This window comes from Microcebus murinus, chromosome 16, assembly GCF_040939455.1.
Source record: "Microcebus murinus isolate Inina chromosome 16, M.murinus_Inina_mat1.0, whole genome shotgun sequence".
Lineage (NCBI taxonomy): Eukaryota > Metazoa > Chordata > Mammalia > Primates > Cheirogaleidae > Microcebus > Microcebus murinus.
In genome coordinates this window covers 64614652-64665854 of record NC_134119.1, presented here as the reverse complement: position 1 = coordinate 64665854, position 51203 = coordinate 64614652, and the positions used below count along the sequence as shown (strand labels likewise).

At 52.9% G+C, this 51203-nt stretch overlaps 3 protein-coding genes across 6 annotated transcripts; 2 read left to right on the top strand and 1 right to left on the bottom strand.

The window, feature by feature from the left end:
• Positions 1 to 7464: 7464 nt before the first annotated feature.
• Positions 7465 to 25578, top strand: ERCC1 (ERCC excision repair 1, endonuclease non-catalytic subunit). Of its 3 annotated transcripts, none has more exons than XM_012761429.2 (10): positions 7465 to 7573; positions 8021 to 8132; positions 9594 to 9809; positions 14028 to 14131; positions 14993 to 15092; positions 16158 to 16234; positions 22998 to 23097; positions 24804 to 24875; positions 25093 to 25161; positions 25479 to 25578. In XM_012761429.2, the coding sequence occupies exons 2-10, from the start codon at positions 8028 to 8030 to the stop codon at positions 25530 to 25532; spliced, it is 897 nt and encodes a 298-aa protein (XP_012616883.1). In that variant the 5' UTR covers positions 7465 to 7573; positions 8021 to 8027; the 3' UTR covers positions 25533 to 25578. The 3 variants fall into 3 exon arrangements, with proteins under 3 accessions (XP_012616883.1, XP_012616884.1, XP_075849295.1); XM_012761430.2 differs by having other exon boundaries at positions 7475 to 7573; positions 7993 to 8132; XM_075993180.1 differs by lacking the exon at positions 7465 to 7573 and adding an exon at positions 7580 to 7666.
• Positions 25422 to 27792, bottom strand: POLR1G (RNA polymerase I subunit G). The gene is made up of 3 exons (XM_012761406.3): positions 27703 to 27792; positions 27207 to 27348; positions 25422 to 27038 (listed from the first exon to the last, which is right to left on the bottom strand). The coding sequence occupies exons 1-3, from the start codon at positions 27722 to 27724 to the stop codon at positions 25664 to 25666; spliced, it is 1539 nt and encodes a 512-aa protein (XP_012616860.1). The 5' UTR covers positions 27725 to 27792; the 3' UTR covers positions 25422 to 25663.
• Positions 27793 to 28534: 742 nt separating this feature from the next.
• PPP1R13L (protein phosphatase 1 regulatory subunit 13 like) lies at positions 28535 to 44931 on the top strand. 2 transcript variants are annotated; one of them, XM_012761393.3, is made up of 14 exons: positions 28535 to 29547; positions 32265 to 32330; positions 33772 to 33847; positions 33962 to 34107; positions 34493 to 34997; positions 35077 to 35169; positions 35260 to 35351; positions 35626 to 36100; positions 37174 to 37634; positions 40459 to 40590; positions 40679 to 40812; positions 40912 to 41078; positions 42133 to 42332; positions 44371 to 44931. In XM_012761393.3, the coding sequence occupies exons 3-14, from the start codon at positions 33793 to 33795 to the stop codon at positions 44407 to 44409; spliced, it is 2499 nt and encodes an 832-aa protein (XP_012616847.2). In that variant the 5' UTR covers positions 28535 to 29547; positions 32265 to 32330; positions 33772 to 33792; the 3' UTR covers positions 44410 to 44931. The 2 variants fall into 2 exon arrangements, with proteins under 2 accessions (XP_012616847.2, XP_020138863.2); XM_020283274.2 differs by lacking the exon at positions 32265 to 32330 and having other exon boundaries at positions 28536 to 29547.
• Positions 44932 to 51203: the final 6272 nt, after the last annotated feature.

Here is a 51203-nt window from a genome sequence, read left to right as displayed (position 1 = left end):
ATTCTTGTCCTTCATGGTACTTATCAAGTTTGTGTGATTATTAGTTCAGTGATTCTTAAACTTTTTGGTCACAGGACCACTTATGCTCTTAAAAATTTTTGAGGACCCCAAAGAGGTTTTGTTGATGTGGAATATATCTATCAATATTTACCATGTTAGAAATCAAAACTGGCCAGGTGGCCGGGCGCGGTGGCTCACGCCTGTAATCCTAGCTCTTGGGAGGCCGAGGTGGGCAGATCGCTCAAGGTCAGGAGTTCAAAACCAGCCTGAGCAAGAGCGAGACCCCGTCTCTACTATAAATAGAAAGAAATTAATTGGCCAACTGATATATATATAAAAAAATTAGCCGGGCATGGTGGCGCATGCCTGTAGTCCCAGCTACCCGGGAGGCTGAGGCAGAAGGATCACTCGAGCCCAGGAGTTTGAGGTTGCTGTGAGCTAGGCTGACGCCACGGCACTCACTCTAGCCTGGGCAACAAAGCGAGACTCTGTCTCAAAAAAAAAAAAAAAAAAAACTGGCCAGGCTCATGCCTGTAATCCTAGCACTCTGGGAGGCCGAGGCAAGGGTTGATGGTGGTAGGGGAATCACTTGAAGTTAGGAGTTCAAAACCAGGCTGAGCAAGAGCAAGACCCTGTCTCTACGAAAAATAGATTAGCCAGGCGTAGGGGCAGGTGCCTGTAGTCCTAGCTACTGGGGAGGCTGAGGCAGGAGGATCACTTGAGCCCAAAGGTTTGAGGATGTAGTGAACTATGATGATGCCACTACACTCTAGCCAGGGGGACAGAGTAAGACTCTGCCTCAAAAAAAAAAAAAAAAAAATTCCACAACTGAGAAATTTAAGAAATATTTATTGATTAGTTAAAAAATAGCCAGGTGAGGCCGGGCGCGGTGGCTCACGCCTGTAATCCTAGCACTCTGGGAGGCCGGGGCGGGCGGATTGCTCGAGGTCAGGAGTTCAAAACCAGCCTGAGCAAGAGCGAGACCCGTCTTACTATAAATAGAAAGAAATTAATTGGCCAACTAATATATATAGAAAAAATTAGCCGGGCATGGTGGTGCATGCCTGTAGTCCCAGCTACTCTGGAGGCTGAGGCAGGAGGATCGCTTGAGCCCAGGAGATTGAGGTTGCTGTGAGCTAGGCTGATGCCACGGCACTCACTCTAGCCTGGGCAACAAAGCGAGACTCTGTCTCCAAAAAAAAAAAAAAAAATAGCCAGGTGCACACACCTGTAGTCCTGGCTATTCGTGAGGGTAGAGGATCACTTGAGCCTAGGAGTGTGAGGCCACCCTGGGCAACACAACATAATCCCACGTAAAAAATAAAAATAAAAAATAAAATAACCAATTTCGTGCTAACATAAATTCTATATTTTTAATGGAAAAAAACCCCATGTTTTCCAAATACAAAAATTTAGTGGCAAGAGGGAGTTTTTTTTGAGATAGAGTCTCGCTTTGTTGCCCAGGCTAGAGTGCTGTGGCGTCAGCCTAGCTCACAGCGACCTCAATCTCCTGGGCTCAAGCGATCCTCCTGCCTCAGCCTCCTGAGTAGCTGGGACTACTGGCATGCGCCACCATGCCCGGCTAATTTTTTCTATATATTTTTAGTTGGCCAATTAATTTCTTTCTATTTTTAGTAGAGATGGGGTCTTGCTCTTCCTCAGGCTGGTCTAGAACTCCTGGCCTCGAGCGATCCATCCTCCTGCCTCGGCCTCAGCCTCAGCCTCCCGGAGGGCTAGGATTATGGGCTTGAGCCACCACGCCCAGGGGAGAAGAGGGATGTTGTTTTAACTTTTGCAAATTGCTTTCATGTTGGGCTTAACAGAAGAGAGCTGGGTCCTCACATCCGATTCTGTGTTGAGTTTGTTGCGGTTTGTGTAAGTTGCACTATGTACTCAAGATCAAATGAACGTGAAAAAGGTCGGTATGCATCTTAATATTATTATAATAATAATTTTGACGTTGTAGGTCTCCTGAAAGGGTGCTGGGGAACCCGCCCCCCAGGGTTCTGTGGGCTGCACTTTGAGAATCACTCCCTAGTTTTGGGTTCTATAGAGCCCATAGATGTGTGTTGGGAATCGAATACCTTGGAGCCAGGTGACCTAGGTTTGAGACAGCTCTGACTATAATGCAAAGCGAGATCAGCACTTACAGCCTCTCTGGGCCTTGGTTTCTTCATCTCTAACAGGGGTGATGATCATAAAAATAATGAAAGCACATCCCTTGTGGAACTGTAGCGAGTCCCCTAGGACCTAATTCTCAGGATCATGCCTGACACACACCATAAAATAAACATTTGCTATTGTAATTTGGGAAACATCATTTGAGTTTATTAGCAACACCTTTTATTCATGCAATTCATCTCTCCTAAGGCCTGGAGAGTGCAGAGCGGTGCTGGGGACATGCTGATGACTGAGAAGGCCCTGGCTGTGTCCCCATGGGGCTCCCAGTTCAGTGGGCCACAGAGTTTTGTCCTAGGTACCAGGTCTCCAAGGCACACAAGTTCTGGAGGCTGAGAAGGCAGGGAAGAGCATTCTAGGGAATGGGAACAGCATGCAAGCAATCATGGCAAGTGCAGAAGGGGACATGCGCTGGGATGACAACTGTCCTGCGTCACGGTGGTCTTTCCTCTGCCTCCAAATGTCTCAATTTTGTTGCTGGTAAGAAAACGGTGTGTATATCTGGTCCATCTCCCCTCTTTCCCAACCACTCTTGCTGTATACAGAGTTCCTCCATTCTGGGCTCTTCGGTGGAAGTCCCACCTCTGGTCCAACCTCAGTGTGTCATGCTGCAGACCTTGCCGTTTGCTGCATATCCGGCGCCAGTCCAGTGGAGACTTGGGATGTCCCAGCAGAAGGGGTGCCGGGAGGGCGCGGAGTCGGGTCCGGGCGCCTCCACTGCCCCCCATCCGGGGGCCTCCGCTCGGGGCCGGGTGAGTCAGCCCCCGGCGGCTCCCGCGTCATCCCGGCCGCTCCGCTCCGCTCTATTTCGGTCCCCGGGCGCTATAAATAGAGGCTCGCCAAGCCGAGCCGCCCCCCTCCGCTCGGGCCCCCCTGCGTCCCCGGCCCCGCCGCGATCGCCGGGCCGCGCGTCACCGCGGCTAAGTTTAGCGGCGGGTGGGGCCGCCAGCCCGGTCACCGCGCCCCCCGGGCGCGCCCCCGCTTCCAGAGCCTTCGGCCTGGCCACTCTCCCTCCCTCCTCCCAGAGCCCCGCGGGCGGGGTCGGCAGCCAGGGGCTCCGAGTCCTGCACCCCCACCCCACCCCGCCGGGGCGCAGGAAAGACCGCTGGAAGTTAGGGTCGGGGGACGGTTTGGGACGGGAGCCGGGGCCGGAGTCGCCCGGGCAACTCGAGTTGCGGCCGGATGTTGAACTTGAGGCATTTGGGAGAAAGACGCGGAATCCGAGCGTGTGGACAGCGCGAGGAGTCGAACTCGCGACTCCGGGAACCGGGAAGACTCGCATCTGGGATTCAAAGGTTCCAGTTTCGAAACTGAGCGTGGAAATCAAACTTAGGAATAATGTAGTGACCGAGGGCAACTTTCCCACCCCCACCCCGCCCTTAACTAATAACCAGACAGACTCAGAGTTTTATTTGCCCCTTCTCTGCACTTCTGCGGCAGGGAAACGGGTCCGGAGATGGGAAGGCTGCCCGCCGCCTTCCCGGGGGTCTTGCCGGGTGTAGACAGTGGCTGAGCGCCCTGGCGCCCCCCCCCCCGCACCTCCAAATCTTCCTGTGGGGCACCATCTCCCTCTGGCGGAAGAGGCAGGAGTTGCAAGGTTAAGTCTGGCAATTCCATTCCCCATGGGGAGAACTGAGTCACGCCCTACTACCCTGGTTGGCCTCTATCTAGAAAGGCTCTTTGTGCCAGTAGATTCAGAGACACATTTCCATTGTCCCTCTCCACATTGCTGGGGTCTCAGTTTCCTCATCTGTCAAATGGGCTAATGATACCTAAGGAGAGGGTTAGAAAGGAAGCCTTAGAAATAGTGAGTGTGCAATGGATTTTGAGTTGATGGGTGTATTAATTATTTATAGAGCCCCCTTTCTGTGACTGTGTGGCTCCCCTCCCCAATCACCTGTTTCACATCACTGTGTTTTATCTTCTTCATAGTATGTATGGCTATCTGTCTATTTTTTTTTAGAGGTGGGTTCTTGGTCTGTTGCCCAGGCTGGAGTGCAGTGGTGCAGTCATAGCTCCCTGCAGCCTTGAACTCCTAGCTCCCTGCAGCCTTGAACTCCTAGCTCCCTGCAGCCTTGAACTCCTTGAACTCAGCCTCCAGAGTACCTGGGACTATAGACCAGCACCACTGTAGCAGGCTAAATTTTTTAGAGAAAGGGTCTCAATATATTGCCCAGGCTGGTCTTGAACTCCTGGCCTCAAGTGATCCTCCTGCCTCAGTCTCCTAAATCACTGGGATTACCATGAGCCACTGTGCCCAGCTGCAAAACTCTTATTTATGTATTTCCTTCTTTATGGCCATTCTTTCCCAAGAGAAGATCAGCTCCCCAGAGCAGGGACCTGGTCTCATTTGCTCACAGCTATGTCCCCAAGGCTTAGCACAGTGCCTGGCACATAGTAGGTGCTTAATATGTGCTAGTTATTCAAGGAATGAGTGAATGAGTCCATCTCAAGACAGGAGTCTGAGGTCTTATTGAATCCTCATGACCTCTCCAGTTGCAGATGGGGAAACTGAGGCTCACAGTGGTGACGTTGCTTGACTTAGGGCTCAGCTTCTGTTCTTTGTTCATTCACATTTTATTTATTTGACAAACTCTAATGTACTTCTACTGTGCATCAAGTACAGTTCTAAGCACTTTATACATATTAACTCATCCTCTTAACAGTTATAGTGCTGTCATGCCCAATTTAGAGATGAGCAAACTGGCACATACAGAGAATGAGTTGCTGGCTCAAGGTCACACTGCTAGTAAGTGACCCTAGGGGAAAATTATATCTAGTGATCAAACTGCCTGGGAAGAAGGAAGAATCAGGTGGACCAAAGACTTGTCATCAGGGACAAAGAGGAACAGTATCTTCTGATTTTGCAAGAAAGAGAACTAAGAAGCCAAGATTCCAGATTCCAATTGTGAGTGAGGGGGAAAAAAAAAAAAGACATTTTCAGATGAGCAAGACTGAGAAAGTTACTATTCACAGATGTTTTTGCACAGAATCAGTGGAGACGGTACTCCGGCAGGAAGTAAAATGAATTCAGGAGGAAGAGGGCTGTAAAAAGAAATCGAGAATTGTTATGGGTTGAATCATGTCCCTTGCAAAGAGATGTTGAAGTCCTAATCCTGGTATCTTAGAATGTGACCTCATTTGAAAATAGGGCCTTTACGAAGGTAATCAAGTTAAAGTGAGGTCATTACGATGGCCCTAACCCAGTAAGACTGACATCCTTATAAAATGGGGAAATTAAAAAAAAAATTTTTTTTTGTGATACAGTTTCATCTTGTTGCCTGGGCTAGAGTGCCGTGGCGTCAGCCTAGCTCACAGCAACCTCAAACTCCTGGGCTCACGTGATCCTCCAGCCTCAGCCTCCTGAGTAGTTGGGACTACAGGTGTGCGCCACCACGCCCAGCTAATGTTTTCTATTTTTAGTTGCCTGGCTAATTTTGTTTTTCTATTTTTTAGTACAGACAGGGAGTCTCACTCTTGCTCAGGCTGGTCTTGAGCTGACCTCACACAATCCGCCCGCCTCGGCCTCCCAGAGTGCTAGGATTACAGGCGTGAACACCATGCCTGGACAAAATGGGGCAATTTACACATAGAGACAGACACGAATAGATGTTGTGTCTGTGTGAAGACTGTTGTGAAGAGACACAAAAGCTGGTCATCCACTTTGAGGCAAAAAACAAAGAGATCACTGAAGTTAATAGAAATGTCAGAAATAGACCTGTGTGTATATGGAAATTTGGTACATGATAAAAGTAGAATGTCAGGCCAGGTGCGGTGGCTCATGCCTGTAATCCTAGCACTCTGGGAGGCCGAGGCAGGAGGATCGCTCAACATCAGGAGTTCAAAACCAGCCTGAAAAAAAAACCAAAACAAAAAACCAGCCTGAGCAAGAGCAAGACCCCGTCTCTACTATAAATAGAAAGAAATTAATTGGCCAACTAATATATATAGAAAAAATTAGCCGGGCATGGTGGCGCATGCCTGTAGTCCCAGCTACTTGGGCGGCTGAGGCAGGAGGATCACTTGAGCACAGGAGTTTGAGGTTGCTGTGAGCTAGGCTGTCGCCATGGCACTCTGGCCTAGGTGACAGAGTGAGACTCTGTCTCAAAAAAAATAAAAAAAAAAATAGAATGTCAAAATGGGAGGTCAATTTGAGACACTTGGCCTTGGCTATATCCATCATAAATCCCTACCTCGGTGCACTTTCAAAAATAAATATTACATGAATTAAAGACAGATCATAAAATCGAAACTAAGAAAGTATTCATAGAAATGACACAACATATACTTATGACCTTGCATTATACCAGGGCTCTTAACAACACACCAAAAGCAAAAGTCAGGACGGAATAGGTGCAAATAAACACTAAGCATTTCTGGGACCAAAATAACTAGAGTGAAAACATGAAGTACAAATTAGGAGGAAGTATTTGTAACATACTGGTATGTAACTGACTAAGAACTAGAATTGGAATCCATAAAGTACTCCTACAAATTAATAATAATAAAAAAGGCATAGAACCCATTTAAAAAATGGGCAAAGGATATGAATAAGCGATTCACAGAAGACAAAATATATAAAACCAATAAACTCACAAAAAATGTTCTATTTCCTTAGTAATCAGAGAGTTGCAAGTTGGAACAGCGTGATACTATCCCTTCAGGAAGTGACTAATACTAACTCATCAACCAGGTCTCCCGCTCAGATGTCCCTTCCTCCAGGAAGTCGGTCCTGACTCCTGGGCTGGGTCGGGCGCTCCCCCGACCCCAGTCCCACAGCCCCCGAGATCTGCCATCCTAGCCCTGCCCGTTCTGGGCCATCACTGTTGGGAAACGCGAACGAGTCTGTCTCTCTCACTGGACTGTAAGCTCCGAGAAGACAGCGCAGGGCTGTCATAGGTCAGTGTTGTGTCTCTGGCGCCGCCAGGCACAGTCCAGGAACAGAGGAGGCGCTTGGGCAATGGGTGTGGAATAAATGAATGCATGGGGAAACTGAGGTCAGGTCAATTACAGAGTTGGGATTCAAACCCCAAGTCTCTCTGTACTGAGAGGAGGGAACAAGTTTGACCGTCTGCCATCTCTTCACCGAGCCCTGAGGGGGCCGGGGGCCCGGGCACACAGCGGCTCAAAGAAGGCTCTGGAACTGAGCCGCTCGGGAGCTGGGCTCTCAGGCCCATGCCTCCCTCTTCCCTGAACCTCCGCGGTCCTCCAGGACCATAGAGAGGTGCGCGGGAACCGCCCCTCTCTATGCTCTATCCCGCTAGGGAGCGGTGAGGGCGGGCCCGAGCGCCAGAGAGGCCGGAAGTGCGGCGAGCCTGGGGCCGCGCTGGCCGGGCGGGCGGTGGGACGACTCGGTCCCCCTCGGGTCTTTTCCTCGTCGCCTCAGGGCCAGCGGGTGAGTCTTCGTGGTGCTGAGACAGCGAGGCCGGGGCGAGAGGGGCGGGAGGCGGATGGTGGCGATTGGCAGCCACAGAAGCCAATCACTGCGGTGGCTGAGCTAGGGACAAGACGGGACGAGGGGGTGGGGGTGGCGTCTCGGTGCGAGACCTGGGGGCCGGGAGAACCGGAGGCGGGGAACAGTGGGGGCGGAGCGAACAGTACCTGGCGCCCGCGGGGGGCGGGGCGAAAGAGCGTGTGGTCCAGCAAGGGGCGGGGCGAGCCGAGGGTGGAGGTTCAATGGGGCGGGGCTTTGTAGAACCTCAGGCGCCGAGTGTTTGGGGATTGAGGCTGTGGACCCCTGGGATATTTTGGGGGGACGGCTGTGAGTGGGGTACCTGCTGAGCGGATGGGAATGCAGATGCCGATGTTTCACAGGCTCCTGCCGCCATGTCTTCCCTCTCAGGCTCCTAATGGACCCCGGGAAGGACGAAGAGGGGGTGCCGCAGCCTGCAGGGCCACCCACAAGGAAGAAATTTGTCATACCACTGGACGAGGATGAGGTCCCTCCTGCAGGGGTAGGACGAGGAGATGGAGGAGCTGAGAGGTGTTGGGAGTAGGGGGACAGACAGGAAGGGACTTGTGGGACCACAGTGTGGATTAGGACATGCTGGGGCCAGAGTCACCTTGGGAAAAGCGCCGTTTGTCCTCTCCAGGTCTGTTTCCCTGTCCATAAAATGGGAGGGTACTTCTAAGGGTCACCTCTTCCTTCTAAGGAAGAGGCCACAAACTGGCAACCAACAGGTGGCCCTGAGATGTGTTTTATGTGTCCAGCACCCTGATTTTTCAAGACGCAAATTTGTTGTTGACTTTTAAGAACTGGAAGGTTTTGCAATTAGAAAAACAAAAGTCTGCACTTTTGACGTCTGTGGGTAAAATAGAAGGTTCTGGCAACACTGAAATCTCCTTCCCACAGAAAAACAATCCACTGCTGCTGAGTATTGGCTGCCACATGCTGTGAAGAAAAAGAAAGTGGGTTAAGAATATAGAGTGCCAGGCCGGGCGCGGTGGCTCACGCCTGTAATCCTAGCTCTTGGGAGGCCGAGGCGGGCGGATTGCTCAAGGTCAGGAGTTCAAAACCAGCCTGAGCAAGAGCGAGACCCCGTCTCTACTATAAATAGAAAGAAATTAATTGGCCAACTGATATATATATAAAAAAATTAGCCGGGCATGGTGGCTCATGCCTGTAGTCCCAGCTACTCGGGAGGCTGAGGCAGAAGGATCGCTCGAGCCCAGGAGTTTGAGGTTGCTGTGAGCTAGGCTGACGCCACGGCACTCACGGCTGACGCCACGGCACTCACTCTAGCCTGGACAACAAAGCGAGACTCTGTCTCAAAAAAAAAAAAAAAAAAAAAAAAAAAGAATATAGAGTGCCATGGGGAGAGGAGCTTCCTTAGATAGGAGTGTCCAGGGAAGGCCTTGCCAAGGGGGTGACATCTTGGCAAAGACGTAAAAGAGGTGAGGAAGTAAGCCGTGGGGACATCTGCAGGGAGAGGGAACAGACTGCAAAGGCCTTGCGGTCAGAGGGAGCCTGACGAGTTTGAAGGCCAGTGGAGTGGGAGTAGAGACAGCAGGGGGAAGTGGTAGGAGGCATGGTCCCTGGGACAAGGAGGCAGGGCCCGATCTAGAGCCTCATGGGCTGTTGTGACAGCTTGGCTTTTACCTGGAGGTAGGAGCTCCCCAAGGACTATGAGCAGAGGAAGGACATGATGACTTAGTGTAGGGCACAGACTGCTGGGGCACGAGGGTGTAGACAGGGAGCTGGTGAGGTGACTTTAGTGGTCCAAGGGAGAGGGGATGGTGGCTGAGACCAGGGTGGAGGCTGAGAGGTGGGGTTCAGAGTTCCCAGCCCTTACGGCATTGCCTCTGGAAGGGACATGGAGAGGAAGGAGTATGGGCCAACCTGGGAGGGGGGATGGACTCACAGGAGCTCATGTGTTTCCTCTGGGGTCGCCTCCACAGCTCCTTTGTCCCCACAGGCCAAGCCCTTATTCAAGTCTACACGGATCCTTCCCCCTGTGGACACCTCAGCCCAGGCGACCCCTCAAACCTACGCCGAATATGCCATCTCACGGCCACCAGGAGGCGCTGGAGTCACATGCCCCAAGGGGCCAGAGCCCCTGGCAGGAGAGACCCTCAACCAGGCCCTAAAACCTGGGACAAAATCCAACAGCATCATTGTGAGCCCCCGGCAGGTAAGGAGGGACACAGAGAAGTGGGACCTGTCACAGTAATCCCTGTGGAAACACTGTCACAGGGATTACTCTGGTGGGTAGCAGAAGGAGTCTGAGTTCTAGCCACTTTGTCCTTGTCTGTGCCATTCATTCATTCAACAATTGTATGTGGGCCGGGTGCGGTGGTTCATGCCTATAATCCTAGCACTCTGGGAGGCTGAGGTGGGTGGATTGCCCGAGGTCAGGAGTTCGAAACCAGCCTGAGCAAGAGCGAGACCCCGTCTCTACTATAAATAGAAAGAAATTAATTGGCCAACTAATATATATATAGAAAAAATTAGCCAGGCATGGTGGCGCATGCCTGTAGTCCCAGCTACTTGGGAGGCTGAGGCAAGAGGAACTCTTGAGCCCGGGAGTTTGAAATTGATGTGAGCTAGGCTGATGCCACAGGGCACTCACTCTAGCCTGGGCAACAAAGTGAAACTCTGTCTCAAAACAAACAAACAAACAAACAAACAAACAAACAAACAAACAAACGTGTGTGCATTGATGGTGCCCAGCTCTGTCTTACTAGGGCTGTGACTGTTCGGGCAGCCCTGTTTCCCCATCCCAGGTTTGTTCATTTCTTCAGAATGTATTTAATGAACTTGTCATTGTCCTTTTGTTTTTAGCCATTCTAGTGTGTGTGGAGTGGACAAAGTAATGCTTTAAAAGTTCAACTTCTGGGAGGCCAAGGCGGGCGGATTGCTTGAGGTCAGGAATTCGAAACCAGCCTAAGCAAGAGCGAGACCCCATCTCTACTATAAATAGAAAGAAATTAATTGGCCAACTAATATACATAGAAAAAATTAGCCAAGCATGGTATCGCATGCCTGTAGTCCCAGCTACTCGGGAGGCTGAGGCATTAGGATTGCTTGAGCCCAGGAGTTTGAGGTTGCTGTGAGCTAGGCTGACGCCATGGCACTCGCTCTAGCCTGGGCAACAAAGCAAGACTCTGTCTCAAAAAAAAAAAAGTTCAACTTGGTTCCTGCCCCTCCCTTGCTGGCAGCCCTTCTGTGGCCCCCGGGTGTCTCATGTCAGAAGGCCAAGGGCCCTGTGGGACTCTGGTCCCCTGTAGACTCTTCCTGCCTCCCCTACTCTTAGCACTCCCACCCCCTTGTCAGAACCAAATTCCACCTCACTTGGTAACTGTTACGGTGGGGATGCCAGTACACATGGGTTTTGAAGAAAGATTTCTCCAGACAGAGATTAGAATAGAAAGAAAAGGTTTATTTACTTTTCCCTGGGGGAAGAGAAAGGAACCAGCACAAAGTGGGAAGTGGAAGAATGTACTGGCCCCGAAAATCAGCTATCCGGGTTTTTTTTTTTGTTTTGAGACAGAGTCTTGCTCTGTTGACTGGGCTAGAGTGCCGTGGCATCAGCCTAGCTCACAGCAACCTCAAACTCCTGGGCTCAAGCGATCCTCCTGCCTCAGCCTCCCGAGTAGCTGGGACTACAGGCATGTGCCACCATGCCCAGCTAATTTTTTGTATATATATTTTTAGTTGGTCTATTAATTTCTTTCTATTTTTAGTAGAGACGGGGTCTCGCTCAGGCTGGTTTCAAACTCCTGACCTCGAGCAATCCGCCTGCCTCGGCCTCCCAGAGTGCTAAGATCACAGGCTTGAGCCACCACACCCGGCCCTACTGTGACTTTTTAAAGAGGGTTATAAAAATGGCAGGGTATAGTTGAGAAACTGCTGTATCCACTACTTTCTTTTTTCTTGGCGGCAGGTAGATGACAAAAACTGCAAGGATTTCAAAGTTGGAGACTTGGTTTCCTGCCTTTTTCTGGAGACAGGATTATCACAGGAGATGAGACTCTGTCCTCAAAATATGGTTGAGGCTGTAGCTCGTTCCTCTGCTGTTTGCTCAAGAGCTCTGTGAAAAGCAGATTCTCAAAAACTAATTTTGAAAGGGAGAGATGTACATCTCTTGCCATTCATTTGTCTTTTTCAGAAGTTGTGCAAAGCAGAGCTCCTGCAGAGGGCCTGTGGGTGAGAGAACCCACAGGGCTGATCTTTACCTGTCACTGGGGAAATTGTGGGATTCGGGATTTTCCTGGTATTTTTGCAGGGTCGGTCCTTTTAGTAACTGTACGTTCATCTCGAGGTTATTTTGTTTAATGTCTTTGAAGGGAAAACAAACTTTTTTCCTACTCTCACGCACCACTCCACACAACCCTTCTGACACTAGACGTGCGGGGTTTGTCCCCACACGCCGTGCAGTTCTCCAGCGGACGCCAGCCGGGTGTCCTCTAATTCAATTCAGGTATGACACTGGCTACTCGGAATTCGGGCCCCGCAGATTGCGGGCTGAGTCCCGCAAGACTGCGCCCCACTTCAGATGCCCATTGCCGGTAGTAGGTTGTCGCCTGTGCTTCTGGCTGTTGGGCTGTCCGTTGGGGTTCCCATGTCCCCGTTCTCGAGTTCAGTTACTTTGCTAGAGTGGCTCACAGTGCTGGGAGAAACGCTTGCTTGCGTTTGCCGGTTTATTACAAAGCGTGTGATAAAGGATACAGCCGAACAGCCGGCTGCAGAGATGCCAGGGTGACGCATGGGGGAGGGGTGTGGAGCTTCCTCGTCCTCTCCAGGGTGACACCCACCAGGAGTCTCCAGTGTCCAGCCATCCGGAAGCTCCCTGCACCTTGCCCTTTTGGGTTTTTATGGAGACTTCATGACGTAGCCATGACTGATTACGTCATTGGCCACTGGTGATCAAATAACTGAGCTTGCAGCCCCTCTGCCCTCCCCAGAGGTGGGGGTGAGGTGGGGCTGATGGGTCCCACCCTCTAATCACATGGCTGGTTCCCCTGGCAACCAGCCCCCATCCTGAGGCTGCCCAGGAGCCCAAGAGTCGCCTCGTGAGAACACAGCATGCTCCTTCCTGTCACCCAGGAAATTCCAAGGGATTCGGGAGCTCTGTGTCTATGTTATCACTCAGGAAATGACAAAGTCTAGGAGCTCTGTCTCAGGAACCTGGGGTCAAAGACCAACTGTTAGAACAAAAAGTTTTCCTAGTGCCCTTGTCTACAAGGGTTTCAGAAGCTCTATGTCAGGAACTGGGGCAGAGACCGATTTTTTTGTTTGTTTTTGTTAGACACAGGGTCTTAACTTTGTTGCCCAGGCCAGAGGGCAGTGGTATAATCATAGTTCACTGCAACCTCGAATTCCTGGGCTCAAGCGATCCTCCTTCCTCAGCCTCCCAAATAGCTGGGACTACAGGAGCATGCCACTGTCCCTGGCTAATTTTTTTTTTCTTTTTTAAGAGATGGGGTCTTGCTATGTTGCCCAGGCTGGTCTTAAACGCCTGGCTTCAAGCAATCCTCGGCTTCCCAAAGTGCTGGGATTGTAGGTGTGAACCACCACGCCTGGCTAACCAAACATAATTCTTCTGCTGTCACAATATCACAATGTCTGTGACCCCCGTGAGCATAAGGATCTTTTTGTCTTGGTCACTGCTGTATCCCTAGCACTGAGACACACAGTAGGTACTCAATATTGAGTGGATTAGAGCTGCTTAGCTCCCTCAAAGGATTTCAGTCTGGGGCTGTAGTGCCTGTCTGGGTAGAGTGTGGAAGGTGTTCAGAGACAAGAACCTGCTGGGCAGATACCACGCTGAGGGCACTGGGGAGCCATAGCAAGTCTTAGAGCAGCAAGGGCAGGTTTGTGCTGTAAGAAGATCCCTGTGGCTGCCATGTGGAAGGTGGGCAGGAGGAGGTGGTGGAGCCCGGGCAGGGGCTGTGGCAGTGGGGCAGGAGACATTTCTGAGGGATATTTAGAAGGTGAAGTCCCACCTGAGGAGGGGAGGGGAGAGATGCATCAGACTGGGTCTTTGGATGACGGGGCTGTCTCCGAGACAGGGCTGGGAGGAGGAGCGGGGTGGGGCGGATCCTTAGGTCAGTCTGGACACAGTGAGGTTGACGCATCTGGGGGGAGGTGTCCCGTGGATCACAGGACACACAGGTTGAGGCTGGGGGAGAGGGCTGAGCTGGGGGCAGACCTGGGACCCTTTAGGAAAGGCCTGGCTGTGGGGGCAGGGAGGGACCTGGGTCAGAGCAGCTGGCGGAGGAGGAGAAGCTGGAAGAGCCCCAGGCATGAGGTGGGAGGTGGGGGTGTCGGGAAGAGGCATTTGTGTGGGGTCCCTGCGGTGGCCAAGGGTCATCCCTGTTGATGGCTTCTGCCCTTCTTCCCTCCCTAGAGGGGCAACCCCGTGCTGAAGTTCGTGCGCAACGTGCCCTGGGAATTTGGCGACGTGATCCCTGACTACGTGCTGGGCCAGAGCACCTGTGCCCTGTTCCTCAGGTGGGCTCGGGTGCTACCTCGCCCTTCAGGAAGGGCGCCCTGTGAGGCCCGGGAGGGTCATGTTCCAGTGTTCTAGGCCATTCCATGGGAAACCTCTGGACACAGCCTTACTCGCTCTAGGCCTATGTGTGACCCTGTGGGGCAGGGAGGGATCTTGGCCTAGAAGTGCTCGGAACAACAAGAGCTGGGGCCGGACCCCTGGGTCTGAGGGAAGAGGGGCTGGGTTACTTGTGTCCCAGACATCCCTGACTTGAATTGGCAAGAGCCAGGACTTCTCCAGCTTCCACCGCAGTTAAACAAATTTTCCCTCCTCTCCAGGGACCCCCCCCTGCAGACAGGGCCAGACAGAGGAAGTGAAACATTTTTTTTTAGAAGTGAAACTTTTAAGTTCCTGTCCCCTCCTGCAGGCTGTGAGAGTTGGTCCCAGTTCCCAGGTAGAGAAGCCCCTCAGCCCCCTCCCTGCCAGTGCCCTCTGAGGCCAGAGCAGAGGGGCCGGGGAGGGGCCCTGTTTCCAGTGACCAGAGTCCCCTGGGCCACACTCTCTAGGGCCCCCAGCCCCTGTTCTCCCCCTGAAGTCCAAGTCTGTTCCTTCCTTCACGAAGAAGCTGGTGGCCTGACCTTTGGGGAACCACAGCCAGGAAGCCCTGGCCACCAGTCCCCACTGTGCGTCCTCTGGGAAGCATGGCCGTGGGCAAGTCACTTAACCTCTTTGGGCCTCAGGTCCCGGCAAGGCGGTGGACCCGTGCTGTGCTGGTGGCTGCTGGAGTCCTAGCCCTCCGCATCCCAGTGAAGGTGCAGAAGGGGTTCCGGGGTCTCCAGGACACTGAGACCTCCTGACTCCTCATCTCTCTGCCCCTCCAGCCTCCGCTACCACAACCTCCACCCGGACTACATCCACGAGCGGCTGCAGGGCCTGGGGAAGAACTTCGCCCTTCGGGTCCTGCTCATCCAGGTGGACGTGGTAAGCAGGGTCACTCCCCTGCCAGCCTCTCTGTCCCCATCTGGGAAATGAGGAGTGTTGGGCCTGGAGGTTGTGCGTTGGGCTGTCGAGTCCCTTCCAAGAAGAAATGAAGGTTGAAACCTTAGTGAGGGGCCGGGCATGGTGGCTCGCACCTGTAATCCTAGCACTCTGGGAGGCCGAGGCGGGTGGATTGCTCAAGGTCAGGAGTTCAAGACCAGCCTGAGCAAGAGCGAGACCCCGTCTCTACTATAAATAGAAAGAAATTAATTACCAACTAAAAATACATAGAAAAAATTAGCCAGGCATGGTGGTGCATGCCTGTAGTCCCAGCTACTCGGGAGGCTGAGGCAGAAGGATTGCTTAAGCCCAGGAGTTTGAGGTTGCTGTGAGCTAGGCTGACGCCATGGCACTCTAGCCCGGGCCACAGAGTGAGACTCTGTCTCAAAAAAACAACAACAACAAAAAACTCTATGGTTCCCCAGTACCCTGGGAGAAAGTTATGCTCCCTTCTATGCCCCGTGAGGCCCTGCTTGACCTGCCCCCCCCACAGCTGTCCAGGTTTATCTGTAAGTTGCATGCAGTCACCCTTTCATTTCGCATCCTCTATCCCAGACTGTGTGGATTGCACTTCCTCACGTCCTCTCTCCCCTCCCATCCTTTGCACATGCCGTTGTCTGTGTCCACAGTTGCCTCTTCTGCTCTCCTGCCTTCACCCCTTCCCATTTCCTTTGGGTCTTAGATGTCCCCTCCTCCAGGAAGCCCTCTGTGATCCCCCCAGGCAGGCTCAGGCCCCCCTCTGGCTCCCCTATCCCAGTCCTGGCCACTCCAGGTCATCACTGTCTGGGGACAAGTCTGTCTCACCTATTAGACTGAGCCTGGGAGGCAGAGCTGGGGCTGTCTTTGTCACTGCTGGGTCCTGGCACTGCGCAGCACAGGCTGGGCACCCAGTGGGAGCTTAGGGACTGTCCACTGAGTGAAAGCCTGGTGGTAGCCTAAGCTATTGTGTTTTCAGACTATCATTCCTACCTTTCTTCCAGGTCTCTAATTCTGATGTTTTTCTTCCAGAAAGATCCTCAGCAGGCCCTCAAGGAGCTGGCAAAGATGTGCATCCTGGCCGACTGCACGCTGGTCCTCGCCTGGAGGTGAGATGTAAGCTTCCTCCCTGCCTGGTTTGTCCCCTCCCCACCCCACCTTGCCCAGCCCTTCCCCTCTCCTTCCATGAGCTCCTGCGTGAGTCTGGTCCAGGCACTGCCTCTCTCTGGCCTCAGTTTCCTCATCTGTAAAATGGGATCTTAATATCTTGTAGGATTATAGGCAGGAAGACAGGTGATGTAGATCAAATTCTCAGGCCTGTACTGGTCACTTAGGAGTTACATATAAAATCTGGCCGAGTAATTAATTCCATGTTTAGGTTTCTAAAGACCATTTAGGTTGGCTCCCCAGTTGGAAAAAAAGACATCCCTTCCTCACACCGTAAACAAAATTAAATCCTGACAAATTATAGCTTTAAACTTAAAAAAACAACAAACAAACAAACAAAAAACTATAGTAAGTGTTACAACTGTAATCCTAGCACTTTGAGAGGCTGAGGCAGGAAGATGACTTGAGGCCAGGAATTCAAGATCAACCTGAACAAGGGCAAGACTCCCGTCTCTATGAAAAATTAGTCAGGTGTGGTCCAGGCGTGATGTCGCACACCTGTAGTCCCAGCTACTCGGGAGGCTGGGGCAGGAGGAAAATTGCTTGAGCCCAAGAGTTTGAGGTTGCTGTGAGCTGTGATGATGGCTCTGCACTCCAGCCTGGGAGACAGAGCAAGACCCTGTTTCAAACAAAACAAAACAAAACCAGAAAAGGGACCCATCTTTTAACATAGAAATGCCTTCATTTGGAATTTACCCTCTTTGTTTACTGTTGCCCGTGTGTGCGAAGCCGCAGTTAACACGGGCCTTCACTGCAGTGTGGGTAAATGAGAACATTTGAGAAGCTGCAGAACCAAACAATGTCCGATTTTTATTTACATAGAAAAGAAAGAAGCATGAGGTTGTGTCTGAACAACTGTGTCTAAGAGTGAACCAAAGGGGACTATGGGGTCCAGATCCTGGACAGTGGTGATCTCCGGGGAGGTATAAGGAGCAGGCAGCGAGGAAAGGGGACATTTAGTCTCTGCTCTTTTGTTTTTCTTAGCAATATTTAATGGTTAAACTTTCTTTTGTTAATGAGCAGGTAACATGTTCATGTAGTTCAAAAATCAAAAGCAATATAGAAGTGTTTCTACTGAGAAGTGTCTGCCACCCCTTGCCTTCAACCCCATTTCCTCACTGTCTGGGGACATGTCTCACCCCACCATCAGACTGTGAGTCCCCGAGGGGGCAGAGCCAGGTCTCTCTCAGTCACTGCTGGGTCGTGGTACCACCAGCAACTGGCCAGGCACCCAGTAGTTGCTTAGGGAGTGTCAGTTTCACTGCCACCGTGGTTGACGTCCTAGTTTCCTTCCAGTGCTTTTTGAGTTTTTGTGTGTTTTGAGATAGGGTCTTGCTCCATCACCTGGGCTAGAGTGTAGTGGTGTCACCATAGCTCACTGCAACCTCAAACTCTTGGCCTCAAGCGATCCTCTCGCCTCAGCCTTCCAAAGTGCTAGGATAACAGGCATGAGCCACCACACCTGGCCTCCTTCCAGTGTTTATGTAAACATAAGCACTAGGCAATACATCTTAGTTTTCTTCCCTTCTTAGGCAGAAGTAAACATAGTACTTATACCCTCTGTGCCTTGTGCTTTTATGTAATTATATACCTGCAGGTCTTTCTCAGCTCACTCTAGAGAGCGGCCTCATTCCTTTTTTTATAGCTGTGGAGTATTCATGTATAGAGAGTGTCCACATTTTTCTTTTCAAAAAATTAATAGACTAGGCCGGGTGCAGTGGCTCACACCTGTAATCCTAGCACTCTGGGAGGCCGAGGCGGGCAGATTGCTCGAGATCAGGAGTTCAAAACCAGCCTGAGCAAGAGCCAGACCCCGTCTCTACCATAAATAGAAAGAAATTAATTGGCCAACTAATATATATAGAAAATATTAGCTGGGCATGGTGGTGCATGCCTGTAGTCCCAGCTACTCGGGAGGCTGAGGCAGGAGGATTGCTTGAGCCCAGGAGTTTGAGGTTGCTGTGAGCTAGGCTGATGCTGTGGCACTCACTCTAGCCTGGGCAACAAAGCGAGACTCTGCCTCAAAAAAAAAAAAAAAAAATTAATAGACTTTTGGCTGGGCATGTGAGTTCACGCCTGTAATCCTAGCACTCTGGGAGGCCGAGGTAGGTAGATTGCTCAAGGTCAGGAGTTCGAGACCAGCCTGAGCGAGACCCCGTCTCTACTAAAATTAGAAAGAAATTAACTGACCAACTAAAAATATATATAGAAAAAATTAGCCAGGTATGGTGGCGCATGCCTGTAGTCCCAGCTACTCTGGAGGCTGAGACAGAAGGATTGCTTGAGCCCAGGAGTTTGAGGTTGCTGTGAGCTAGGCTGACGCCATGGCACTCACTCTAGCCTGGGCAACAAAGTGAGACTCTGTCTCAAAAAAAAATTAATAGACTTTTATATTTATTTATTTATTTTTCTTATGCCTCATGAGCACAGAATTTTTTGTTGATGTTATTTTATTTTATTTTTTTACTTTATTTTTTTAAATTTACCAGACAGGTGAAGGAAATGGAATTATTTTTTTAGACTAGTGTCAGGCTTACAGAAAAATTGATTGGAAAATACTGAGAGTACCTATGTCCTGCCTCTCCATTGCAGTTTCCCATATTAATACATCTTGTATTAATTAGAATGGTACATTTGTTGATAAACCAATATGGATACATTATTATTAACTGATGTCTATATTCTATATTAGGATTCATTCTTTTTTTTTTTTTGTTTGTTTTTTTAAAGAGACAGGGTCTCACTCTGTTACCCAGGCTGGAGGGCAGTGGCATGATCATAGCTTGTTGTAGCCTCAAACTCCTGGGCTAAAGCGATCCTCCTCCCTCAACCTCCCAAGTAGCTGGGACTAGGCATGTGCCACCACGCCCAGCTAACTTTTCTTATTTTTTGTAGAGACAGGGTCTCAATATGTTGCCCAGGCTAGTCTCAAACTCCCAGCTCAAGTTATCCTCTTGCCGAGGCCTCACAAAGTGCTGCAATTACAGGTGTGAGCCACCTTAGCCACCATACCTGGCTATGTTCATTCTTTGTGTTGTATGTTTTGTGGGATTTGACAAAAGTATAATGACATGTATCTATCGTTATTGCATCAGACAGAATAAGTTCGCTGCCTTAAAAATCCCTGTGCTCTACCTGTTGATCCCTCTCTCCCTCCCACCCAAGCCCTGGCAACCACTGATCTATCTACTGTTACTGTAGTCAGCCTTTTCTGGAATGTCACGTGGTTGGGATGATACAGTACATAGCCTTTTCAGATTGGCTTCTTTCACTTAGCAATGTGCATTTGAGCTTCCTCCATGTCTTTTCATTGCTCAGTAGCTCTTTTTCTTTTTTTCTTTTTGAGACAGGGTCTCACTCTGTTGCCCAGGCTAGAGTGCCGTGCTGTCAGCCTAGCTTACAGCAACCTCATATTCCTGGGCTCAAGCAATCCTGCTGCCTCAGCCTCCTGAGTAGCTGGGACTACAGGCATGCGCCACCATGCCCGGCTAATTTTTTCTATATATATTAGTTGGCCAATTAATTTCTTTGTATTTGTAGTAAAGACGGGGTCTCGCTCTTGCTCAGGCTGGTTTCGAACTCCTGACCTCGAGCAATCTGCCCGCCTCGGCCTCCCAGAGTGCTAGGATTACAGGCGTGAGCCACCGCGCCTGGCCTCTATATATTTTTAGTTGGCCAATTAATTTCTTTCTATTTTCAGTAGAGACACGGTCTCGCTCTTGCTCAGGCTGGTTTCAAACTCCTGACCTTGAGCGATCCTCCTGCCTCAGCCTCCCGGAGTGAGTAGCTCATTTCTTTTACTGCTGAATATATTTCATTGTCCAGATGTACGTTCCTTTGCACAGGTGTGTAGTATTCTATCATGCAGGTGGAACCCGTCAGAGCCCCCTATTGGTGGACACTTGGGCAGTCTCATCTTTTGCTACCAACTACACTTTCACTTCTGCCCCAGTGTATCTGCAGGACAGAATCCCAGGAGTAGGTTTTTAGACCAAAGGGTAAATGTATTTGTATGAATCATATTGGCCCTCTATATAACTCTGTATAGTTTGACTATTTGGAAAAAAATGTATTTACATAATAGTTTTTTTTTTTTTTTTTTTTTGAGACAGAGTCTCACTTTGTTGCCCAGGCTAGAGTGAGTGCCGTGGCGTCAGCCTGGCTCACAGCAACCTCAATCTCCGGGGCTCAGCGATCCTCCTGCCTCAGCCTCCCGAGTAGCTGGGACTACAGGCATGCGCCACCATGCCCGGCTAATTTTTTCTATATATATTAGTTGGCCAATTAATTTCTTTCTATTTTTGGTAGAGATGGGGTCTCGCTCAGGCTGGTTTCGAACTCCTGACCTTGAGCAATCCGCCCGCCTCAGCCTCCCAAAGTGCTAGGATTACAGGCGTGAGCCACCACGGCCCGGCCCTACATAATAGTTTTACATTAAAAAAAAACGCAAGTGTAAATTACAGGAAGTAACACAATGTCACGTTCAAAGCCTAGGGCGTGTCACAGACCTGCTGCGGGTACTCTCCCTCCCACTGGATGGCTGTATAATCTTGGGCAAGTGACTCCACCCTGCTGGTCTCAGTTTTCCCCTCTGTATAATGGTTTCACAAGAATAACTGCCTGACAGGAGCTCTCAGGGAGTCTGGAAGCTTCTGAACATAAAGGGCTTTGCACAGTCAGGCTCCACATGAGGAAGGGACGGTACTCATGTCTTTACATCCAAACTCTAGAATTTTCTGCAGGTATTAAATAGACAAGATCAAGCTCTACTGACATAGAAAGGTGTGTTGATTATATTGTAGAGTGGAAAAAAGCAAATTGTAGAACCAGATATACAGTGTACTAATTCGTATGTGCCAAATTATTAATAGCAGTAACAATAATACTCTCTGCAGTGAGAGAAAAACTACAAAGTCTGTCACATGGAAAAAAAACAGAGTTGGAAAGGCAAATGCTGCTTTCAAGAATATTAATCAATGTTTAATCAACAACCATTGATTACTAGCTATATCTTGAAAGCTAAGAAAATGCCTCAAAACAAAGACTTCCAATCAAGTTCACGGTTCTTAAGTTGCAAAGAGAAAAAAGGCTGGCATTTCCTGGTGTTAATAAACTTAACTTCACTCTGCTCATTTAGTTATTTTAGCTGCCTTTTTTTTTTTTTTGAGACAGAGTCTCACTTTGTTGCCCAGACTATAGTGCCGTGGCATCAGCCTAGCTCACAGCAACCTCAAGCTCCTGGGCTCAAGCAATCTTCCTGCCTCAGCCTCCCATGTAGCTGGGACTACAGGCCTGTGCCACCATAGCCAGCCAATTTTCCTATTTTTCCTTTTTCTTTTTTTTTTTTTGTAGAGATGGGGTCTTGCTCTTGCTTAGGCTGGTCTAGAACTGCTGATCTCAAGAGATCCTCCCACCTCGGCCTCCCAGAGTACTAGGGTTACAGGCATGATTATAGCCATGCCTGGCTATAATTTTGTAGAGAGAGTGTATCAGTGTTTGTTGCCCAGGCTGGTCTTGAACTCCTGGCCTCAAGCGATCCTCGTACCTTAGCCTCCCAAAGTGCAGGGATTACAGGTGTTAGGCACTCACCGTGGCCAGCCGAATGGTGATTTTTAAATTGTGCTAGGTGTGATGAAAGATTCAGCAAGCACCCTAGCTTTTCCATTGAAGATGTGCTATGTTAACTTTCAAAAACTTCATTTTCAGCCAGGTGCAGTGGTAAGCGCCGATAGTTCAGCTACTCGGGAGGCTGAGGAAGCAGGATCGCTTGAGCTCAGGCGTTCAAAGCTGCAGTGAGCTACAGTTGTGCCACCATACTCCAGCCTGGGTGACAGAGCGAGACCCCATGTCTAAAGCAAAACAAAATTCTGAATGGCCTTTTTGGCATAAAAAAATAGAAAAGAAAAAGAAACAAAACCAAAACAAAAACTCCATTATTCTTGGTGGGAAGCTGAACTGGTTCGTGAGGTTGGCTTCCTGCTGCAGTTGGGAAAATAAACTGTTTCTGGTTTTCTTTCCTTTCTCCAAAATGCAGTGTAAACTCTGTGTACTGACTTCCCTTCCAAAATAGCTAACGTTTCTTAAACAGGCTTCTAAGTGCCAGGCACAGCTCCAAGCACTTACTGAGCATTGTAAAACCAAGGCCAGGCCTGGTGCAGTGGCTCACGCCTGTAATCTTAGTACTCTGGGAGGCCAAGGCGGGAGGATTGCTTGAGCTTGGGAGCTCGAGACCAGCCTGAGCAAGAGTGAGACCCTGTCTCTACTATAAATAGAAAGAAATTAGCCAAACAACTAAAAATAGAAAAAAAATAGCTGGGCACGGTGGCATGTGCCTGTATTCCCAGCTACCTAGGAGGCTGAGGCAGGAGGATTGCTTGAGCCCAGGAGTTTGAGGTTGCTGTGAGCTAGGCTGACGCCACAGCACTCTAGGCCAGGCAACAGAGTGAGACTCTGTCTCAAAAAACCAAACAAAAAAAGTGAGGCCAAGGGAGATCAAATCACTGGCCCAGGTGGGAAGTGGGGTCTAGCTCCCACACTCTGGCTCTTAGGCAGAAAAGATGTGTCTAGCAGGGGTTACTGTCAGGGGTCACTTAGGGGGACCCTGAGAACTTTCATTTTAGCATCAGTGATTACTACCACCATCATGAAGCGACCCCCAAACCTCACACCCCTCCTGCTGGCTGACCCATGTGTCCTGTCACCCAGCCCTGAGGAAGCCGGGCGGTACCTGGAGACCTACAAGGCCTACGAGCAGAAGCCCGCGGACCTCCTGCTGGAGAAGCTGGAGCAGGACTTCGTCTCCCGGGTGAGGCTGCGCCTCCTCTCTGCTCACACCCCCACCCCTGCCTGGGCCTCCCCCAGCTCCTGGGTGCTTGAGCTTCGGTTCTGATTTCAAGACACAGCCATCCATCCCCCGCTTCTCCCCCACCTCCTCCCGCCCAAACCGCAGCTAGAGGGGTCTTCCTTGGCACAAACCTGATCCTGCCCTCCCCAGCTCAAAACCCTCCCATGGCTCCCCAGTGCCCTGAGAGAAAGCCCAGCCTTCCCACCATGCTCTAAAAGGGCTTGTCTGGCTCCCTGACCCTGTCCCCGTCCCTGGTCCCTGTCCCCGCACTCCACTCCCTCCCCTGAGCACCTGCCCAGTCTTTTTTTTTTTTTGGATGCAGGATCTTGCTCTGTTGCCCAGGCTAGAGTGCAGTGGCACGATCATAACTCACTGCAACCTCAAACTCCTGGGCTCAAGCGATCTTCCCGAGTAGCTGGGACTACAGGCACACACCACCATGCCTGGATAATTTTTGTAGAGATGGGGTCTCCCTATGTGGCCCAGGCTGATCTCAAGTTCTGGCCGCATGCGATCTTCCTGCCTCCACCTCCCAAAGAGCACTTGCCCATTCTGTTCCCTCTGCCTGATTACCTGCCTAGTTCTACCTTTCACATCTCAGCTCTGATACTACCTCCTCCAGGAAGCCCTCCCTGATCACCAGGCCAAGTTAATGTCCCCGCCAGGCTCCCACAATCCTGCGGGCTCCCATCCCATCCCAGACCCATCTGGGTCATCACTGTCTGGAACTGACTTGTCCCCCCACTGGACTGGGAGCCCCAGGAGGGTAGGGCTGCAGCTGTCTTGGTACCTGCTGTGTCTCCAGCACCACCCAGCACTCAGTGGGCGATTAAAGAGTGTTTGCTGAATAAATTGTCAAATCTGGCGAGGGACCTGACAGACGAACATAGCCCCGACAACATAGCAAGACCCCCATCTATGCAAAAAATAGAAAAATTAGCCAGGTGTGGTGGTGCATGCTTGTAGTCCCAGCTACTCTGGAGGCTGCAGTGGGAGAATCGCTTCAGCCCAGGAGTGTGAGGTATGATGATGCCACCGCACTCTAGCCTGGGTGACAGAGTGAGACCTTATCTCAAAAAAAATTTTTTTTAAAGGCATTTATCTTATCACATGACCAGCACCCTCTCGGCTAGTTGGGGCTCACTCTGAGATGAGCTTTTTTTTTGAGACAGAGTCTCGCTTTGTTGCCCAGGCTAGAGTGAGTGAGTGCCATGGCATCAGCCTAGCTCACAGCAACCTCAAACTCCTGGGCTCAAGCAATCCTCCTGCCTCAGCCTCCCGAATAACTGGGACTACAGGCATGTGCCACGATGCCTAGCTAATTTTTTTCTATATATATTAGTTGGCCAATTAATTTCTTTCTATTTATAGTAGAGACGGGGTCTTGCTCTTGCTCAGGCTGGTTTCGAACTCCTGACCTCGAGCAATCCGCCCACCTCGGCCTCCCAGAGTGCTAGGATTACAGGCGTGAGCCACCGCGCCCGGCCTCTGAGATGAGCTTTGAATCAGTTTTTTAAAAAAGCATTTATTGGGCCGGGCGTGCCGGCCCCCCCCCAAAAAAAAAAAGCATTTATTGAGTGCCTCCTACATGTGACCTAGCCCTGCCCTCATGGGTTGTCTTGCTGTCCCTTCCTCCCCTAACACACTCCTGTCTCCTCCCCTTCCAGGTAACCGAATGTCTGACCACCGTGAAGTCAGTCAACAAGACAGACAGTCAGACCCTCCTGGCCACTTTTGGAGTGAGGAAATCCCTGCCCCCCAGGCATTACCACCCGCTTCTAGGAAGGCCCGCACCCCTTTCCTTCCATCTCCCTGCCCACCCCTTGGCCCCTTCTGGCCTTCTCAAAGGCTTCCAACTGTACCCCCCCACCCCCCGAATATCTTAGGCCCCTCATCAGCTGGGGCAGGGTAGGCTTTTATGGTCACCCCCCCTGAGCCCTCACTTCTGTTCCTCAGTCTCTGGAACAGCTCATAGCTGCCTCGAGGGAAGATCTGGCCTTGTGCCCTGGCCTAGGCCCTCAGAAGGTAAGAGCGCTGGGAATGAACTTGAGGGGTGAGGCGCTGGAGGGAACCCCAAATGAACAGGACCTGAGATCCCAAAGTTTTAAGGTTTGGAAGGATCACAGTGCCTCTCTTACGGATGGGGAAACTGAGGTATAAGAGCGTAGGGACCAGTCCAACCTCACACACCCAGTTTGGAATCAAATCCAGATGGGGCTACTTCTCTCCTGGCCCCCAGACCTCCCCTCCAAGCTGGGAGAAAAAGCAAAAACCCACTCTAGATATACCAAACAAATGACACTTTTAATAACTGCTTTCTCATTTTTTTCTCCCACATCTAGGCCCGGAGGCTGTTTGAAGTCCTGCACGAGCCCTTCTTGAAAGTGCCCCAGTGACCCAAGGAGACCCCTGGTATAATAATAAAGCATTTTCCAGTCCAGGCTCCTTCTGGGTGTGCTGGTGTAGCCGCCGGAGAAGGGTCCCCACCTTCAGCTTTTAATAGTGCCTCAGTTTCCCTGGGGGAACACTACACAGGATCCTGCTGCAGTTTCTTCTTCCGCTTCTTCTCCCGTCCTTCCGCGGGAGCCACCTCCCCAGGCTGTAGGTTCAGCGGGGGCTCTGGCGTGTCCTCTTGGGACGCCATCTCTGGTACCCCGCTTTCCTGACTCCGCTTCTTCCTCTTCTTGGTGGATCCGGGAGCTGCCTGGGCCTCAGGCTCATTCTCTCCTGGTGGCTCGGGCTCCACCGTCTCCATTGGTGGATCCGTCATCTCAGTCCTCGGCTCTGTCATTTGGTGACCTCTCTCTTTCTTCTTCTTCCTCTTGGCAGATGCTGGATCTACCTGAGGCACAAGGTCACCTGGCATCTCAGATTCTGCCACCTCGGTCCCTGGTTCTGTCACTGCATTTTGTCTCTTTTCTTTCTTCCTCTTCTTGGTGGAAGCCAGAGCCGCCTGCACCTGAGGCTCCGCATCATTTGGCAGTTCCGGCTCCATCATCTCCCCAGGGAGCTCCTGAGGGCTCACCTCCGGCTCCGCGGCCTCAGTCCCTGGCTCTGTCATTGTGTTGTGTGACTTCTCTTTTTTCCTTTTCTTCACGGGAGACAGTGAGATGGCTTCCTCCTGCAGCTCCACCTTCACTTGCAGCTGAGACTCAACTGTCATCCCTTCCCCTGGCTCCATCCCTTTTGTCTCCTTTGGCCTCTTTCTCTTCTTGGTGGGGGACAGGACTGTCTCGTCCAGAGGTTCGGTTTTAATGAGTTCGAGCTCCACTGCCTTTTCATCTGGCTCAAATGTTTCTGCCCCTTTGTGCTTCTTTGTGGTAGCCAGGACCTGCGCTCCCAGAGCCTTGAGCGTCTCAGCTGTGGGCTTCGTCACCGCAGGCTCTGTCACTTCTGGTTCTCTCAGCTGCTGCTTCTTCTTTTTCTTCTTCTCCACATGTGTTTCTGGGGACCCCACAGCTTTGTCCACTTCCAGGGCCCCGTGCCCATTCACTGCCTCCCGAGTGACCGAAGCCTCTAGCACCTGCATCTTCTTTTTTCTCTTCCTGGAAGTGGGTGACTTCTGTGCCAGGGCTGACCCAGGCCCTGTGACTGGGGGGTTGCCTCCAAAGGCACAGAACCGAGGCTTCAGGCCAGGGGGGATCTGTGGTGGGGGGCTTGCTGCAATGGGCTGCAGAGGGGTCCCAGACAAGGATTCTTGTGGACCCTCAATGATCCTTAGGCAGCCCTTGGGGGCCGGGGCACAGGTGAGTCCACCTCCCGCCTCCACTGAGGGGGCCAGCAGGGTTGTCTCTCTGGTCTGGGGGCTGCCGCTGCTGAGGACCCGATAGCGGTGCCGCTTGCCTGCCAACTTGCCTTTCACGATCTGGGAGCCAGAGAGAGGCACGAGTCGCCCATTGAGGCTGAGGGGAGAAAGTGGGAGGGCAGAAGCTTAGATCCTTTTGGTGGGACAGGGGAAAGGAAGTCAAAAGCGGTATTTGGGAGTTCCTCAGAAATGTCCCACTCAATTTCCCTCAAGCTCAGCCTCTCCGGTGGGGAGCATTCCCAGGAGACGGCATGGGACCACTCACCAGTCCGGGACAAAGTCTGCTGGGGCCTGGATAAGCCACACCTCCGTATCTGGGTCTGTCAGAGCCTCCAAGGAGAAACGAGGGGACTCCGAGACCGGGGGCGTCGCGGTAAAGTTGGGAGGACAAGAGAACCGAGCGGCACCTGTGGGAGAAGGGGAAAAGGGGGCTGTCCTGACACTTCCCTGACGGTCCAATCCTCCAGGGCGCCTATCGGTCCATTGGTCCCAACCTCGAGAGCGCTCCAATCCCCCCTCCTGGTCTCTCCTCTCTGCCCGCCTGTTGGGGCGTCCCCATCTCCACCGAACTAACCCCTGGGGGCACCCCTTTCTACTGGGAGTTCCCAGCAAGATGCCCTCTCTCCGTCGGATCTCCGGGTCCCCCCACTGGGCGCAAATATGGTCTCCAGGGCCGCTTCCTCTTCCGCCCAAACTTTCCCGGACGCCCCTTTCCCCTGCCACCACCCCACCGTCCGCACCCGGCCGACCCGCCCGCTCACCGTTGGACTGGGCCCCCTCCATCCCGGGACCCACGCCGCACGCAACCCAGCGGCCCGGGCTACTTGGACGCGGCTGCGGACCACGTGGACCCAGGGGGGCGGGGCCTCGGCCGGGAGCGCCCAAGAGGCCGGGAGCGTGGGGGGCGCCGCTCGGCGGCTGTTCGTTCTTCGGGCAGCACTGGGGGAAATTTCCATTGTGCAGAGCAGACAACAGAGGAGGACTCCTTTCCTGAAAATCTGCTCCGGAAAACAACCGATTCTCTGTTTTGTTGGAGCCACAGCCTCGCCGGATCGCGACAGGTCTCCCCCACAGTCTCTGGGACATGGTTTGTTCCAACACCGCCTTAAAGGGGCTGCTGCCCCGATAGGACCTAACTCTTAAAGAGACAGGAAGGTCGATTGGTCTGAAGTTCTTAAAGGGACAGGTAAGAATCCTGGACAGTAGGGCTGTGCTTTCAGTGTTCAATCCCTTCTGGGGCGGCCCAGATGCCTTGGAAGTTCAGAATTTGAGTGGGAGAGGTGGGGGAAAAAGGAGGAATGGGGGTAAGCCCTCCCTAGGGCGTGAGGTACCAGCCAGGGGCAGAACTTTTGGACTCCCAGGGAGCGGGAAACACAGGGGGAGGAGCCTGCAGATCCAGGGGCGGAGCCTCGAACCCGGAGCGAGACACGCGTGGGGCGGTGCGGGCTAAGGGGCGGCGCTTGCGGATTAGGTGAGACTTGCAGATGCCTTCGAGGGTTTAGTCTAGTGCGTGGGAAACATTCCTGATGGCTTTGAGGAAGGCAGAGGGGGTAGAAGGCCTGATCGGCAACCCCTCCCTGCCCCAGGGCGCGTGTAAACAGCTGCACGTGGACGCAGATTTGGGAGACGCGCCCACGTTTCTTCCCACCGGGACCGCACCGCGTGGGGCGGCAGTTGGAGCCGCGGGACGGCGGCTAGACGGGGTGACCCGACTGCATTCCTGGCCGGTGTGTCAGCGCCGGTTCCCGCCCCCTCTGCCGAGATTTCGGATCCTACTCCAGAATTTGGGCACCCACCTTTTCCCCAGGAGAGAGTGGCTTTCTAGAGCAGAGGGAGGGTCAAGGGGAAGGGGAAACATTTCCTCCGCCCGGGATCTCCAGATTGTTCCCTGCGCGTGGGCGAGACACCCGGGTGCCGCCCCTGCGAGCTCCGGGACTACAATTCCCAGAGGACCCGAGGCGAGGAGGTGCTAGAGATCGGTCGCGGCTGCTGCTGGAGATTGTAGTCCAGCCTCCAACTTTAGCCTCTGTTGCTGAGAATCCTGTAAAGATCCGACCCCTCCTATCATCCCCCCTTTTACCGACGGGGACACTGATGCTTAGACACCCGAGGGGATACTGAGTCAGCAAGGCTCTCTTCTCGCTTTAGGAGCTGGGCATGTGACTTTTATCCAGCCTCCAATCTTCCACCTCTTTGGTCCAAATGTTCACTCGGGAAAGGGGAAACTGAGCCTGAAGGGGTGGAGCAAGAGCTCAGAAGTGCATGTCTTGCAGCCACCGCGCGGTAGGCGTCTCTGCTTTTCCGTCTCTCCCTGGCCTGGCCAGGTCGCTTGCAGATTCTTGGGCCTTGCCCTTCCTGTCTGTGAAATGGACTCCGGGTGAATCCGAAAGGGAAGATCTCTGGCTGCGTCCTGGCCCTCTGGGACTACAAGTCCCAAGGTGCTCGAGGCGATCTCGGCTCCCCCTCCCCTCCGGGACCCGCCTCCCTCCAGCCCGAGTCACGTCGTCTAACCTGTTCCCGGAGCCTGCCCCGCCCCGTCCTCCGCTCCCGGCAGCCGGAGCTGGAGCCGGAGGAAGCCCCCTGGTGCCAGGATCTGCCCCGGATCCGTGAGTTACACCCCCCTGGGGTCCAGAGGCCCTCTAAGAGCCCGGCAGTCGCGTTCCTGGGAGGATTGGGAGGGGACTAGAACGCCGGGTTCCAGGGCGGAATTTGGGGTGCGCAGACGTCTGGGTCCCTGGAAGGGGAGAACTCGGATGCCTGATTTACTGGGTGGAAGGAAGGGGGCTCGGATGCCTGAGTTCTTGGAATGGAGGGCTTGGACCCCTTGTTCTGGGGGACACGTTGTAGCTGGGATTCCTGAGTCCCTCGAACTGGGGTTTCTGGGAAGCCTGAATCATTGGGTAGTATTGGGGTCTCGGATCCTCGAGTCCTGGGCAGAAGTGGGAGCTCAGACTACTGGGGCTCAGGAACGGTGACCACCCCTGCGGCCCTCCAGCTACCTTCTCGACCTAACCTCTAGGTCCCTGAGCAGAATTAGGGGTGGGGCAGGGATAGTGGAAGTGGGTCCCTGAAATGGAGCGGGACAAGTGCCCAGGGTCCCTCCGGATGCTGTGTCCCGGTTCTCCCCCAACTTTGCGGCTCTGGGATGGGGGCAGGGGAGGAGAGAAAACCGGGGCAGCTCTCCAACCTCCTCTGTGCCGCTGAGCGAACCCCAACATGTCATTAACCGGGGCGTCAGACCTGCCTAACCAGAGAAGGGACATCCGCCCCAGGGCGCCCCCTGGCGGAGGCGGGACCTCCTATTGCCCCATGGGGGTGGGAAACAAACATATGGGGTTTGCAGAGTTCCAGAACGTGGAGTTGGATTCTGGGAGACTTGCATGGCCGGGCGAGTACGCATTACACAGAGAGGAAGGGTAAACTGAGGCGGAGAGGTCACACAGGCAGGAGAGCTGGGGGTCAGGATTTGGCCTCCGCCTTCCTATGTAGCTCTCTGGGGGACGGGATTCCATCCATTCCCACCAGATTTTCTGACTAACCTCCCTCCCAGGGCTCCTTGCCCTGACCCAGAGGTAAGAAATGTCACCTCCACTGTCGTCAGTCTGACCTGAAGTATTGTGGGAGATAAGGGAGGGATAGAGGCTAATTCTGGAGGTGTCTGTCCTTGAGCTGGGGGAGGGCAGGGCCAGGCTCCTCCCTCTGCCTATCTGCCCCTCTCCCCACCTCCATGTGTCATCAGGAGGATTAAAAACAGAATGGGGGAGGCAGGGGCATCTGATGAGAGAGGGCTGCTTCCTAATGTCTGGGCTTGAAGGGCATTTGGTGATAGGCTGAAATGAAATTAAAAATAATAACCGGGATTGCGACAACAAGGCTCATGGCATGGCAGGTAGAAAGATAGCTCCCACTGTCTAGAGGAGTCTCAGGCGACTGCCCAGACCTCTCATATCGAATGAGATTTGCTGAACCCAGGGAAGGACTTCTCCCTGCTAGTGGGGAAACTGAGGCTGGAGAGTGGACACTGCCCACACCCTGGGCTTTCGCCAGCTTCTGTCTGGAATCTTCCAGAGTTCTCCCAGCCTGTGTCCCTAAGCCATTGAGGACTGGCCAGAACTCAGCAATGTACGGGGAGAATTTAGGTCTCTGAGATCCCAGGGCTCAGGAAGTTGACAGCCTGGACATCAAAGCTCGGAGCTTTTAGAATCTCTGAAAGGGTGGAACGGGGCCCTTTTTTGGGGAAAATTACTTTAAGTTGTGAGCCCTCCCTTTGCACCAAATCCTGTCTTATCTTAATGAACAGCCAACGAAGGCTGGTACTTAAGAATCCTGTGTACGTGGACTTTATTTCGTGCACTGCATTGTTCTAAAACACTGCACATAAATTATGTTACTCAATCCTCACACCCCTTTGAGGAGAAGGTGTTAATTCCCCCTTATACACACGAGGAAACTGGGGCACAGAGTAGCTAAATAACTAGCCCAAGGTAGAGGATTAGATAGGGGAAGGCACTAGCCCATTTCACGTGCGTCTACAGAGGAGGAAGGCAAGTCCCGGAGAGGGTGGAGCGTCCCCTAGCCTCAGTCTGTCCGGACAGGGCTGTAGGATGCCGACCTGGGTGTTCCCTGCCCAGCCTGGCGCTCTGACCCGGTTCCTACTGAGGATGACTCCTCCAGGAAGCCCGCGGCGGCGTCCTTAATCCCAAAGAACGTGGCCGGGGTGCAGAGGCGGCAGGGGGGGGGCGAGCAGGGGTGGAGCGGGCAGAGGAGCCCAGGGGAGGTTACCTGGAGTGGATGGGAGCCCGAGGGAGGGGGGAGCTGGGGTGGGAGGGGAGCCCAGGGGAGAGGACGGGGGGGGGGGTGGAGGGCAAGGGCAGAGGCCTGGGAACACAGACGCCGCCCGCGCCACCCCCGCGCCCCGCCCTCGCACCGCGCCCGCACCGCTCCCCCGCCGCGGGAGGTGCGGCACCTGCCCGGGCCCGCCGCGCATTCCCCGGGCCTGAGCTCAGGCGCTGTCCGCCCGCCCGGGTGGGGTCGGGCCGTGACCTGGGCGCCCCCTGGCGGCCCTGACGCCCCCTCCGCCCGCACCAGACCCCGGGACACTCACTCCCAGGGCTGGCATTTCCTTAGAGCCAGAGGATGACAGTGTGGAATCTGGGAATCGTGAAATCCCCAAGAACCGCTGACTGCTGGAACGCTGGCACTGCGGGCTGCATAGACACGTTCATTTTTATGCTTTAACAGACACTTGCAAAGTGTTTCCTGTGTAACTCAGATTCTAAAAGCCCCGAATTTCATTCCTGTCGTCTCATCTCTACTTTCCCAGGCCTCAGTCTGCAGAGCCCTGAATTCTTCCTGCACCTTTGACTAGGTGGATCTTCACAATAGTCCTGTGAGCTGAACTGTTATTTATCCTCATTTTACAGATCAGGAAACTGAGGCACTCTCATCAAAGTGGTGCTGCCAGATTTAAACCCTTGGAGTCAGCCTCCTTACTTGTGCTTTTATACCATCCGTCTAGGCGTCCGGGACAGCGTAATCCTGGGATAGATACAACCTGGTTCGGGAAGGCAGAATTCTGGGCTAGCCAAGTTGGAGAATTCTAGAATGTTCCAAAGATAGAAGCTCAGAGACTCAGAACTTTCCAACACTTGACTCTCCAGCTGTGGGGGTTAGACTCTGTAGAACTTTAATTACAGTCTCGAGGTCCTTATAGTATCAGAATCTAGGGCTCAGAGATTGAAGGGGGCTCTCCGAATAGCTTGTTTGCCTTCTCCTTTCACCACTGGGGAAACTGAGGCTCAATGGGAGAGGATTCATCCACAAAGGTCACACACTCCCAGTACACCCAAATGAGCCACCAGTTTCAACAAGTTCTGTTCCCTCTATTTCCCAGACAGGCTGGTACCAGCATGCCCCGGCCTGCCCCCACCGCCCACACCTGTGCCGCCAAAGCTCAGCGGTTGCAACAGGGAGGTGGCAGAGCTGGCGGGCGTGGTGGCCACCACGGGGTTGGGGATAGTGCTGGCCTGACTGGTTTCTGGTAGCCTGGCTCCCTCCCACTGGGCCGGTGACCACAGCTGCCCATCTGCCCCTGGCCACCTCCCTGTTCCTCCTGCTAACAATGGCTTAGTGTGAGCCAGGCCTCCACTGCATGGGGACTCCTGGGAGAGGAAGCTGAGCAGTCACTGCCGTCTGGGATCCCTCCCATCTGGTGGAGATGACCCAGAGGAACAAGTTAGATCCGGGTGTGAAGTTCTCCCAACTTCTTGGAGGGTGACCTTGAACACACATTCTGTCTCACCTGCTAGCACGTGGGTTTTACCATCGAATGAGGCATTGAGTGCACAGTGCTTGGCACAGTTCCAGAAGGCAGTGGCCCCTCGATTAATGGCTATTGTTTGTATTACATTATACCCCAAGCAATAGGCATGGATGGGTTCTGGCACTCCACAATTACTATTTTTAAAAAATATCCCCAGCATCTAGCTCAGTGCCTCCTGGTCCCAAGTAGGCATCCAGTAATTGATAGACATTTCATCCTGTGTTCACTGGTACATAGTAGATGATCAATAGATAATTGTTCAGGGAGTGATTCAAGTCCTGTTAGGGCGGGGACAAAGAGATGGACAAGGAGTCACGGAAAGACAGTGAGTCGTCTGGAGCCTTCTAGAACAGGTTGGGAGTTCTAGGTGGCGCATGGACTGGGCTTTGAAGGAGTTGGCATTTCCCAGCTGGGGAAGTGGAAAGAACAGAGTAAGGGCGCCGCTCTGCTCCCCAAGCCCCATGTTCCCTGAGGGCGGGGACTTAGAAGGCTCCCTTCCCCCCTGCAGGCGCCCGCTGCAGCTGGCACCATGGACAGCGAGGCATTTCAGAATGCACGGGACCTTTTGGACCTGAACTTCCAGTGTGAGCTGGGGTAGGGGGCGGGGCCGGTGGGGCGGGGCCCTCGGGGAGGTGGGCAGAGGCGGGCCCCTGCCAGGAGCCTCTGTCCTGTCCTTACCGTCGCTCCTGCCCACCCAGCGCTGGCCATAAAGCACATGGAGCACATGAAGCAGATGGAGCTGGACACGGCGGCAGCCAAGGTGGACGAGCTGACCAAGCAGCTGGAGTCGCTGTGGTCAGACTCACCGGCACCTCCTGGCCCACAGGCCACAGCCCCTTCTAGGGTGAGCCTGGTCCCCACCCTGACCTCCAAAGCCAGCTTTTCTCCACACCTCAGGCCAGAGGCCTGGATTTCGGGCAAGGCCGCCCCATACGGTTGTGCAGGTTGTGGCCTATTCAAGGTCACTTGAAAGAAGGGACCAGTGGAGGACCCTCAGGAGGAAAGGGGCCTTTCCTAAGTCACGCAGAGGCGACATACAGTAATGGGTTAGATCCATCCTAACTCAGGGGTCTGTCCCCAACACTCCTCACCTGGGCTCTCTGTGCCTGAATTTCCACCGCTAGTCTACGTCCTCTGGGTTGACCCTCAAATACCTCTTTTGACCCCCTCCCCGCCGACCCCTCCTCTAATGTCTCCTTTGACCCCTCAACGTCCTGGCCTCCCCACAGCTGTCCCGGTACAGCTCCAGCCCGGTCCCGGAGCCCATGGGCAGCCGAGGGTCCCCCCGGAAGGCGGCCACCGACGGCACAGACACCTCATTCCCACGCTCGGAGAGTGCCCCGGCCCTGCATCCCTACAGCCCGCTGTCGCCCAAGGGCCGGCCATCGTCTCCGCGCGCCCCGCTCTACCTGCAGCCCGACGCCTACAGCAGCCTGGAGCGCGCGCCCTCGCCGCGGCCGCGCGCCTTCGACGGCGCGAGCGGCTCCCTCGGGCGCGCGCCCTCCCCGCGGCCAGGCCCGCTCCGCCAGCAGGGTCCCCCCACGCCCTTCGACTTCCTGGGGCGCGCGGGCTCCCCGCGTGGCAGCCCTCTGGCCGAGGGGCCCCAGGCCTTCTTCCCCGAGCGGGGGCCCTCGCCGCGCCCCCCCGCGGCTGCCTACGAGGCGCAGTCCGCCTTCGGGGGTCCCCTGCTGGGCGCGGGCGGAAGCGCCTTTGCCCCGCCCCTGCGCGCGCAAGGTGAGCCAGGGGCCGAACTCGGGGCGCTCGGGCGCGCGGGGCTCCCTGCTTCCCATCCTCACTGGCAACGTCTCTCCAGACGACCTGACGCTGCGCCGGCGGCCCCCCAAAGCCTGGAATGAGTCTGACCTAGACGTGGCGTACGAGAAGAAGTCTTCGCAGAGCTATGAACGTGAGTGATGGAAGCTGGGCGGAGGTGAAGGAGGGGATTGGGGGACCCAGAGGACAGGCGCCCCCAGACCCTAATATTCCCGCCTCGCAGGCCTGGACGTCTTCGCGCGGCCGGCCTCGCCGGGCCTGCAGCTGCTGCCCTGGAGGGAGAGCAGCCTGGACGGGCTGGGAGCCGCCGGCAAGGTGAGGGGCGAGGGCTCTGGGAGAGGGGAGGTGACTTTGGGAGAGGGGAGGTCGGGCAAGGTCGGGGGGCGGGGTCAGGGCCAGTCTCACCCGCTGCCTGGCTGTGCCCGCAGTCTCCGCGCCTTTCCCACGCTCTTCCTTCGATACCTGCACTCCAGCCCTTCCGGATGTTTCTTCTCCCTCGCTCCCTGGCCTTCCCTCGCCCCCTCCTGTCCCTTCCACCTTGCGCCCTTACCTCTCCCACTGGAGCCCCTTCTCCCTTCGCTCCTCCCAGGACAACCTCACCAGCGCCACCCTGCCGCGCAATTACAAGGTCTCCCCTCTGGCCAACGACAGGCGTTCTGATGTGGGCAGCTACCGCCGTTCGCTGGGCTCCGCGGGGCCGTCGGGCACTTTGCCCCGCAGCTGGCAGCCCGTCAGCCGCATCCCCATGCCTCCTTCCAGCCCCCAGCCCCGCAGCGCCCCGCGCCAGCGCCCCATCCCCCTCAGCATGATATTCAAGCTGCAGAACGCCTTCTGGGAGCACGGGGCCAGCAGGGCCATGTTCCCTGGGTCCCCCGTCTTCGCCCGAGCACCCCCGCCTAAGCTGCCTCCCCAGCCGCCCCCCCAGCCCCAGCCCCAGCCCCAGCCGCCCTCCCAGCCACAGCCCCAGCCCCAGCTGCCCCCACAGCCCCAAACCCAACCCCACCCCCAAACCCCTACCCCAGCCCCCCAGCCTCCCCAACAGACATGGGCCCCTGTGAATGAAGGTGAGTCAGCGGCGGGGACCCCAGAAGGCTGGGTGAAGGGAGCCCATGTGGCAGGGGACCAGACATTGTCCCTAGCAGAGAGCTAGGCCAGCCGAGCTTGGGAATCCACTCGAGAGCCAGGGATAGCACAATGGTTATGCATGGACTCTGGAGCAGGACTGCCTGGTTTCACACTGTGTGACCTTGTGCGAGTCACTTAACCTCTCTGAGCCTCAATGTCATTGGACAAATAACGATAGAATCTATCTTCTTAGTAGGATATTGAGTGTATAATATTCTGTGTATTGAATTCACAGAAAGATCTTAACATGGTGCCTAATGCATAGTGAGCTCTCAGTAGCTATCACATTAGTCATAATAATTATTAATATTTTTTGACGCCAGGTCAGTGGAGTTAAGCAGAGTGGGCTTGAGGCTCTCTGCCCTGCTGACTTGCTGTGGGGCTGAGGATTAATTACCTAACCTGCCTGGGCCTCTGTTTTCCCAGCTGTGATGAGAGATTAATAACATTTCCCTTATGGGACTCTGCTGGGGAGTCAATGAAATGACACATAGCGTGATTAGATTATTTCCAGCTGCTTTATTAGACTGCTAGACAGAGAGAAGAGACCTCTAAACGCCAGGAATCTGCTCCTGGTGGGAGTTTTCTGCGTGAGATGTTAGGGAGAGACATTCTTAGGGGCTTCGAAAGTCGCATCTGTCGTGGGTTGGGCGAGTGCAGAGTCTAGCGTCAGAACTGAGTTCAGATCCCAGCGATGTGGCCTTGGGCAACTGACATGCCCTCTCTGAGACTCAGATTCCTCTTCCATCCCCGGAGAGGGTAGGCCGTCTGCCTCCCAAGGCAGCGGTGAGAGGTCAGCGCGACAGGCACATGCTAATTACACATATGGGAGGTGTCCCGATTGCTTGCTCTTCCCAGCCCAGGGACAGGGGGAGTGCGCAGAGGGCAAGGGACTCCCCTGAGGTGGCACAGCAAATCAGGCGCTGGTTGTAGGTCCCGGAAGTTATGGGGACGGAGTGTTTTGGAGGTCCCTTGGGGACCCGCCTTCTGATGGGGCTCTTGTTCCTGTTAGGCACCCCCAAGCCCCCTGCGGAGCTGGAGCCTGAACCGGAGATAGAGGGGCTGCTGGCGCCAGTGCTGGAAGCCGGTGACACAGAGGAAGGCACCGTCACCCGGCCCCTCAGCCCCACAAGGCTGCAGCCGGCACTGCCACCTGAGGCGCAGTCGGTGCCCGAGCTGGAGGAGGTGGCACGGGTGCTGGCAGAGATTCCTCGGCCCCTCAAACGCAGGGGCTCCATGGAGCAGAGCCCCGCCGTGGCCCTGCCCCCCACCCACAAGAAACAGTACCAGCAGATCATCAGCCGCCTCTTCCATCGCCACGGAGGGCCAGGGCCCGGGGGCCCCGAACCAGAGCTGTGCCCCATCACGGAGGGGTCCGAGGCCAGGGCAGGGCCCCCTGCTCCTGCCCCGCCAGCCCCCATCCCAACCCCGGCTCCGCCCCAGAGCAGCCCGCCCGAGCAGCTGCAGAGCGTGGTAAGTAATATATAGGAGCAAAGTGGGGTTGTTTGCTAGCATATGGCAAAGAGCCCCCAGATGCAGTGGCTTCAATGAGATAGAGTTTTTCTTCTCTCTGGAGTAGCAGTCCAGGGCTGGCAGGCAGCTCAATGGTCAGGACCCCTCTCCATCTGCCCGGGGCTCTGCCCTCCACCGGGGCTCGGCCTGCCCTCCTGGTCCAAGGTGGCTCTCACCAAGTCTGCCTTCCAGCCAGGAGTGGAGGAGGAAGAAGAGAAAGTGCCCCTTCCCTTTGGGGGCAGAAGCTGGACATTGCACACGTCACTTGCCCCTCCCACTAGCCAGGAGCCCAGCCGCAAGACAGGCTGGGAAATGTAGTCTTTAGCCCAGGGACAGCTGCGTGCCAGCGTGTATGGAGGGACATCCAGGGGTCTTGGCCACCTGGAGACTTTCTCTGCTCTTTCTCTCCAATAACCTGCGCCTGTGCCCTGCCCTTCAGTCCTTTAGCAATGTCAGAGTGTTACATCTGGAAATCACTGAGTCTTGGCAAAAAACACTGGTTTTTTCCCCCTGGGACCAGGAAAGCCTGCCTGAATCAAAGCAGTCACACTCTTTCTTTGCACCTGGAGCCCAAGGAGTCTCTCGTTTCTGCTTTTGCTAGAAATTTGTTCCCTTCTCTTACAGAAATCAAGTCTCTGGCCCCTGAGGCTGTGAGTGTCACGGTTAAGTGTACCTGCTACAGAGTTAGGCTTGCTCGGGTTTGTTTGAATCCTGGCTCCATGCCATTTATCTGCTATGCAAACCTTGGGCAAGACATTTAGCCTCTCTGGGCCTCAGTTTCCTCATCTGTAAAATGGGGGTGAGAATATCAGTACTCACCTTATTGCTGTGAAGATAAAATGTATTAATGTAATGTTTAGAATAGTGCCTGGCACACAGCTGTTAACTATTTTATTGTTGTTATTATTGAGCCAGAGAATGGTCACCTGCTGATCTTGGTCCCCTGCATCTCGGCTGGCGGCAGGGCTGTAGTCACGTGGAACTGTTGTGAACACTGAGTGTGGGTAGACAGAGGGAGGAGAACAATTTCTACAGAAGTGGGGGCCAAGTGGACACCCCAAAATGCCTATCTCTAGGCCCTTCTAAAGTTAGAGCCAGGGAATGTTAAGGCTCAGGGTCTTGAAATCAAGAAGGGAAGAATGACAACACCTTGAAATGGTCGAGTTGTCTCATTGTAGAATTATAAAGTCCTGGCCACAGAGAAACTTGGAGAGAAAAAAAAGTCACAGAATTCAAGAATTAAACAGTGGTATCACAATCTCGGAATAGTAAAATTTTAAAATTCTAGAGCACAAAAGGTTTAAAGAACATAGATAATGTTACTACCATGGACGCTGAATTATTACTGATTCTTGAAGTCACCAAAGCTGGAGATTAAAGACACTCATAATTTCAATTATAAAAATCACAGATTAGTGTGCTAATATGTTGTAATACAGAATAATATTTTAAATTGACATGAAAGGAATACACAAACACCTCCAGGAAACTGAAGAGATGAAAAACTAAAAAAAGAAAGAAAGAAAGAAAGAAAGAAAGAAAGAAAGAAAGAAAGAAAGAAAGAAGAATTGAAAAGAAAAAAATACACAAACACCATAGAAAACTTGGGGAAATAAATAAAAATAGAATGAAGGGGACAAGATCACAGCACTCATAGAGAACCATGATTAACATTTTGAGTATGTCCTGCTAGTCTTTTGGAATGAAATTTTTTTTTTTTTTTTTTTAAGACAGAGTCTCTCTTTGTTGCCCAGGCTAGAGTGAGTGCCGTGGCGTCAGCCTAGCTCACAGCAACCTCAAACTCCTGGGCTCAAGTGATCCTTCTGCCTCAGCCTCCCGAGTAGCTGGGACTACAGGCATGCGCCACCATGCCCGGCTAATTTTTTATATATATATCAGTTGGCCAATTAATTTCTTTCTATTTATAGTAGAGACGGGGTCTCGCTCTTGCTCAGGCTGGTTTTGAACTCCTGACCTTGAGCAATCCGCCCGCCTCGGCCTCCCAAGAGCTAGGATTACAGGCATGAGCCACAGCGCCCGGCCTGGAATGAAATTTTAATGATAAAACATTGATGTTCTCAATCAGAGGATCTCCTGGGCCCTCAGCAATTTGAAATAGTGCAACTTAGCATTTCTGCAATCACAACACGTTGCAAACTTGAAATAACTGAGCGTTAGAGAGTTCTGGATCCGATGGCTTTTGGGATCTCTGAATTTCAGAATCTTGAAATCACTGAAACTCCGGAGACAGCAAAAGACCAGAATAACAAATGCTGCGTAATCACACACTCAGAATAAATGAATCTTGGAGGAGGAAAATTAAAAATAAGAAAGCACAAGGAATAAATGATAAATATGCAAATTCCAAACATCTGAATTAACACCTGGTGACATTTCGTCAGTGTGCTTCGTAGCACTCTTTTTATATAAAAGAAATGAGATTGTGTATTGAACAACCCGCTTCCATAATCATTGCCTTGAAGGTGTAGAATTCCTCTGCCACCAACTCAATGGTCTCCCAGGTTTCTCTCAGGTTTCAGGGCCCCAAATTGCAAAATCACAGGGTTCCCTGACTGTAGGAAACCGGGGTGCTCTTGAGAACCCAGGCATCCCCACCCCTCCGGACTGGGTGGGTCTCTGGACGACCCTGGGTGTGACTCCCAGCCCTGCCCCCCGTTTAGATGGGTGACCACAGCGGCTGTCCCCAAGCTTCTGTTTCCCCCTCTGGGTCATGGGTACACTAACAAGCCCTCCAAGTGGCTGAAATCCTCGCCGTGTCCCCCAGGAGATGCGATCGGTGCTGCGGAAGGCGGGGTCCCCGCGCAAGGCCCGCCGCGCGCGCCTCAACCCGCTTGTCCTGCTGCTGGACGCCGCCCTGACCGGCGAGCTGGAGGTGGTGCAGCAGGCCGTGAAGGAGGTGAGGACGGCTGGGCTGGGGGTGAGCAGGGCGGAGGGGACGGGACGACCGAGCCTGGGACTGAGCCTTCCCCTCCCCCGCCCGGCAGATGAACGATCCGAGCCAGCCCAACGAGGAGGGCATCACCGCCCTGCACAACGCCATCTGCGGCGCCAACTACCCCATCGTGGACTTCCTCATCGCCGCGGGCGCCAACGTCAACTCCCCCGACAGCCACGGCTGGTGAGCCCTGACCGCGCGGGGCGGTGCCGGACCCCCGACGGCGCTCTGGGCTGGGCCCGGGCGCACGCGCGGCCTCTCACGCACCCCTCCCCCGCCCAGGACCCCGCTGCACTGCGCAGCGTCGTGCAACGACACGGCCATCTGCATGGCGCTGGTGCAGCACGGCGCCGCCATCTTCGCCACCACGCTCAGCGACGGCGCCACGGCCATCGAGAAGTGCGACCCCTACCGCGAGGGTTATGCCGACTGCGCCACCTACCTGGCAGGTGCGAGGCGCGGCCGGGGCGGCTGGGTGGGGCGACTGGACAGCCCAGCTGGCAGGTGCTCAGGCGGGGGACTGTCCCCCATGAAGACGAGGGACTGAGGACGTGGGGGCTGTACCAACCACATAGCAGGATTGCGGAGGAGGGGGCGGTGGGGTGGGCCACCAGCTTGGGTGGGGGACTGTGCCCCTTTGAGAGAGAGAGGGGACATGGAGAATGTGCCCTGCGAACTAGACGCCTTCGGGGAGGAGAGTGGTCTTGGGGGTGGGGAGCTGGACTTTCCAATTGCGCCACCTCCCTGGCGCAGGCCTGGGCAGGTGGTTTAGCCACTTGTGGGAGGGACGTTAGCACACACCTGGCAGGCGAGCCGGCCATGGCTGCTGGGAAGGGGCTTGGGGACTGTCCCTCTTGCAATAAGACATGAGGCCGTAGATGTCTCTCCAGGGACAGGCCACTGTCACCTGGTTCCCCGAAGGGAGGGGCGAGGTAGGCTTACCTTGGGGACTGGACATAGGGTCTCTCCTACACACCTGGGCGGCAAGTCGGGTCTGGGTTTGAGCTGGGGAACTCACGGAGTTGGGGCGAGGCAGGTCCCGGGACCTGGGGGTGAGACGCAGGGTCACATCCCAAAGGATGTGACCCTGTGGGGCTTCCCGACATCGGGCTGTGCCCCCTCCGGCAGAACGTGGGTGAGAGGAGCCCTGCTGTAACGCCTGCCTTTAGGGGGCGCCGGGGCCCACGTGGGGGGAAGACTGTGCCTCTAGGGGTGACAGAGGGATTCAACAATGTCCAAGCAGGGAATGGGGGCCTTTGACGCTGCTGCGGCAGTAAGTGACCCAGCTCGATGCACCCCGTGTCCTCGAATGTGGGGTCGGGCATGCGACCCCAGCTCTGGCCCCCGCCCCCACACATGGGCGCACACAGCTTTTCCCGTGGCTCATCCTCCCGCTGGGGCAGGTGCCACGTCCGGGCGCCTGTCCCTGTCCCCTGCGTGGCCACCTGTGTCCCTGGGCCCTCTCGGCTTGGTTCTCACGATGCAGGCCGCGGCGTTTTTCAGACGTGGAGCAGAGTATGGGGCTGATGCACAGCGGGGTGGTGTACGCCCTCTGGGACTACAGCGCCGAGTTCGGGGACGAGCTGTCCTTCCGCGAGGGCGAGTCGGTCACCGTGCTGCGGAGGGACGGGCCCGAGGAGACCGACTGGTGGTGGGCCGCGCTGCACGGCCAGGAGGGCTACGTGCCGCGTAACTACTTCGGGGTGAGCCCAGGGGGTATGGTGGGCACCTCCTGACCTAGGTTTGGGGAAAAGGGGATCCCGCAGGAACAAGAGGGGGGAGAGGGACAGACCATTATATCGAGTGAAGGGGGAGTCAGAAAAGCCCATTGGGGAGGAAAGGAAAAGTCCTTACAGAAGAGGGGGGAAGAGTGGGCCCCTTATACTTAGGGGAGTAGGTGAGGAAGAGCCCTTTCCACAGCTGGCACTTTGGGGGTGCTCCCCCCACTGCCTTACTGGTTATTTGGTTCGTGCTCAAATATTTTCATCATCCCTGATTGGCATTGATGGGGAGGTGAAAGAATAATCCATTTTGGGCCGCCTGGTGGCTCACATCTGCAACAGCACTTTGGGAGGCTGCGGTGGGGGGATCATTTGAGGCCAGGAGTTTAAGACCAGCCTGGGCAACATAGTGAGACCCTCGTCTCTAAAAAATAAAAATAACAGGGCCGGGCGCTGTGGCTCACGCCTGTAATCCTAGCTCTTGGGAGGCCGAGGCGGGCGGATTGCTCAACGTCAGGAGTTCAAAACCAGCCTGAGCAAGAGCGAGACCCCGTCTCTACTATAAATAGAAAGAAATTAATTGGCCAACTGATATATATATAAAAAAATTAGCCGGGCATGGTGGCGCATGCCTGTAGTCCCAGCTACCCGGGAGGCTGAGGCAGAAGGATCACTTGAGCCCAGGAGTTTGAGGTTGCTGTGAGCTAGGCTGACGCCACGGCACTCACTCTAGCCTGGGCAACAAAGCGAGACTCTGTCTCAAAAAAAATAAAAAAAATAAAAAAAAAAATAAAAATAACAATAATCCGTTTTAGCAAGGGAGCAATGAAGAGTCTCATTTTAGTGATGGGAGAAGTTAAGGAATTGTATTTTTTTTTTTTAAGACAGAGTCTTGCTTTGTTGCCCAGGCTAGAGTGAGTGCCGTGGCGTCAGCCTAGCTCACAGCAACCTCAAACTCCTGGGCTGAAGCAATCCTCCTGCCTCAGCCTCCCAAGTAGCTGGGACTACAGGCATGCGCCACCATGCCTGGCTAATTTTTTCTATATATATTAGTTGGCCAATTAATTTCTTTCTATTTATAGTAGAGATGGGGTCTCGCTCTTGCTCAGGCTGGTCTAGAACTCCTGGAGCGATTGCCTGCCTTGGCCTCCCAGAGTGCTAGGATTACAGGTGTGAGCCACTGTGCCGGACCAAGGAATTGTATGTTATAGGCATGGTGGAGCGGACGCTTTTATTACACTGCATGGGGCTGGGTGAGAAAAAAATCTGTTAATAAAATTATAGTAGAGGCCGGGAGCAGTGGTTCACACCTGTAATCCTAGCACTCTGGGAGGCTGAGGCAGGTGGATCATTCAAGGTCAGGAGTCTAGAGGCCAAGGCAGGTGGATCACTCAAGTTCAGGAGTTCGAAACCAGCCTGAACAAGAGCGAGACCCCGTCTCTACTAAAAATAGAAAGAAATTAATTGGCCAATTAAAAATACACAGGAAAAATTAGCCGGGCATGGTGGCACATGCCTGTAGTCCCAGCTACTTGGGAGGCTGAGGCAGGAGGATCACTTGAGCCCAGGAGTTTGAGGTTGCTGTGAGCTAGGCTGACGCTACAGCACTCTAGCCATGGCAACAGAGTGAGACTCTGGCTCAGAAATAAATAAAATAAAATTATAGTAGAACCAAGGAAGATTCTACTAGGAGTAGGGGGAGGAGACCATGACGATTCCATTATATTCCTGGGAGAGAAGATTTTTTAAATTTGGGGGTGGATGAAGGTGGGACCCAAGCAGACAGCCACGGTGTTAGAGACAGGTGGGCATCCATCTGCTATAAGTCAGTATGGGAGACTCGATATCCCATTTCCCCAATGGGGGCTTCTGATCGGGAAGGTTCTTGGAGGTGACTCGAGACTCAGGGATTCTGGGCTGGCTTGGGAGACGCTGAGGGAGTCCATTAGGAAGGGGTGAGGAGGGTGGGATGAGGGCATGGGAGCTCCTGGTGTCTCTCTAAAGATCCGTCTCCCCTCAGCTCTTCCCCAGGGTGAAGCCGCAGAGGAATAAAGTCTAGCGGGACAGAAGGACATTTTGGAGGGAGACTGGAGCAAGCAGCCCTGCCTTGGCTGCAGACCTCCCCCTCCATTTACCGCTGCCTTTACCTGCGCCCCCCAGCCCTGCAGGGGTGCGGCCCTTACCACCAGTCCTCTGCTCTCCCCGAAGCTCGGGGCAGAAGGAGAACCCCAGCCTTAAGTTTAGGAACCTGCCTTAGCCCTTGGAGGTCCAGGTGGGGCTGGGAACCCCTGGGGCAGGAGACACCCCGTTTTTGCTACATCAGATCCCGTCCAAAGTGCCTCCCACTCCTACTGCCACTGCCCCCAGCAAGACAACCCACTGGTGTCCCCACTGGATTTCCATGGGAGTCACCGCTGACCCCACTCCTCCCAGCGGCCTTGGGGTACAAAAGGCACCTTGGTCTCTACCAGCATCCCTGCCCCTTCTCTCCTCAATGAAGTGCCTTCACACAGCGCTGGTTTTATGTTTATAACAAAATGGGGACATTTTTCTTTATAAATAAAGGTAGTTTGCACAGAAATGGACTTTTTTCTCTTTTCATTCCGTTCCAACTCAATAAATGCTCATTGTTGCTGTTACAATTTTTAGCAAAATCGTATTTTTTTCAATCAATCACTTTTATAATGTTATGATTAGGTTTTCTTTTTTTTTTTTTATGATTAGGTATTTTTCACCGCAGAGCCATGTCATGTACTAGAATTTTCTCTCCTATGCAATTTTTTTTTGCATGGTTAATTGCTTTTGTCATTTGCTTAATTTTATGTGTATATCTACTTAATATTTTTTAAATGTCCCATTGGAGTTTCCATACACCTAATAGTACATTCAAGATTTTTTTTCTCCTTCCTGAAGTGCTCTATTCTATTTGCATCTGGACTAGCTGGACTAGGTCTCCAGGGCAACTCTAAGCTATTCTGGAACTTTCCCAAGTTGGATATTGTTTCCTGAATCCCATGTCTTTGTCTTTCTTGGTTGACATCCTCTTGTTCCTTTAAAAGGATGAAACAGGAGGTAAATATTTCTGAGTGCTTGCCCAACTAAATATATCTGCATTCTACTCTCCATGTTATGACAGTTTGGCTGGGTATAAAATTCTAGTTTGAACATATAAGTATCCCTTGTGATTCAAATCTATTCACCTCCTGAGTTGGAATGCAAGTTTGGATAACAAGGGGTACTTGTCACTTTTTCCTCAGAATTTTTTCCTTTCTCCCTTTCCTTTGAACTTGTGTTTGACTCGCTTTTGTCCTGGAAGCTTTTGAGATCTTATCTTTTTCTCTGGTTCTGAAATTTCATAATGGTATGCCTTACTGTAGTCTTCATTCATTGTTCTGTTCCTTGGGCTGTCCTTTCAATCTGAAGCCTCATAACTTTTGGTTCTGGGAAATTTTCTTGTACATTTCTGTGTTAATTTCTTCCCCTTCATTTTCTCATTCTCTTCTGCAAGTTGCATTATTTGGATGTTGGACCTTCTGGTTTGGTCCTTCAATTCTTTAATGTTTTCACTACCATTTTCCTTCCCATTGCCAATTTTCCCCTACTTTATAGAAAATTTCTTAGACTTTATCTTTCAATCTTTCTACTAAATTTACATTTCATCTCATATTTTTAATTCCCAAGAATTTTTTTTTGTTCTTTCATTATCTGTTTTTCATCACCTCCAATTCTTACTTTATAGATATGATATCTTCCTTTATCTTGATAGGTATCTTTTTTTTTTTTTTTTTTTTTTTTTTTTTTTTTTTGAGACAGAGTCTCACTTTGTTGTCCAGGCTAGAGTGAGTGCCGTGGCGTCAGCCTAGCTCACAGCAACCTCAAACTCCTGGGCTCGAGTGATCCTTCTGCCTCAGCCTCCCGAGTAGCTGGGACTACAGGCATGCGCCACCATGCCCGGCTAATTTTTTTTTATATATATATCAGTTGGCCAATTAATTTCTTTCTGTTTATAGTAGAGACGGGGTCTCACTCTTGCTCAGGCTGGTTTCGAACTCCTGACCTTGAGCAATCCGCCCGCCTCGGCCTCCCAAGAGCTAGGATTACAGGCGTGAGCCACAGCGCCCGGCCTTGATAGGTATCTTAAAAAGCATTTTAGTTGTTGGCCGGACGTGGTGGCTCACGCCTGTAATCCTAGCACTCTGGGAGGCCGAGGCGGGCGGATTGCTCGAGGTCAGGAGTTTGAAACCAGCCTGAGCAAGAGCGAGACCCTGTCTCTACTATAAATAGAAAGAAATTAATTGGCCAACTAATATATATAGAAAAAAATTAGCCGGGCATGGTGGCGCATGTTGCTGTGAGCTAGGCTGATGCCACGGCACTAACGCTAGCCTGGGCAACAAAGCTTGAGCCCAGGAGTTTGAGGTTGCTGTGAGCTAGGCTGACGCCATGGCACTCACTCTAGCCTGGGCAACAAAGCGAGACTCTGTCTCAAAAAATAAAATAAAATTTTAAAAAATTAAAAAAAAAAAAAAAACTTCTAGAAGGCCCCATGTGCACTGAGTCCCACAAGGCTGTCTGGCTGCAACTTCCCAACCCATCCCTTGGCCTGAGGCTGCAGCCACCCTGGGCGACTGCTAAGCTCCGCCTCCACACCCTGTCATGTCTCTGGGTGACACAACCCCAGCGTGGGCGGCAGAAGATCTAGATTACTACTAGGAGGATCTTAAGAAATGTCCTCTGTTCCCCAGGTCTTGGTTTCCCTGTTTTAAAGAAACGGATCCTGGGAGGTATTTCATGGATCGCCTTGAGTATTGAGTGTCATTCATTCCTATTTGTTGAGCAGCTACTGTGTGCCAGGCTCCGAATGGGGCGCTGGGGACACAGCGGTGACAAGGAGACAGAAGTCCCTGCTCTCACATCAAACCACTATCTGGACCTTTGATGATATTAAGCAATTATGACTACTTCTTTGAAGGTGTGCCAACGACATGTGGCTATGTTTTCACAAAGAGTCTTTACTTTTAGTGATACCCTCTGAAATACTTCTGGATGGAAAGATAGGATGTCTGGGACGTGCTTCCATGATGTAAGTGACTGGTGGGAGGGAAGTGGCTGGTGGGGTGGGGAAGGAGGGACGCAGCCAAAGCCAATCGTCGACCCTGAGTTGAAAATTGATGAAATTTAGCACGAGGATGTGTGCTTTCATTCCACTCTCCTGTCAACGTTTGTGTTTGTTGGCAATTGTCCCTAATACACAGTTGGAAAATGTCACTGCTTCTGCAGAGCTGACATCCTAGTGGAAAAGACAGACAATTAACAAAATAATGAGCAAGATACACAATATGTCACATGGCAATCACTGTTACAGAAGGGACTAAAGCAGGGGTGGGGGTAGCGAGCCAGGTTGGGAGGTGTATGAGTTTCCCGCGGATGCCGGGGACACACGATGACCATGAACTCGGAGGCTCAAAACAGCACTTGTTTATTTCCTCATAGTTCTGAAGGTCAAGTCTGAAATCAGAGGCACTGGGCTGAAAGCAAGGTGTTGGCAGGGCTGTGCTCCCGGAGGAGGATCAAAGGAGAATCATTTCTTGCCTTTTCTGGCTTCTAGAGAGACATTTTTTGCATTCCTTGCATTCCTTGGCTCTTGGCCACCTCCCCCACTTTTAAAGCTCTGAGCAGCCTCTGCCCAAGTGCCACTTGGCCTCCATCTCTGTCCTGCTGTCCCATCTCCCTCTTATAAGAACGTTGGCGATTACAGTTAGGGCTCACCCAGAAACTCCACGACAATCTTCCCATCTCAAGATCCTTATCTTCGTCACCCCTGCTAATCCCTTTGCCATATAAGGTCCCGGTCCGAGGTTTCAGACATCAGGACCTAGATATCTTTGGGGAAGATGATTCAGCCTACCCAGGGAGTGTTGCAATTGAAATGGGGTGGCTCCAAATGGGGCGCTGGGGACACAGCAGCGACAAGGAGACAGAAGTCCCTGCTCCCACATCCAAACACTACCTGGACCTTTGATGGTATCAGGCAATTATTACTACTTTTTCGGAGGTGTGTCAGTAATGGGTAGCACAAGATTGGGAAGGCCTCTCTAAGAAGACAACGTTTGAGGAAGGCTTGAAGGAAGGGAGGCAGGGAGCCAGGCCAAAATCTAGGGGAAGAGCCTTCCAGATGGAGGGAACACTTGGCCATGCAAAGGCCAAGAGTGTGCAGTTTTCAGGCATTCCACGATGGCTCCCAAGCCTCCTGCCTGCTGGTATCAGAGCCACCGAGTAACCCCTGTCCCTTGAGCATGGGCTGCATGTAGCGACAGATTCTGAGAACTAGAACACAGCAAAAGCAACGGACTGTTACTTCTCAGATTAGATTATCAAAGGCAATAACTTCCGTCTTGCTGATTTCTCTCTCTGGCTCATCTTGCTTTGTCGCCTAGATGAAGCTGGCTGCCCTCGGGGAGGTCCACGTGGCAGGGATCAGTGAGGAACTGGATCCTGCCAGCAGCCCTCTGCTGAGCTTGGCAGTGCATCAGTTCCTAGTTGAGCCTTTTCTTCTTTTTTTTTTTTTTTTTGAGACAGAGTCTCGCTTTGTTGCCCAGGCTAGAGTGAGTGCAGTGGCGTCAGCCTAGCTCACAGCAACCTCAATCTCCTGGGCTCAAGCGATCCTCCTGCCTCAGCCTCCCAAGTAGCTGGGACTACAGGCATGCACCACCATGCCCGGCTAATTTTTTTCTATATATATTAGTTGATCAATTAATTTCTTTCTATTTATAGTAGAGACGGGGTCTCGCTCTTGCTCAGGCTGGTCTTTTTTTTTTTTTTTTTTTCAGACAGAGTCTCGCTTGTTGCCCAGGCTAGAGTGAGTGCCGTGGCGTCAGCCTAGCTCACAGCAACCTCAAACTCCTGGGCTCAAGTAATCCTGCTGCCTCAGCCTCCTGAGTAGCTGGGACTACAGGCATGCGCCACCATGCCCGGCTAATTTTCTATATATATTAGTTGGCCAATTAATTTCTTTCTATTTATAGTAGAGACGGGGTCTTGCTCTTGCTCAGGCTGGTTTCGAACTCCTGACCTTGAGCAATCCGCCCGCCTCAGCCTCCCAGAGTGCTAGGATTACAGGCGTGAGCCACCGCACCCAGCCCCTAGTTGAGCCTTGAGATGACTGTAGCCGAGTTCTGATCCCTGAGATAATAAATGCTACTGCTCTAATCATTGCATTTTGGGGGTAATTTGTTACGAAGAAACAGCTGACTAATGCAGGCCCGGTGCCTAGACGGAAGCGTGAGGAGGCCACGTGTGGCTGGGAGGGGCGGGGTGGAGAGAGAACAGCTAAAGACGACGTCAGGGAGCGACAGGATGCCTAGCACAGAGCCTGGCAGGCGTAAGTACAGTACTCAGTTTTATTCTTGGTTTTAAGATGTCCTCCTACTTCTGCCCCAAAGTAACCAGGGCTGGGATAGGGGAGCCCAGAGTGGGTGCCTGACCCAGCTGGGGAATCAAAGAGGGCTTCCTGGAAGAGGCAGCGTCTCTTTGAGAGCTGAAGGGGGGGGAGTTGGAGGGAGGCAGGGCAAGGCTAGGGAGAGGGTGCTGCCGGCAAAGATGGCGCCTTTGGAGGCCAGTAGGAAACGGAGGAGACGGAGGAGGAAGTGATCTCTTTGGCCTGGAATGAAGTATGGGGGACACGGACTCCTTTGAAACAGGAGGTGTCACCATGACTTAATCCCAACCAGCCAACATCACCTGTGTTTGTTTTCTTGGTACGACGTGGTACCGTGAGCAGGATCTTTGTGTAGGTTGATTTTCTCACCGAGTGTTCATCATAGCTCACTGCAGCCTCAAACTCCTGGGCTCAGGTGATCCTCCTGCCTCAGCCTCCCAAGTAGCTGGGACTACGGGCATGCGCCACCATGCCCAGCTATTTTTTTTTTTTTTTTTTGAGACAGAATCTTGCTTTGTTGCCCAGAGTGAGTGTCGTGGCGTCAGCCTAGCTCACAGCAACCTCAAAATCCTGGGCTCAAGCAATCCTCCTGCCTCGGCCTCCCAGAGTGTTAGGATTACAGGCGTGAGCCACCACGCCCAGCCATGCCCAGCGGCTATTTAAAAAAAAATTTTTTTTGTATTACTATAGACTTGGCTTAAAAAGAAAAAATGAAACAAACCAAACAAACAAAAAAGTAAAACTTTTTTTTGTAGAGATGAGTTCTTGCTGTGTTGCCCAGGCTGGTCTTGAACTCCTGGCCTCGAGTGATCTTACTACCTTGGTCTCCCAAAGTGCTGGGATTACAGGTGTGAGCCACCGTTCCTGGCCCTATCTTATGTTGGAAGTATAGTCTTATTTGTGTGACTGCATAATAAATGGTCATTTGTTAAGAGAGGTAGCATCATCCTCATCTTAAAGGTGAGGAAATTGAATCTCAGAGACAAATTTGCCCCAAACCTTGCTGCTAGCTAGGTCAGCAGCTGCTACCCCCACCCCCAGTCATGTCCCCTCTGGGTCCTCACTGTCTGGGGATGGGACTGTCTCTCCTCCAGGAAGGACAGGGCTGGTGCTGTCTCAGTCACCACTATGTCCCCATTACCATCCAGCACAGGGAGGGGACAAAGCAGCGGTTAGGAAGTATATGATGAATGAATGAATAAATGAATGAATGAATGAAACGAGGTAATACAATGGAAACCACCAGCTTGGTGGGGCCCACTGGCTCCTGCCTCCCTCCTGTCTCTCCTGTCAAGCTCTGTGGTTGAATGAGGGAGGCTCTTCTCTCCAACTCCTACTAAACAGGAATCAGAGCGCCACCCTCCATCTCTGACCGAATATCAACTCCAGAAGGTGTCGCACACACAGACACAGGC

What these genes read in the sequence shown, in the direction of transcription:
- ERCC1 (XM_075993180.1), top strand. Translation starts at nt 7,629, where the DNA reads ATGGTGGCGATTGGCAGCCACAGAAGCCAATCACTGCG. An exon ending in TCATTGTGAGCCCCCGGCAG is followed by an intron (nt 9,810 to 14,027) that starts GTAAGGAGGGAC and finishes TTCCCTCCCTAG; the next exon opens with AGGGGCAACCCCGTGCTGAA. An exon ending in ACCTGTGCCCTGTTCCTCAG is followed by an intron (nt 14,132 to 14,992) that starts GTGGGCTCGGGT and finishes CTGCCCCTCCAG; the next exon opens with CCTCCGCTACCACAACCTCC.
- POLR1G (XM_012761406.3), bottom strand. Translation starts at nt 27,724, where the DNA reads ATGGAGGGGGCCCAGTCCAACG. An exon ending in GGAGGGGGCCCAGTCCAACG is followed by an intron (nt 27,349 to 27,702) that starts GTGAGCGGGCGG and finishes CTTCTCCCACAG; the next exon opens with GTGCCGCTCGGTTCTCTTGT. An exon ending in GCAGACTTTGTCCCGGACTG is followed by an intron (nt 27,039 to 27,206) that starts GTGAGTGGTCCC and finishes TTCTCCCCTCAG; the next exon opens with CCTCAATGGGCGACTCGTGC.
- PPP1R13L (XM_012761393.3), top strand. Translation starts at nt 33,793, where the DNA reads ATGGACAGCGAGGCATTTCAGAATGCACGGGACCTTTTGGACCTGAAC. An exon ending in AGGCCACAGCCCCTTCTAGG is followed by an intron (nt 34,108 to 34,492) that starts GTGAGCCTGGTC and finishes GCCTCCCCACAG; the next exon opens with CTGTCCCGGTACAGCTCCAG. An exon ending in CCGAGCAGCTGCAGAGCGTG is followed by an intron (nt 37,635 to 40,458) that starts GTAAGTAATATA and finishes CGTGTCCCCCAG; the next exon opens with GAGATGCGATCGGTGCTGCG.